At 32.2% G+C, this 72,089-nt stretch overlaps 2 long non-coding RNA genes across 2 annotated transcripts; both read right to left on the bottom strand.

Annotated features, from left to right (window-relative positions):
* Positions 1-25,582: 25,582 nt before the first annotated feature.
* Positions 25,583-64,067, bottom strand: LOC143058946 (uncharacterized). The gene is made up of 3 exons (XR_012973302.1): positions 63,841-64,067; positions 27,149-27,334; positions 25,583-26,169 (listed from the first exon to the last, which is right to left on the bottom strand). It is a non-coding gene; the product is annotated as an uncharacterized LOC143058946 (long non-coding RNA).
* LOC143058596 (uncharacterized) lies at positions 28,836-48,347 on the bottom strand. Its single transcript, XR_012973143.1, has 3 exons — positions 48,223-48,347; positions 30,864-30,893; positions 28,836-29,056 (listed from the first exon to the last, which is right to left on the bottom strand). It is a non-coding gene; the product is annotated as an uncharacterized LOC143058596 (long non-coding RNA).
* Positions 64,068-72,089: the final 8,022 nt, after the last annotated feature.

Genomic DNA, 72,089 nt, shown 5'->3' with positions numbered 1-72,089 from the left:
ACAAATACAAATTAAAAACCAATTGTTCAGAGAACAATTGAAGGTCTTTCCATCAAAACAATGTATTTTGATATGAAAAGTTGTGAAACTAAGTTTAAAATGTCATTTCAATCGTCAAATGATAGCTTCTAGTAAGCTGATTCCAAAAATATATTGTTTCCATACATTTTTTTTAAATAAGGGAGATAATTTGTTACTTCCAGTTTGAAAAATGTTACTTCCGATTATATTTGAATATTTACTTGACACTGATTCCAAAAATATCTGGTTCTATATACTTTTATATTAAAAAGTACAAAAAATAGCTATTTCCGGTTTACAAAAGGTCACTTCCGGTTGTTTTTTACAAGGTTAAATGGTTTGATATCTTTTTCTAAAAGTTGTATATCTTTATCATGTATACATATAGAATAAAAGCAAAGGTCAAAATCTAGAACGTCAAATTAAGCTATGACCTTGAGATCAGTTTCAAGGTCATAAACCAAGGACCTCAAATCAAAAGACCATAGGTCTTTATTATATTTAGTTAATGAGTTATATCACCAAACGCGTATTTTTAAATACAAGAGGGGAGAAAACTCCCATTTACATTCAACGTACGCTTGCAATCAAAATTTACATCTTACGACATGTCGCAACTAACAATTTAGTAAAAATAATTTGTTGATATCTTATACAGTCTTTGGATATAAGTGAAAATAAGCCAAATTCAAATATTAGAATATGACCTTGACCTTTGACCTTGACCTTATTTTCATTTTTTGGGACCAAGGACCTCAAATCAAAAGATCCTAGGTCTCTATCACTTATGATTTATAAGATAGAAAATTCATATCACTTATATCAGATGCATAAGGGGAAATAACTCTCATATGGAGCGGTCATATCGCTTCGGTCAAAATAGGACAAATCATGCGAAGGATATAACGAGCAATTTTGTAAAATAAATTTGTCATAATCTTTTACGGTTGCGAAGGAGATGCGCTAACAAGGAAAACAGTGTTTGGGGAGATAACTCCTACAAAGAAAAGTATTCGTTTACGCAGGGTAAATTTCAAAAGTGCATAAACTGTTCGATATCATATACCAAATATCTAAGCGACATAATGCGAAACAAATGTTTATCGCAAGAACAAAATTAGGCGGAAGAAAAAAAAAAAAAAAAAATAATCAGAAGAAAAACAATAGGTCTTTCCACAGAAAAGTGGAAAGACCTAAATATACATTTAAATCGTTAAATTGAAACAAAGACTGTAACATGACCATTTATAATATAAAATTAAATTAGATACTGAATAGAGCATATATTTAAAAAAAAAACTAAAGTAAATGGTAACACATTTAAGTTTAATTCTCAAAACGACTGTTTCAGACTAGCTACATCTAACTCTTACTACAACAAACGAATAAAAAGAGGGGATATGATTTCAATTGAAGACCTATCCATCAGACACCAAAAGGTCGAAGACGTTAACAACAATAAGACACTGTGTATCCTTTAACAACGAGCAAATCTGTACCGTACGAAAAAGGGACGATAGATACCAGAGGTACAGTCAAACTCATAAATTGAAAATATACTCACAACGCCATGGCTCAAAATGAAAAGACAAACATACAAATAATAGTACATACTATCAAAGTCCACGCCATAATAAAGTGTGGAACAACATTAAAATTAAAGCCTTTAACCAAAGGATCTGTACAAAATGACTGTCATTTAAACATACAACGAGAAGACTGACTATTATCATCTTGTTCGAATGTAGATTGGCATGGTCAGTGGGTTTTTACAGTTATTGTCCTTTGAATAATTTCTTGCATATTATGTTCTGTGCATTGTTTTGTAATTAGAGTTCAGAATGAGAAACATGCGTTACTGTATGTGCCTTTACGCCTACCAAGAAAGATTTGAGCAAGATTCCTCAGATAGTGGAGGACCCGGGATTTCTTTCTTTCTATGTAATGGTGAAACCATAGGTTGTTAGTGTATTTTGTTATAATAATAGTTTTCAACAGCTAATAGATATATACAATTTGACTATAAGTTAGATAATTACATTGATTTAGAAATAAGGAAATGTGATTTAATTGGCAATCAGACAGGTATCTACTGGTTACGGAATGACGTTTAATAATGTTAGCAACTTATCTAATGTCACCGCCTTCAACAATTAGTAGAACCCATACCGTTAAGTTATATTAAATCTAGAAGAGATCCCGATATGAAAAATAAAAAAAAACAAACTTGAAAATGTGTTCATTATCCGCTATGACGACTGTCCGTAGAAGTTTGGTTGCGTTGCATGAACAGGTTTCAAAGGATATGGAATCTGTCCAGTTGGCATAATTTTCATATTGGGTTGTTGTGGGTGATTGCTATAATATGGCTGGTAAGGTTGTTGGTCGTAACTGTTAGCCATATGATGTGGTTGGTTGACAATAATTAAAGGAGTTGCAATGTTGTTATTGTTAACTTTATTACTATCCTTTCTTCACCTTAAATGACAAAAACAATTATATTTAATAATAATCATCGGTATTACTTTTTTAACTTAATACTACCAAGCACACTGTACGTTGCATTTTGTTGGATTTATATATGCGACAATATACATAACCATTTTTTCTAAGATAAGGTTGGTTCTTGTCTAAAAGATCCGATGCAAGACGAGAGTGACAATACACGTTAAACAAAGTATGTCAACATGTATAACATATCCAGCTTAAGCATTATTTGCCTGTCTTGCGATTAAATGTATGTCATACTAATGTTATAAATAAACTCATTATAGATACCAGGACTAAATATTATATATACGCAGACGCGCTTTTCGTTTACAAAAGACTCATCAGTGACGCTCGAATCTAAAAAAAGTTAAAAAGGCCAAATAAAGTACGAAGTTGAAGAGCTTTGAGGACCAAAATTCCTACAAGTGTTAATCCAGCTAAGGTAATCTATGCCTGAGGTAGAAACGCCTTAGTATTTTAAAAACTCTAAATTTTGTAAACAGTTAATTTATAAATATAACCATACCAATAAAAGTATTCCATTTGACTTGGATGTTTAGTTCTTATTGTGTGTTTTTTATAATAGTTTTTAACAGCTAATAGATATATACAATTTGACAATAAATAAAAGAATAACATTTCATTAAAAAGTAGGGGAATGTGGTATAGTTACCAATCAGACTACTGTTTCTACAAGAAGCCAAATAGTGTTTAATGCTACTAATCCTTTGTCACCGCCTACAACAATGAGCGAAACCCATAGTGTTTAGTAGATAAAAAGAGACGCCGAAAAACATTTACAGTAAAAAAAAAACAATTGCAAATTTGTCTATAACTGCTATGTCGACTGACCAAAGACGTTTGGTTGCGTTGCATATACATGTGTCAAAGAATCTGGAGTCTGCGCAGTTGCCATGATTTTCATATTGGGTATCTGTGGGTGATGGTTGTACTATGGCTGACATGTTCGTTGGCCGTAACAGTCATCTATATGCTGTTGTTGGTTGACAATATTTGAAGGAGTTGCAGCATTGGTAAACTTTATTACTCTTTTTCTTCACCTAAAACGACAATAACAAATATATTGAATAATAATCATTGGTATTACTTTTCTAACTAAATATTACCAAGCAAACTGTACGTTGTATTGTTTTAATTCATTTTTGCTAAAATACATAACCATTATTTCTAAGATAAGGATACAATTTGGTTCTTTTCTAAATCATCCAATCCAAGACGAAAGTGAAAATGCACGTTAAACAAGGTATGTGGACACATATAACTCCTCCAGCTTAAGCATTATTCACCGCTCTTGCTATTTATCATATGCCTTACTAATGTTATAGAAGTATTCACTATGAATTTGATGTTTTTGCACCCCAAGGGCGATTTTGGAATTTCAAAATGCCTCCTTCTGACCGTCAGTAAAATCCTTGCCAAACTGGAGCACCGTTTGTTTGTTAAGGATGTATAGATACGCAGTCATGTTCTGTCCAAATAAGGGGGAAAAGGGGGGAGTAAATTCGATGAATAGTATAGATAGGGATTGTCATGTTCTCTATACCTTATGATCCCTAGTAACAACTGTTTGAGGATGTATGTTGCCGGGCTTAATTATTTTCTCTTTCCATTATGCCAGTAACATCTTTTTCAAAAGGATTTGAGAAATGTCTCTTTATCACGGTTTGTCCAATTTATAGAAACAACCATAAGTTGCTACCGTAAATTTGGTTCCGTTCTAAAATGAACGAAACTTGCGCAACTCGAAATAAGGCAAACAATATTCAAAAACAACAGGTTAATCTTTCTTTTCTTTTGGTAAATAGAAGGCAACCATAATTATTTCATTCATAATACAGGATCATTATTTCCCCATCGTCCATCACAAGTGCAGCATGCGTCTTATACTTACTATGATTATAAATTAGTACAATTTCAGATAAATGCGTTAAGTAGTAAACTAAATTGAGATATTCATAAAACCAGGTGTAATTGTATAAGGAGTTAACTATCGAACTTTGTTTTTTTACTGAAAGACTTTAAACTATGGTTAGAAATTTATTCTTTTAGAAAGGTTTTTATTGGTGGAGGACGCCGGAGTGCCCTTTGATAGGAAAACTGACAAATCTACTCAATTAAGATAGGATTCGACTACACAATTCAAAATAATGTACATATAGTTAATATTGTGTTGAACTTCAAATTCAATATTTAGAAAGCTCTCAAAAATAGACAAACGGTTGACATATAGGGGTTTTGAATTGGTGGTCTGAAATTCAAAACTTTCATGACTATTTACTTGGGTGGACTCGAATCCAATTTTAATTGAGTAGAATTGTCAGTTTTCGGCGGTGGTTTTCTCCTGGCACTCCTGCATCCTCCACTAATAAAAACTGGCCGGCCCGAAATAGCCTTATTGTGGTGCTTAAAATAGGAGTTAAAACACCAAAAAATCAAATCAAATAACTATTTACATATTACTTACAGTGTGTACAACAACAACAACAACAACAACAACAACAAAAATCTAACAGCCAGTCGCATAACGCTTCGTTAATATCAGTTATAGCGGATCTTCAATTACCAGATTGACCCACTGCCTATAGTATTGTGTTACATTGGATATAGAAGTCTTTGAATTATTACACTTCCTAGATATAGAAATATGTGGTATGAGTGCCAATCCGACAACTCTCCATCCAAGTTACAATTTATAAAAGTAAAACATTATAGGTATATGTACTGTCTTCAACACCGAGCCTATGCTCACACCGAACAGCACGCTATAAAGCGCCCCCAAAAAATAATAGTGTAGAAACATTCAAACGGAAAACCAACTGTCTAATCTGTTTCATTTACTTTAACACTAACTATATATATATATATATATATATATATATATATATATATATATATATATATCATATACAATGTATATGTCTGCCTGTGTGTAGTGACAACTGCATATTATACCTTGTCCATCGGATTTCTTATGATTAAGAAATACCAGGCCTTAGAATATGTATAAAGTGCCTAGAAAATCAACCTAACGATGTTAGAGTAGATTTGATTCGTTACTTCCTCCCCGGCGCCGGGGCTGGAACCTGTACTTTTTTTCTAACTTCTACGACAACACCGCCTAGCATTGTGCAGAGACCTTATCCCCTCCTCTAACTCTAGCTTATAAAAATAAGCTTTCGTTTCGGGAGGCGTTACCTGCTTGTAGGAATTAAACAAGGATCTCTGATACAATACACGAAGTATTTATTTTTAGTGTACAGAAATGATCATCTACTCATCTCTTCAGTATAATTGCAGGATGCTAATCTATTTTTAGAAGCATACAATCACTGTAAATAAATATATGTATATGTCTGTATACAATGTATATATATATATATATATATATATATATATATATATATATATATATATATATATATATATATATGTTTGATGTGTATACAAGATATAAGTTTGTACAAACTATAATTTGTACAGGGTTTTTGTACAAGTTTTTTGACACATACCTATTTGAACCAGGTGATAAAATATATCAGTTTAATTCAAATGTATATACTTTAACCAAACATTTTTGGTAGCTGTTATCCTTGTCTTCGACCTGGAAATATGGATACCTGAATGGTTTACTTTGAATTCTAATTTCATCTTTCTCCTTATACCAAATTCTTAGAATTTTTAGGATTTTCATAAAAGTTTTTTTGTTTTCTTACAATGTTTTTGTATCAATATTCAGTATATACAAAAGACTGCGTACTTGCATCATTCATATGTGTTAAGCGGTTCATAGAACACTGATAACTTGTAATGGGCTAAGCGCGAGAAGGAAGACGTAGACACTCTTTCCGACTGGATTAAGGCAGTGAGGTCGTTGATACAAATCAGAATTAAGAAACTGAATGGGTCTATCAATGCCCATGCTACGTCAATCTTTAAAGACCCAAATGTTGCAAAACACCTATCCCACCTCCATGACAAATATGTTTTCGTCCCCGCAGATAAAGCCCCAAGCAACATCGTTTTTGTGTGTAAAACTCATTACATTAACTGCTTGATAAACGAATTAGGTATTGACAATTCACTTGGAAACTCAACATATACTCTCACGACACTTACCAAAGAGGAAATCCTTGATAATCATAGGTCTGTTCTATGTTCCTTTGGATTTCTACCAAAGATGAAGAACTGGATCTTCCATCACTGTATTGGATACCTAAACTACATAAGTGTCCTTACAAACAACGGTATATTGCTGGGTCTTCCAAGTGCTCCACGAAACCTCTTTCTAAATTATTAACATCTATTTTATCAGCAATCAAAGACGGGCTTCAAAGTTATTGTACATGTGAAACTGCCTATTCTAGAGGGGGCGTGAATCAGATGTGGATACTTAAAAATTCCAAAGATCTTTTAGAGTACATACAATCTAACTCTCTTTCATCTTGTAACAGTATTAAAACATTTGACTTTTCTACTCTTTACACTAGTATTCCACATTCCAAACTAAAAGACAAATTGAAAGCGTTGGTATTGCTTTGCTTCATTAAAAAGAATGGCCAACATAGATAGTATCTTGTCTTAGGGAGGGATACATCCTACTTTGTAAAGGATCACTCTGATTCAAACAAAAATTCTCTGAAACTGATATTATCAAGATGCTTGATTTCTTGATTGACAACATATTTGTTACGATCGGAGGACGTATTTTTCAACAGACTGTCGGCATTCCAATGGGAGCAAACTGTGCCCCTCTACTTGCCGACTTGTTTATTATTATGAGGCTAACTTCATGCAGGAACTTCTTAGGAAGAAAGATAAGAAGATAGCAATATCCTTTAACTCTACTTTCCGCTATAAAGATGATGTTCTTTCACTAAATAATTCAAAATTTGGTGACTATGTGGAACGCATATATCCCATCGAGATAGATATAAAGGATACTACAGATACAGTTAAGTCGGCCTCATATCTTGACTTACATCTAGAAATTGACAATGACGGTCGGTTGAAAAAAAAACTTTACCACAAAAGAAATGATTTCAGCTTTCCAATTGTGAACTTTCCATTTCTAAGTAGCAACATTCCAGCAGCACCTGCATACGGGGTATACATCTCCCAATTGATATGATATTCCCGTGCTTGCATTTCCTATCATGATTTTCTTGATAGAGGGTTGCTGCTCACAAGGAAGCTATTAAACCAAGATTTCCAAATGGTGAAGTTGAAATCATCCCTTCGTAAATTTTACGGACGCCATCACGAGTTGGTTGACCGTTATGGAATAACCGTTTCACAAATGATATCGGATATGTTACTTACGTCGTAACTACAATCCCCTTCCCGTTCATGAATGTGACCTACCGAATTAGACTATTTACCGGATTTGTTATCACATAAGCAACCCGACAGGTACCACATGTGGAGCAGGATCTGCTTACCCTTCCGGAGCACCTGAGATCAACCCTAGTTTTTTGGTGGGGTTCGTGTTGTTTATTCTTTAGTTTTCTATGTTGTGTCACGTGTGCTGTTGTTTGTTTGTCTTTTTCATTTTTAGCCATGGCGTTGTCAGTTTGTTTTAAATTTATGAGTTTGACTGTCCCTTTGGTATCTTTCTCCCTCTTGTACAAAACATCTGTACAAATTATAATGTGAACAACATTACATACAATTTGTACATGACATATATGTATATATATATCATGGTTTTGCAACTTTAATCTTTGTTACTCATGTTACTATTTCTCAGGTCAATATTGCTAAGTATTTTGTTTTGTCCACTTACAAAAAATATTGATAATTGGTACAGTACTTCATTTATTGCAAATTTTCCTTAATACATTATGTTATGTAATCTAAAGCATTAAAATCAAAATTTAATGACTAATAGAAACATTCCATACTAATGAATTTTTCGACATCTTCATCTTATTGGTAAATAGAGTTTAATCTGCACATGTTGTTAATGGCCAAAGATTTGAAAACCCTAATGGACCATCAATTTAATGTTTTAGACTCAAAGTAAAAATAATACGGAGTTAAGACATATATGTATATATGATTTTATCACCCGGTGGTGTCTACCGAAGGTACATATATACACTCCCACGAGTAATGCGTTAGAGTCTTGAATAGAAATAAAATTAGTGTCCTTAATATTAACATAATACTTGCCACTGGAGAGGAAGCACACAACAACAAAATCCTAATCAATTTATACAATTTTAATTTTTCGTTGAATAGAATAACTCTTTCTTTTACTTTGTCAAGTTATTGCTTTTGTCGTTACCACCACCAAACATGTTAACCTTATCCCTACTGAAAATAAATTAATCGGAAAAAACATACACGGAAATCCTAAAACATGTTAAAGACTATGATGATCCACTATCGGAATGTAACTTGTTGGTACGTTGTTATTTTTGTTTGTGTTTTTTGTTACTTCGTTGTTTTCGTTTTTTTTTTTTTTTTTCGTTTTTTTTTTTGGGGGGGGGGGGTCATCTACAATGCTGATCGAAAGAAATACGATACAAAAAGTATACAAATCTCAATACACAAAAAGAAACACAACACGGATTCGAGTTTGCTATATATTTTTTTTGCAATCGCATGTGTTTTTAAACTACATTTGTATTTCATCAAATCCAAAAAATACACAAACATAGCATAAAAGAGGGACAAAAGATACCAAAGGGACAGTCAAACTCATAAATCTAAAACAAACTGACAACGCCATGGCTAAAAATGAAAAAGACAAACAAACAGACAAACAAACAAACAAACAAAGACAAATAAACAGGTATTAATACAAGAAATATATAGTCAGGCTAATAGCACCTAAACAAATATATGATCAAGCTAATATTATCATATACTTAGACTAAATAACATATGATTTTTACTGTATGATAATAATATTAAAACGTAAATTCTATATTTTTCGAATTGGTGCTTAGCGGGCTGATATTAAAAGTTTCTCACATGCTTTGACTGTTATCACATGCCTTTTCGTAACGCTATCGCGTGTCATTACGGTGATACTCGGCAAATTTCGGACAATACAACTAAATGCTACGTTTTTAGTGAAACATTACAAAGAAATATGCAAATCAATTATTTGGATACTAGAAAATATATTGTGTAAAATAATAATATAAAAAAAAATATATGTTTCTTCTTCCGTTAACACCCATATATCACAACCACTGATAATAATCATACTAATAAATAAGAAAAAAGAGTAAAGTGCAATACCAGCCGAGGGCTGGTTTAATAACAACCATTTAATAATAGTTTATGTGTACAAAGTACGAATCAGTACGAAAAGTCAGCATATATACATATACTAGTATTTAGATACACACAATCATTTGTAAACCAATCAATCTCTTAATGCATGATACAAAATATCAAATAGCATGGATGTAAAAATTAACGTGACCTATCGAGTAGACCCTGTCGTGCCGAATGATTTAACCGCCAAATCACACAAAACACTTAACCTAAACGCCATCTATGAGCAGATAATTCAGAAGAAAATAATTTCATTCTAATTCATAAATTCAACCGACTTAAATTATATTTCTTCTTCCGTTAACACCCATATATCACAACCACTGATAATAATCATACTAATAAATAAGAAAAAAGAGTAAAGTGTAATACCACACGACAGAGCCGAGGGCCGAAAACACAAAGAACGGGAAAATTTTAAAAGGTGATCTATATCATGCAATAAAGTCTGAAATTAATGCGACAAATTATCTAAAGAATCCTTCACGAAAACCGGTATGCCATTTCGGAACACCATCTAACGAGTCTCTTAAAAAGAATCTGATAAACCTAAAATAGCACCTTCAGACCTAGAACTGAGTAACCCATCACGCTTAATATCAAGAACAAATGGCTAAAAACTTCAATAAAGAGCTCACGTATCCTAAAGTATGATACTGGCGTATTCTGTTTACGTAAAACATTAAAATCTTAACATATGGTCAAATTTCGAAAAAATAAACTCGCCAGAATTGCTAGAAATATCAGCCCAATGCACAAATAATTCCATGTTTTCCCACTGGACACTTAATATACGAATGTGTACGAGCAAATAATACTAAATTGCCATCTCACAATCTGTATACGTCTGTTTTGATATGTTAAATGACAATTGACATATAACATTCTAAAATAACTTAAAATAATCACTTTTTCGAATATTATATGGACTATAGCTCTTCATCATTTATATTAGCTTTGGATTTCAAATATTTTGGCCACGAGCATCACTGAAGAAACATGTATTGTCGAAATGCGCATCTGGTGCAGACAAAATTGTACCGTTAATGTTATTAAGCAACTTAGAAACTCGCAAAAGCAATGAAACACGTACAAACATTAAATACGCTGATTAAGCAAGTTATCAAAAGAAAATATAACATCCCACATTGTATACCGTAATTCTACCGAAACAGGCTCCTTTATATTCGTAGGAGTAGCCAAGCTACGCTTCATATTTTCTGGTAGGTTAATAACTAAAGACGAATTCGTCGGTAAACATGATGATCCAATAAGAGAATGTATCCAGTCAATGCATCTTAAAATATAGCAACGTCAAAAGCTTTTTGCTGGTACAATATAATTATTCCATCGTAAAAAAAAACATCTGATGTCCTTTCGAAGTAGAAACTGCTCGAGATTTTACGTCAGTTCTGAGAGAAAATTCCCTGTGCTAACTAGCGAAGCAGGTAAAAACTGCAATTCTTCCGGAGAGTGCCTGCAAAAATATATTTGTAATTAAAAAAGGAAACATTACTAATAAAAGCAATCTAAAATTATAACTATCAGTTAAGTACCATGCATTTAATTCTCACTGTAACATCCGCAAAATTCATATGAAATTTCAATTCAAAAACTAACTGAAATTCAAATTCTAATAAAACTAGTAATCTATACCAAGAGATCAAGACATGCTCAGATCAAGGTGATCTATAATATGCTCACATCAAAATGATACATAATACATGCTCACATCAAAGTGATCTATAATACATGCTCACATCAAAGTGATCTATAATACATGCTCTAATCAAAGTGATACATGCATAATACATGCTCACATCAAAGTGATCTATAATACATGCTCACAGTAAACTGATCTAACTGGATACAAAATCCATCATTAATGCTAATATACAAATGTCAAATCAACATTGCCAAATATGGCCTTTTTACTCTTACCAGCTATATAAGTATTTTGTAAGTATGAAGATCCATAAAATTTGTCACTTCAGAAATTAAACCATCACCATATGGAAAAAGGCTTTAGCCAAAAAGCAGCAGAGAGCCAGTAAAGTAAAAGTACCTAAAATTCAAATTCTAGTAAAGCTAGTAATCTATACAAAGAGATCAAGAGAGGTCTATCATACATGCTCAGACCAAGGTGATCTATAGTGCATGCTCACATCAAAGTGATACATAATACATGCTCACATCAAAGTGATCTATGATACATGCTAAGTATTTTGTAAGTAGGAAGATCCATAAAATTTGTCACTTCAGAAATGAAACTACCACCATATGGAAAAAGGATTTAGCCAAAAAGCAGCAGAGAGCCAGTAAAGTAAAAGTACAAACAGTTTAATTTTTACTGACGGATATATATACATTAATTCTTGTGGGAACAAAGAAACAGGTGAAAAGAACAAACCGTTGATCCCTCGCCAGTCAACCGTGAAAGCGTCAATACCTTCCAAAATCTAGAATAAAAACCGTGAAAGCGTCAATACCTTCCAAAATCTGGAATAAAAAAACTATCAATTTAAAATTGTCATCAGAGGCAAACTTATCAACCTCATGAGGTCCCCAAAGGGATTCAACTATCTGAAATACAAATTCAGAAATAGCCTATAGCCAAACATGTTAATCAACAATTCTTCTAAAATAATTTGCTCTCTTATTCTCAATATGTAGACTCACTACCATGTCAATATAAACATTGTGCAATATATGTGCTAAAATTTCTAAAATTAACTTTTGCAATACTGATGTTGTGCTCCTTTTACTAACAACTATTTAATTGTGGTTAATCTTATATTCTTGCAAGCTAAAAAGTTTATCAACGACAAAAATACATATTTCACTACTGTGAACTCCTTCCATGTAGAACTTGGAGAAACCTCACATTCTAACCACGTATCGTGAACAATATTACATGAGTTTTCACTGTACACTGTACACTATAGTCTGCCAAGAACTTCAGACTTAAAATGTAAAACATTGGCTTCAATTTAAACCTAAAACAAATATTAATTAGACCAAGACTGTCTACAGATAAATGCGTATATAACTGTTCCATGAATGAACACTATTTATATCATTAGACAAATGTTTTGTCAATAAATATACAATGTTGCCTATAACTCGAGAAATAGATATAAGCTGTTCTTCCTAATTAACTACCTTCCTTACAAATACTTTTCAGTTCTTGCTAAACACAATTCAATGTATGAAATGATATTCATTATCTTGTCTATACGATTGTCAGGAATAGTAAAAACTCCTTTACTTAGTGCCCCAAAATGCAAGATTTTTAATAGTTGTCCACAAACTTTTCAGCCTTGGGTACAAAACCGTTACTTATTGTATTACTCAATTCCTCATCGTCATGTGCACCAAATCCATCTTCTAAGTACATATTAATCTGCTTTCCTTCTCCTCTTCATTTTTAATGAGTTGTCTAGATATTTTAGTAAAAATATAACCAGCAGTAACATCGTTAAAGCCCCCATGCAAATCATAGATATTTAGTATGAGGTGGAAACATATAGACATGGTATTATGCATAATGTGTATCATACTTAAACGTATATAAATTGGTATAAATGTAATGTTTTGCAATACGTATATCTTCAAACTTTACACTCAGCTTCCACAAATGTCTGTCATATTCTCTAGCTGAAATCTTATATTAAACGTGTTTTATTTTTGACTGAACAGAAACAGTTAAAGGATTCACAACAAAGTGAATATTTGACATCTCTACAATTAAATCACAGTTAATAAATCAGTAATACCTGATTTAAAACTAATAAATTAATTGACAAACAATAAATCGATATTGCATTTGGATAGGAAGGTAAAATACAACCATCTCGTATAGTATCTATAATAAATATCGGCGTATCAATATCTATCTAAAATAGATTGTTTATGCCAAGTCTATCCATAATAATAATATCAGATTGACCTAGTTGATATTCAATATAATCATTGATCAAATTATAATCAATACAATTATCTATTATAGGTAAAATTTATAGACAATTTAAATACCCATCTTTCAAAAAATCACTGAGGCCAAGTTTGGGTGGCTGATTTACTACTGATGACACACAGACTGCTGGACCTGTAGCGTGTGTAGGACCCACAAGAGTAGCACTGTCCCTTTTTCTTTTTCTCTTCACCTGGAACTCCATCAAATGGTTAGCACCCTGCAACTCATTTCCAAGTCCACCAATTTTATCCGTCTCTCTATCACCAATAATTGGATCAATACCTCTACTTTGTTGATTTAAAGCAGTACAAACAGTTCTCAACGAAATATCGGATTCACCTTCATTATCCAAGACTAAATTCAAACGAACATAACCGACTAACACAGCTAGAAAAATTAACGTGACCTATCGAGTAGACCCTGTCGTGCCGAATGATTTAACCGCCAAATCACACAAAACACTTAACCTAAACGCCATCTATGGGCAGACAATTCAGAAGAAAATAATTGCATTCTAATTCATAAATTCAACCGACTGAAATTATATATTTTCTTTTTAAATAAATGCATTTTTTAAAAGTATGAAACATAATTTTGAAAGTGTTCATTATGGATATTGTTGAATTATTTTTTTGTCAATTCGTCCATATTGAAATGTTTTCCTTCTCTGTTAAGTCATATGATAGAAAGATTTCATATCGAATGTACTAAATTTGGGGTCCGACGTCCGTGAAATTTTCTCTCTGAACTTCTATTTAGAATTCACGTAAAAGGATCAATATATGAATCTGTTATTTTTCTCAGTTGTTGAAGCATATGATAAAAAGATCATAACATTTCGCATGTATTATCAGCCCTCGGTCAATATCAGTCATCGAGCTATGCGGCTCTTGGGCTGATATTCAACCTAGGACTGATAATACATGCGATATGAAAAAAACATGTCAGAATCTGATAATAGGACACATAATCATAGGGTCTGTGTTTTAAAGACGTATACAGATTTTGTCGGTTCTGAAATATCGACATTTGTTGGTGTTTTTGTTATCAATTAGGCGATGAATTCATCTTTTTTTCTAATTAAAGTTTTTCTTTCGTTATTAAAGATTAAACAATCATAATCTTTTTTCCTTGTCATGCTTTCACATGATTCCCTGTCCTCAAATACCATTATGTTGAAAAGGAGAAACACCGCCTATTACGATACTAACAAATGGAATGCCATTGTGCATCCTAACCTTAATTCTGTCCGCGCCAGAAGTCGCATTAGGCGTCCACCCTTTTCCATTTTGTGCCGCTGTTCTGGCTACGTTTCAACTTGTCCATCCTTGTTGGTTTCTTTCCTGTTGTTCTTCTACATGTAGTTTTTGGCTCTTCTCTAGTTCTTTTCCCTTCAGGTGCTCATTGTAGTGCTACATAGCTGTCTCTTTTTCATGCCTTAATATATGTCCTATCCATGTCCACCGCCTCCTTCTGATTTCACAACCGATGTTTTTGGTGCTAGCTATTTCATTAAATGTTTTGTTTGATGTTTTACTTTGCCATCTTATTTTTAGGATCTTTCTTAAGCATTGATGTTCTACGGTATTTAGTTTCTTTTCTTCAATGTTTGTTAGTTTCCATGTTTCGCATCCATACAATAATACAGGTCTTACTAATGATTTATATAGGTGTATTTTTGTTTTTTCGGCCAATTCCTCTTGCATACCATATGTTTCTTACATATGGTATTCTTGGGTTACAATAATTCATATTTTGTGAAGAATCACACTGAATCTTCCAGAAAATATACTGAAGATGATATTATCAAAATGCTGGACTGTTTGATCGACAATATATTTGTTGAGTTTGAAGGATTTATATTTCAACAGACAGTCGGTATTCAAATGGGTACTAATTGTGCACCCCTGCTGGCCGATTTGTTTTTGTACTCGTATGAAGCAGAATTCATTCAGAACCTTCTAAAAGACAAAAAGAAAAAGCACCTTGCGAAATTCTTTAATTTTACTTTCCGATATATTGATGATGTTCTATCATTGAATAACCCATATTTCAGCCAATACTTACATGTCATATATCCCAGCGAACTTGAAATTAAGGATACTACTGATACTAGAAGGACTGGTTCATACCTTGATCTTTTCCTCAATATTGACGCAGATGGACGACTTCACACGAAAATCTATGATAAACGGGATGATTTCAACTTCCCAATTATAAATTTCCCATTTCGCAGCAGTAACATACCCTCTGCCCCTTCGTATGGTGTTTACATATCATAATTGATACGTTATTCTCGAGCTTGTTTACACTATACGGACTTCATATACAGAAGTGTGCTCCTTACACAGAAACTGCTTCAAAAAAGTTATGAGGAGGACAGATTAAAATTAACACTCCGTAAATGTTATGGACACCATCACGAATTAGTTGATCCATACGATGTGTCTTTGACCAAACTAGCTACGGACTTTTTTACCACATGGTAGATTGTGGTTTGTCATTACTTCGTCTAATATTTTAATTACCGAACGTGACTTATTCCCGATTGTGACTGTTTTGCTAAGTGTGAATTCGCATTACTATAAGACGTGTTACGGTACTTATCTATCCCAAATTTATGTACTTAGTTTGATGTTATATTTGTAATTCTCATCGGATTTTGTCAAATTTGTTGACGTCTTTTCTATTATATTTATGTGTTATGGTAAAGAAAATTAATCACCGCCTTCATTTATTAGATTAGATTTTGTTCAACGTAATATGTACGATGTTTACGTTTGAAGTTAGATTCAAAATAAACCGGACATATATATAATATAGTTAATTGCTATTAATAAGTATTGCAATGTGCATTGTGTTTAAATGTAATATCAGTGTTTAGTTCTATTATAATCTGAAATCAATCATAATTCTATCTTATTTTTGAGATATAGTTTTTCAAATGTGACGTCAATTTTGTGCTGTTTCAGAAATTCAAATGTGACGTATTCGGTTGAGGCCTGGACTAAGTCGGGTGTGTCTATTTTCTGTGTTGGTCTTTGTATTATGTATTCGGGTTTTGTTTTCTATAATTAGTTAAGACTTCAGTTTTATCATGTATATCTTTTATATTCATTTGATAAAAAATTTACTGTTTGCAATAGCATAAATTGTTCTAAATAATAGGGATGTTCTTATCACAAGCAGAAAAACCTAGCCGTATTTGGTACAACCTTTTTCAACTTTTGATTTTCAGTTTGCTTGGATCTCAGAGTTTTACACTTTTTGGGGTTAAGCTTCATTCCAACTCTTTTAGCTTTAGTTGTTTATTTCTGTATTTTTTTTCATCAAGGTCGCTAAATTTTGAGGAAATAAGTACAATGTCGTCAGCAAAGTCAAGATCTTATAGAACAGTATTAAATTTTCATCTTATCCCTCTGGTTTTGTCTGCCGATGTTTTTCGCATGATCCATTTTACTCATTCCTTGATTTTTTTTGGTAATAAACGAGTATGCAAATAAAATTGTTGTGTACGGAGTACAACAACTTAACTATGCACCGTACATAAGTATCTTTCGGGATAAAATATCGAAAAATAACATATGTATGAAAGATTTCAATGCCAATTATTGAAACAGCTATACTTATTACACACACACAGTGGCCTTCTATAAGAAAAAGAGTTACAAGGGATATAGAATTATATCGGATGAGACGAGGGCCAACTTCTTTGACAAGTATGTTTTTAGTAATTGTTCTTGTTTTTGGAAAATAATGACACATCTCTAATCATCAACCTACGACCAATCATTTCTTAAAACAGCAGTTATGTTTAGATTGAAGTACACATTGATATTATTTGAACGAAACAACGATTTTTGTTACCGTGTAAGATCAAAATCGCTCACGCCCGCTTGGTTAGTACCTATATCCGCTGTACGATGATACACGGTGGTTACACTGTCTGTTCCTGCTGACTTCCCATTTTGTGTGTTCTCAGTCCTCTTTTTAACGTCCATTCTCCTAGATCGATGTCGTCTATTATAATTTCAGCCATATCTACACCTTCTTCTGAAATTGGATGAAGAGGGTCTTGTCTATTTCAAATTTCACTAAAATGTTCCATTCATCTATTCAATATATCATATCTTTCACTTTTCAGTTCTCCGTTTTTACTTTTAACTCCTTGCGTTGCCTCTTTCTTTCACCTGTTAAGATTTTCGTGATGCTATCAAGCTCTTTGCTTCTGCCATTTTCTGCTGCTTTTTCTGCATCTTTAGCCATCATATAGTACCATTTCCTTTTAACCTCTCGGGCACTTTTCTTAACCCCTTTATTTTTCTGTTTGTATTCTTCATTTAGTCTCCCTTTTAATCATTCTGATCTAGATCCTTCTATTTTTTTAATAACTTTTTTTCATCCACCATTTTCCATGTATTGTTGGTAATCCATGGTTTACTGATCTTTTTACTGCTCCCCAATACCTGTTTACTCAGTGTATATCTCTACTGGACTTTCATATTTCAACACTGGATCTTCTATGTTACCTTCTTCAAGTACTTGGAATATGTTTCTCACTTCAATATTGTACTATTTCCTTACATCCATCTTTTTTAGCTTGTTTAGGTCATATCGGGTTTTTTTTTGCATTTGTCACGATTTTGATATTTGACCTTACTACGTAGTGGTCAGTATAAACATCTGCTTCTCTCGTTATTCTTGTGTCTAATATTGATGTCCTCATGTCCCCACGTACCATTATATGCTCCATCTGTTTTGTTGTATTTCCATCAGGGGATTTCCATGTTACTTTATGTATTTCCTTATGTGGGAAAATGGAGCCTGTTATGATGAGGCCATTGATTTGGCAGACATTGCATAATAATTCACAATTTTCATTAATTGTCCCACATCCATGTTTTCCTAACACCTCTTGCATATGGCTGTTGTCTCTGCCTACTTTTGCATTCAGGTCACCCATAACTATAAGCATATCATTCTTATTGCAGGATGAAACATTGTCTTGTAGTTGTTGGTAAAATTCTTCTTTCTCTTCCTCTCTTGCATCATTTGTTGGAGCATATGCTTGTATAACTGTCAGCTTCTTATACTTTGAATAGAATCTTGCTTTTATCATTCTTTTGTTGATTGGTGTCCATTCCATCAATGATTTCTTAGCTCTTTCATTCATCATTATGGCTACTTCCTTGTCTTGATGTTCATCATCCCCGACATGGATCACTGTGTCTCCACTTTGAAGTTTGGTTTCACCCGATGCTTTCCATCTACTCTCACCAATATCGAGTATGTCAATACCATAATTTTTCATTTTCTTCGCTACGTTTGCTGCTTTTGATATGTCTGCCATTGTTCAGCATTCCCAAAATGTGTCATGTTTGGTTCCTCAGCAGTACATCAGTTTTGGGTTTCTTCAGCGTTTCTGGTTCTGTAACGAGTTCTTTTTTACAGAGTTGGGTTGTTAGGCCAACGTCCAACCTCCGCTCTGGTGGGCCGGGGTTTCTCTCTGGGTAGTCCTTACCGTAGATTATTGCATTACCATTCTAACAAATTGCATCCGTCTGGATTTCTTTCTGGGTTGTCTCCCATAGTCTTTGACTTTTCACAGTCTCCCACAAGACATTGGGGCTATTTACTCATAGCTTGGGGTTTAGTTTGCAGGCACCGGGGCGTATCCATTCAACGGTGGGCCTAGCATGCCTTGTGGGTTTTGCCTGGGGCCGTGAGTTGCCCAGTTGTCATCTATCATTTCAGCACACATACAGATGCGTATCACACAGTCATTTGACAGACTGATTTGCCCATGTGCATACTGACGATAATTGTTGATTAACTGTGCATGCCGTAACAATGCATGCGATAAGAGGGACTTCTGCTGAAAAAATCGATTCCTTAATAAGTCTGTTTTTTTTACTTAGTTTATTAGTACCCGGGAAAAAATCGTAATCAATTTTTTTTCTTTTAATTTTCAATCACTTATATTACTTTCTTTCATTTATATTTTTCCAAATATTGATTTTGTTGTGATGACATCTTCATTTAAGGTAGCAATAAACAGTTAGGAAAAAATATTAAAATTTTGCCCTTATAAATTTTACCATCCCCTTTTCATTGCTTTCTTGCAATATCAAGCTTACTGTTTGTGTCATATATGGGCATATGTATGTAATCAGAATCTTCCATAGATTTTATATCCAGTATATAAAATGGTAAAATATAATTTCTTTTGGGTGTATCCATGGCAACAATCTGCATTTATTTGTTATAAAATATTGCAAAAAGGGGTGAAAAGATGTCACATATTTCCCCAAAATTTGGCTAAAAGTAGAATTTCAATCGCTTGAAGTAATACCTTTTCTGAAACTGTGTACATATATCATTCAGCAAATCTAAAGAAAATCATATGTCTTTCGTCTCATTGTTTTGTAAATTTGCGTCAAAAACTTCGTGTAGAAAAAAAGTGTTTGTAGACATTACATTAATTTCTGGACCGATGGCCGGTCTAGCTATGAAAATACGGATTGTCAAACAGAAAATAGCCCATAAAACATGTAAAAAATAATGTTGATGCCCTTATAAACCATCTTTGAAGGCTAAGTTAGCACTCAGATGTCTTAAAAAGAATTTTATTACACAATAACTTTCCTATTTGAAAAATCCACAGGGGCCAAAATGCGAAACTAAACTCCTAACTGTGTATTGCTACCTAAGGAGGTTCGCTACTCAGTTTAGCGACTTTTGTTTAAGACTTTTACAGATGGCTTATGATTATACATGATTTATTAAAACAAAAAAAGGTGTCGATGGGCAATTTGTTTTTAAGGCATTCAGATAGATGAAACAGGAGGATTTCGAAATTCTGACATAAATTCCAAAACATGACAAACGAACATTCTTAAAAGAAGCTGGTTTGTATGAGTTTTACCTTACATTTTACGTGACTCTGTGATATACATTTTACGTGACTCTGTACTTATGTACTTATGTATCACGTCATACTTTGAACCACACTATTACTTTATTTATTATTATTACTTTAACTGTTAAGTCAGTGTTTGTTATATCTATTTTGCGTGACTGTATTTATGCATCCCGTCATACTTTGAACGACAAAATTATTTCATGTCTACCTGTGCGAATTTCAAACGCGCAATTTTACACCAGTACCCATACCCTCCTTCCTTGATGGGTGCATTTTACATAGACAAATATAATCGTATAATATAATCAAACTGAGGATGTTAATTTGATGTATGCCTTTTTGTGCTTCTTCGTTACATTTGTTGTTTTTATAGTGATTAAGATGATAACACAATGTTGACTGCTGTACCCCTATTTTTGACATTTTTTTGTTTTGTTCACGCATCGGTGACAATATAATGGAATTCGCGACTGTCATACAAGTGAGAGGTTTAGCTAGCTATAAAACCAGGTTCAATCCACCATTTTCTACATTTGAAAATGCCTGTACCAAGTCAGGAATATGACAGTTCTTGTCCATTCGTTTTTGATGCGTTTTGTTATTTGATTTTGCCATGTGATTATGGACTTTCCGAGTTGATTTTCCTCTGAGTTCAGTATTTTTGTGATTTTACTTCTTACATTATCATAGATTTTCATTCACCAGGAAAAAAATTCAACAGACCTTTACAATAAATGCTTAAAGGTTTACAGTCGGATCAACTCTGTAAATATAATGTTCTAACCTTGCACAAATACAAAATTGCAATCCTTGTTTATATGATATATTTATTTACATCCACTGGGTGGATGCTACTGCTGGTGGATTTCACATTCCAAAAGGGTTTCACCAGCCAAGTAGTAAGTATTTATGAGCAGACATGAATTATCATTGATATGGTTATAATTATGAATTAAGGATGTCTGCTTGTCATGTTACGGATTTTTTGTCAGATTTTCGGAATACCCTGGTTTTATCCATTTGAATGCCTTAAAAAAATTTCCCCATGAACCCCCATTTTTTCCTTTTATATATCTTTAACATTTATAATTATAAGTCATTTGTAAAAGTCTTATAAAATTTTATTTATTTTTTAATAGTATTTGAGAACTTGAACTGGTCATGATAAAGCTATGTAATCAAGAGAGAATATTTTCCCGCCAAAATTCCAATTGCTAATATTTCGAAAACAAGCACATTGGCCCCCTACATTTTTTTTGCTTTTTTGATTCCTCAAGTTATTCCCTATCTATACATACTAGTTTTATGAAAAGTTATTTATTTTGAAACTGAGCAGCAAACATCCTTAAAACTTTTTACAAAACTTTATATTTTTGAAATAATAAAGCTTTTCTATCCTTAACTGTATTTTGGCAAAATCGGTTAGGAATTGTTGGTCTTCAATGCTCTTCAACTTCGTACTTAAATTGTCCTTTTAATTTATTTTTACTCGAGCATGACTATATTGAGTCTTTTATAGACAAACGCGCGTCAAACGCAAATACAAAATTAATCCTGATTCCTATGAGGAGTTTATTCATTATAATCAGCAGGGGATACACGGAAGACTTAAATTAACTTGTTATTTTCTCCTATAGGTTGCATTTCTGTACATATTGACAAAGCATTTTCCCTTCAGGAACTCCCTTTTTGACTAGAACTGTACCACTTTTACTGAAAAGTTTTGAAAAAAAATCATATATTAGAATAGAAAGTTCATATGAACTACTATTTTTTTTCAAATGTCAAAATGTCGGGCTGTGCGGCATATTTTCAACGTTTGCCCCGCATTTCTAAAGAGTTTAAACTAACACTTAATTTCTTAACCATCCCTACCTCGACTTTAGGGTTACCATAGATTTCAATATAAACAATATTCACATGTACATTTTCTGGTAACTTTATATTATGTCTCTATGAGATGCAACCTACAGATCACAATTGGGAACCAGTATGTTAACAAAATAAATTTTCAATGAATATTCTAAATCTCCCCAAAAGAGACGTCACCATGGTTTGAGAAACAACTGTATTTACAAAGTACAACCTACACAGGCCTAACGAAGTTATATCTAACAACTACTGCCAATTTCAATAGGATTTTACGATGAGGTGTCATGAAACTGTCTATGCATGTTGTTTTTATTTTTGTTGTGATAGGTCATATCATCTAAATGATCTGGCTGTATTATTGGGATTCTGTTATATCTCCATCTTTCTGTCTTATTGAGATTCTGGTATATCAAGATCTTTCTGTCTTATTGAGATTATGTTATATCTCCATCTTTCTGTCTTATTGAGATTCTGTTATATCTCCATATTTCTGTCTTATTGAGATTCTGTTATGTCCCATCTTTCTGTATTATTGAGATTCTGTTATATCTCAATCTTTCTGTCTTATTTAGATTCTGTTATATCTCCATCTTTCTGTCTTATCGAGATTCTGTTATATCTCCATCTTTCTGTCTTATTGAGATTCTGTTATATCTCCATCTTTCTGTCTTATTGAGATTCTGTTATATCTCTATCTTTCTGTCTTATTGAGATTCTGTTATATCTCCACCTATCTGTTTTATTGAGATTCTGTTATATCTCCATCGTTCTGTCTTATTGAGACTGTTATATCCCAATATTTCTGTCTTATTGAGATTCTGTTATATCTCCATCTTTCTGTCTTATTGAGATTCTGTTATATCTCCATCTTTCTGTCTTATTGAGATTCTGTTATATCTCTATCTTTCTAATGTATGTGTCGTTTTTGTACTAATTAGTACATATGGCACAGTGTAGGTTTCACCTGTGTGTTTAATTTTAACAATTATCTAGAAAGGCATGTTGTTGTCGTTCATGGTTTACTATACACTGTGGGGTTTTCTCATTGTTGAAGACCATTCATTAAATCCTAGCCCTCTGGTATTTATTGAACATGTGTCTTACATTTATTGGAAATCTCGCAAAATGTCGTATTTAATATCAAACCGGAAGTTTTTAAGACTGGAATCTTGTTATGTTTAAGTATCTTGTTTTATAGACTGGGTTCCTGGTATGTATAATTGCCTTGATACATGAAATATGTTGCATACAAAAGTATATCTTAACAATACAATACAATATATTTATTTCAAATACACTCAGTCACACTCACACGTGAAACAAATGGTAAATACATATAAAATACAATCCCATACAATCATGAAAAGAAATAAAAACAACTTTGAAATGGAATACATTAATAATTACTATAGTTTATAGTATTTTCGTTAAACATTAATAGTACCAGCTTAGAATTATGTGGGCAAGTAAAACTATTTTGATTCCATCTTATTGTTTGTCGGTATATCTGTCAGGCTTGTTTCTGGACCAAGTGATGTTTGTTTTTAGTTGTTTTTATTTATTTGGCTGTTTTGGTTTATTTTGTAAAAGTCAGGTGTTAGTAATTGACTGTAAGATGTTTTTGAATAATACCATTAATATGTCTTCATAGTATACAATGTACAAAATAAGAAAAAGTTTAAACATTCCCACATGAAGGAGCACAATCGCTTAAAAGGTTAAATTATAAAACAAAAACTGGCAATGGCTTTTGAAGATTTTGCAAGAAAATTGTAAGATAAAATGAGAAAAGAATTCCTAAACATTTCAACAATAGTACATTTAATACGTTTGATATGCTTTTAACAATCTAGTATTGATATATATATATATATATATATATATATATATATATATATATATATATATATATATATATATATATATATATAAAGGTAAATACCACATCATATCTTTTGATATTGTTCATTGCTAAATGATCATTACATAGAAATATTCAGGCTTATTGTATATTTTATCATAAAATAAGGGTGTGGATAAAGTTTACAGAAGATAGAATGATAGTCAAAAGAGGGACGAAAGATACCAAAGGGACAGTCAAACTCATAAATCTAAGACAAACTGACAACGCCATGGCTAAAAATGAAAAAAAAACAAACAAACAACAGCTCACATGACACAACATAGAAAACTAAAAAATAAACAACACGAACCCCACCATAAAACTAGGGGTGATCTCAGGTACTTCGGAAGGGTAAGCAGATCCTGCTCCACATGTGGCACCCGTCGTGTTGCTTATGTGATAACAAATCCGGTAAATAGTCTATTTCGGTAGGTCAGATTTGTGAAAGGGAAAGGGCTTGTAGTTACGACGAAAGGAACATATCCGATATCATTTGTGAAACGGTTATTCCATAACGGTCAACCAACTCGTGATGGCGTCCGTAAAATTTACGAAGGGATGATTTCAACTTCACCATTTTGAACTCTTGGTTTAATAGCTTCCTTGTGAGCAGAGTAACCCTCTATCAAGAAAATCATGATATGAAATGCAAGCCCGTGAACATCGTATCAATTGGGAGATATATATCCCGTATGCAGGTGCTGCTGGAAAGTTGCTACTTAGAAATGGAAAGTTCACAATTGGAAAGCTGAAATCATCTCTTTTGTCGTAAAGTTTTGTTTTCTACCGACCCTCATTGTCAATTTCTAGATGTAAGTCAAGATATGAGGCCGACATAACTCTATCTGTAGTATCCTTTATCTCTAGCTCTTATAATAATAAATAAAAGAAGTCGGCAAGTAGAGGGGCACAGTTTGTTCCCATTGGAATGCCGACCGTCTGTTGAAAAAACACGTCTTCCGAACGTAACAAATATGTTGTCAATCAAGAAATCAAGCATCTTGATAATATCAGTTTCAGAGAATTTTTTGTTTGAATCAGAGTGATCCTTTACAAAGTAGGATTTATCCCTCCCTAAGAGTATAGATTAAGGGCCAAAAATAATGAATGGAGAAAAAGACCAAAACAAGAATTAGGAAAATTTATTAACAAAATAGAATAGAGAATATTGGATGTTGTAACATAAAGATTAGGAAGGAACGGACACACTTTATAAAGGATAGAGTCAAATTGTAAATGGAAATGAAGGAATACAAAAATGAAGGACCTCTCTGTCCCCTCATCAAGGTCCCACATATATTTCATTATTTTCAATATAAACCTTTTATATATGAAAAAATAACAAATTTCGTTATAAAGGTTTGTCATCATGTGACATGATTTGCGTTTTCTACACGCCACCGTATGGCTGTATGTATTCTGTAAAACAGTTTGATTCGAGGATTCACATTCAACATTTGGTCACATGACAGTACTCCCACTCCCAATCATTTGTTCCTCTATAACAGTAAGGCCTCCCTTTACCTTTAGGATCTCTGCAGTAATTAGTCACGTGATCAGCTGGATCTGATGGGAGGTCCCATGTATTGACTGTATCCCAACGCTTACATGTGGTCCCAAGAGCACTGCAGCTGACTTTACCTCTATAAGAACCATAGCTGTGACAATCATCTACTATAAAAGACAATTTTGTAACAGTGCATATAATGTGCCAATCCTGAAATACATTTTTACTGTATTTGTTATGAATTTTAAATGTAGAATGATTATAAATCGACGACTAATATATGAATAAAATAGGGATTTAATGTGTACTGTTTTTATTGATTGATGATATAGTTATGAGCTACAGACGGGGTTTTATCGCGTCTATAAGACATTATTAATGCATGTTATGTTTTGGTTCCTGTACATAGTTTTTTTACTGTATACCTCAGTACCTCTAATTTCTTGTATCAATAATACATAATAATGAATTACTACTTTCGAAATTAGTTTTCTATGCGGTATGTATCATATCATATACATACTTCTTATTCTATATTTATGTGATATCTTACATTGAAGCTCTTAATGCATTGTTGACAGGCGTAGCGAATTATAATCCTGATAACTGTTGTCAACATTTCTGTTCCTTTGATGGATAACTATTGTATCTAAATACTTGTATGTACATAGACTTTGTCCTAGTTTGTTTTAAATATTGCAAATATAGTGAGAAAAAAAAACATTTGAAACCAAATTTACTTAGGATTTTAAATTAATGCAAAATAGCAAAACATGTACATTCCCGCTAACATGTTTAACCCCGCCACATTACATTTGTATGTACATGTATACATGTGCCTTTCTCAAGTCAGGAGCCTCTGAAATTTAGTGGTTGTCATTTGTTTACGTATTACATATTTGTTTTCCGTTTTTTTTTTATTGAAAAAAGGCGGTTAGTTTTTTCGTTTGAATTGTTTTACATTGTCATTTCGGGGCCTTTTATAGCTGACTATATGGTATGGACTTTGCCCATTGTTTGAGGCCGTACGGTTACCTATAGTTCTTTATCTCTGTGTCATTTTGGTCTCTTGTGGAGAGTTGTCTCATTGACAATCATAATACCTCTTCTTTTTTATATACAATATGTAAACAAAATAAAACATACCACCACATGACATACTGAAATCTGACCAGGTTCCATCCGATTGGCAAATGCTGCTAGGACAATGATCTGTTGACTCATCAGTGTTTAAAGATTTACAGCTGTATAAAGCTCCCAAAAGTCCATATGACACGTTATATTTGACAGTCAATCCAACGGGTATGCTTTCAACCTGTTGACACGTGTCACCTGAAATACAGAAAAGATAGCCATGTCATAAAAAGATGATTGTTATTGTTATTCATTTATCTGTTGGAAGGGAAAATTGCTAGAAGACAATTGATACAATGACCAAAAAAATAACAAAGATAAACAACAATTTCCTAAACACTCTAAATACCCGAACAATTAAGTACGTCTAAACATCAAGTGAATACTTGTGTTCTGGACGGGTTATATCATCTTCTTTTACTTGTGACACCTGCATTACACCCAAAAAAAAAACGATGATCAATAGTTATCGGTTATAATATAAAAAAATACGGCTAATGTTAAAACATTGATAGAATACGAACTGGACCGAGAATATTTCCGATTATGGAATAATATATCTAGACAAGCCTTCGTCATAACTCGCTCGATTTTGTATCTCCATTTAGATGAAGAGAAGCGGGGTCACCCGAAGTTTGCCAATTGTCATGACAGCCTTCGTCACAACTCAACCGATTCCGTACCCCATTTAGACGAGGACAACCCGAGTAACCTGAAGTTTGCCGATTGTCACGACAGTTTGTATAGTTCATTGCCTTTTTTTAGTTGTAGGAAAGGCTAATAATGTAGTATTATACAGTATGTTACTGTATAGCATATGATATTGGACAGTCATCGTATTTTGACTGCTCCAATAGAACGTTTGTAGGTTTAATTAAGGGTTGAATATCTTACCGAAGTTTGAATATAGTAAAAAGCTATAGATTAATGATGAACAAAGATATAACACCGACCGAGATAACAACTTAGAACTGATGGAATGGAATGAATTCCACGGGGAGCCAGACATTGTGATCCAACATAGTAAGTGTTTTAGATATGCATACATCATCTTCAATGTCACTCCATATAAAACATATTGCAATCAGGGATAAGTCACAATTGGGAGTAGGACACAATCGGGAATAGGAAATAAGTTTGACAAATGCAATGTCACTCCTTATAAAAAAATATTGCAATCAGGAATTAGACACAATCTTTAATAGAACACAATCGGGAATAAGACACATTCGGGAATAAGCAACAATTGTGACACCTGCAATGTCAGTCCAGATAAAAAATATCACAATCAGGAACACGACACAATTGGGAGAAGGACACAATCGGGAATAAAACACAATCGGAAATAAGACATATTCGGGAATAGGCAACAATTGTGACACCTGCAACGTCAGTCCATATAAAACATATCGCAATCAGGAATAAGACACAATTGGGAGAAGGACACAATCTGCAAAAGAACAAAATCGGGAATAGGATACATTCGGGAAAAGGAAAAAAATTGTAAAGTTACAGATAACAGACTATACCGATAGATAAAGATCTTAAACCGACCGAGACAACAAGTCACTCGTAAGTTGAGTCACGTACAAATCTTATTGGTGAACCAATGTTTTATTGTGTAAACACTTTTATCAGCACAGAATATTTATGGAATGATAAATCTGTCACTTATCTTATAAAACTTACATTTTCTGACTGGACAAAATTCCCAACCAAAAAGTGGATCAGTTGTATAACACCATGGAGTATATATATGTCCGGGATCTCTACAATAGTTCGAATTGAAGTCCGACATATTTTCCGAAGTAAATGGATGTGGGTGTGGTGATTGGATATTCCACATTTGGCAGGTTCGTCCACTGTGAGTATAATTAACATGTCCATCATAGTTCCAGCTTTCTTCGAGATAGCAGTCCACTAAGCAAAATAAGAGAAACATTCATTGAATGCATTTACCATTCAAACAAGCAATACTTTTACTTATTTTTACAATATGTGAGCAGAAATAAATCTTACCGCAAAATTAATCTCTTTGTTTCTAAATTTTAATAGACTTTAGTTGCTTCAATATATTTTGTAAAAAGTAAAAAAAAAAAAAACGGAAAGTCGGTGATTTGACAACTGTCAAATTCTGAACTTGGTACAGGAATTTTCTTAATAAGAAAATGAAAAAATTAACCTAGTTTTATTAAAATGTGTTTATAAATTCTTTTATATCCTTTCAACTCATCATGTTTTGAATTTGTAGCAACTCAATTCATCCATATATGAATCTACAATTTGCAAAGTGGAACAACTTGTTTGTGCCTATATTCATGATTGTAATTTTCAATTCTCTGCAAATTTTCAGTTTATTATACATTTGTATATAGAAAACAAGAACGCAGGCCTGTAATTGTTTCTTCTTTCCAATTTATATCTAACTGCATAATATCCATTTATAACAGACTTTAAAATTGTGTTATTCCTAAATCGAGAAGCGAACATCCTTAAATATAATTAATCTTTCTTGTAAAATTGCACCAGGAATCAGACAACACTATCAAAATACAAATATAAAAAAATAAATATCACAAAAATACTTAACCCCGTGGAAAATTCAAAACGGAAAGTTCCTAATCAAATGGAAAAAATCAAAAGCTCAAATACATCAAACGAATAGAAAACAACTGGTATATTCCTGACTACGTGTAGGTACAGGCATTTTAGTATGAAGAAAATGGGGAATTAAACTTTGATAGCTAGAAAAAAGCATCCATCATTTTTCTTCATATCTTTGACTACATGTAAAAGAGGGACGAAAGATACCAAAGGGGCAGTCAATCTCATAAATCTGAAACAAACTGTAATCTATTTAACCTATCAAGTTTTAAAATCAACAGTCATTATTTTTCTTCTTTTTTGTAATCAAAATCATGTTTGCTTTGATACAACGTCATGATAACGCATACTGTTGTATCATATGTGTATGGCGTCAGAGGATAGACAAAATAACCACGTTTTTTTCACATTTTTAATTATCGGTTTTTATTTTACTGGGAAATAAATATAAATCATTGCAACCAATGTAATAACATTATTTCTCTATTTCTTCGTAAATTTATCCCTTTCTGCACCCATTATATAAAAAAATTTAATCAACGTGTGGTTTGTTTGATCTCAGTTCTTCATTAGTTAAAATCCGATTATGACGTCGACTTTTCTGATTTTCCTCTGAATTTCCTTTAAATTTGAAAATTTAACTGTCTCGAATGGATAAATATCGTATCACACTCGATGCAGTGGTGGAATCTATATTTCTCTAATTTTATGGAAATTTATACCTTTCCGAACCAATTGTTTAAAAAAAAATAATCAACGTGTGGTTGTGGGTGATCTCAAACGATCATTGGATGATTGTAAGGGTCATAACCTCTTTAGCTAACTGGATGAATCAAAATAAGCTAACAGGTGTTAATGAAATTGACAACTTCGTGGATTGCGAAAGGCTTGAAGGGGATTTTCGATTAACAAAAAAAAGAGAAAATATATTGTTTAATCATTAGAGAAACAGATTCTTACATAGTTACACGTGGATTATCGGATTTATCCAATCTCGATAATTAAATTATAAATTTTTAAAGTCCTCGCCGAGGCTCGGACTTTAAAATTGATAATTTAACTATCTCGATTGGATAAATCCAATAATCCACTGGTATCAATGTAATAACATTATTTATGTTACCTCCTATTGGTGCCTTTAACTCCTTGATGTCTGAAATGGAAACATTATGTCTATGTAAGATGATCTACAACTTCGTAAATTATATTTTTATGTAGAATAGTTTTAGAGATTTCACAATCGATAATATAATATGCATGAAATGAAAATATTATTTCTAATCATTCTATACGTAAGCCGATCTACAATCTTATTTATCATTTTTATATGGGTATCATGTATGGAGATTGGAAAACCGATAAGGTAATAAAGTATATATTTGTGTGTATCAGTTACAGAGGGTCAGTAGCTTATCAATGTGTTCTGCGTTTGAAAGACTAGTGCTTCTTGTGATTTTTTTATTATTTATGTAATTTTATCTAGATAGATAAGATAGGTAATGACTTTATAAATGGAAATTATCAATAAGCAGGTGATGGGTGTATCTGTGTAAGTTATGTCTAACTTTTTGTCAATTGTTTAACTGGTTTTTTGTTGCATTACATAATTATAATCTAATGCATAATTGGTCGACAGTTTACTCATAGCAAGTAAAATTAGCACATAGGTACAAAGACAAGAATATAGATGTCCTAATTCGAAAGTTATATCATCGAAAAAGAAACATAAAATTTCATATTGTATCAAATCTTATGTAGAAATATAAGATGTGCTCTAAATTGTTCTTCATTGCTGTATATCGAGGGAATATCAAGTACATTTCACTCGACTTTTACTGTGACTAAGGAGAGAATCGACACAAGGTCTATCATTGACATTGACAAGTATAAAAATACATAACCATGATTGTGCTTATATTCCTTGTTATTATTCCATGTTTAATAACCTGGGGTTTATTTCCACCAAAGATATGTGTTATGCACTGCCTAACGTAGACAAAATGAATGTATTGCATACTAAACCATACGCCTTGTAAGCTTGTTATAAAATTGATGAAATACAAAACTGTTGAATTGATAAGAAGACAAATGAAAACGCAATCGGCGATCTCACTAGTAGCACGATTTTAGTCTGAAACGGTCATTTTGGTCTGATCATATCTTAGTTGACTGGATTTACCGCTAGAGAAAAACGTCGAGACTTTTTAGACCGTTTAGACTCCGTTACGATCGATAGTCTCATCAGGTAAATCAGACCGTTAAGGCATGTCAAGATTAACCAGACTGGATCTTCTAGCGAGCTGTTAAGATCCGTTACGACGGTATCAGACCAAAACAGACCATGGATACAAAATTACGTTAAGAGGCTGTCAGACCGTGTTCAGTCGTGTTCCGATTTTATTAATTTGGACACAAAACGGGTAAAACTTTCCCAGTGTTTATCAGGGGTTGCTCCCCTTTTAAGAATAAAATTAAAATTAAAAAGAATACGGTTTATGTTAACTGAAAGTCTACCATGTCCACTTAATTAACTAAAGAAAATAATCAACTCTAATTCATACCTCTTCCTATTTAATTATTTTTATATTAAAAAAAAACATAAGTGGTTCAAAGTCATACTGCTGCGCAAACCGCGGCGAATTGAGTTTAAAATCAACCGATTGCCGAAATAATATTTCTTCATTGAATATAAACATCAAAAACTTTATATTTTAAAATGGTTTACAAGTGATTGTATATAAATATTTATGCAATTATAGACTAGTGCCGTGGTGAAAAATTTGTCAACTTGACGTTACAGATAATTTTCATACCCTGAAAAATTACGGATGTCGGGATTAACACTTGAAAACGTAATCTAAATATGTTTAATTAAATCGTTGATGTTACTTTTTTTCAATATTGTAAATAATATGCATTATCATTTAACTTTTCATGTTTTCTATATAAATTTCATTTAAGTTATTGTAAACTTGAGACAAGGAAAAACTATAACAGTACTATGTATGTCTTTTGTCGTTTTCTGTTTATTGTCATAGCATTCATTGTCCGTTCATTTTTGCCAGACTTGTGCGTTTGATTTTCCATATTTGTTTTTATTGTGTCTATAATCCAAAAGCCATTGATAACTTTCTTACATACCAGATTTAGAAGCATTCGTTAAAAAATAAAGGTTTAATATTATTGCAAAAGTCTGTGAATTATTGAAAATAGGACGTTCCGGAAAACACAAGTCGCTATATTAAATGCTTGTAAATCTCTGTTACATGTGGTGCGCTTCTATTTAAATACCTTTCTGTTAAATAAGAAAGTGTAAAAACAGTTATTGAAATCCGGCTGAGAAAAAGGGAAAACGAATAGCGACTATGTAACTTATTTTTCAAATATCGAATACACAAATAAATCTCTAACCATCCACGCTTGCAATTGGTTTTTACTGACAGGTGTCTGCTGGCATTCGATTGGATATCAGTTTTATGTAGGCGTAACAATTCATCCCATTTTTCCAATCAGCTGTCTTGTGTGCGATCTCATACGGTTCACATAGTCTAGTTTTTTATAATGATAGCGATAAAAATTATTCGTGCAGAATATACATACACTATAAAACAAAAATATCCTGTCCAAAAATGACTTACGAGACACAATATTAACCAAATAACTATTTAAAAACTAAGACAGCATACATATAAAATATTATCATTCATAACCATTACTATTTAAAAGGGAAATATTATACTATTAGTATCATGGTCCCAGCATTTTAACAAATTTATCAAAAAAAGGACGTTGTTGCAATGGTGTGTCAGTGACTTTACGGTGCGTCTAAAAATAACCTAGACCGCCTCGGTGCACTATAAGCTCTCGAAACTGCACTAAGACCATGATGGAACACTATAGCGAACTTTCTATACTAATGAAATGTCCATGTGTGGAAAAGAGATCTTACTATACACTGTACGGACATTTAGACTTATTCACTAGCTGTGATATACAGTAAAAGATTTAGCAAGGATAGCAAGGATACAAAAATTACGATATTAATAACGCTAAAAATTAAAAGGAAAGTGTACGCTATGTCGCCCGGAATCCGACACTGACCTAGCAAATTACGATATAATTAAAACATTAGCAACTTTGTAAAAAAATATATAGAAAAAATGTCTTTTCTTTTCCTTAAACTGGGAATATTATGATAATCAGATAAAGGTCATTTCTGTCAAAAACGTATGTTACGAAATAATTGAAATCGGATTTAGATTAGATTTGTGATCGTTGGAATTTAAATAATCTATCTCTTTATTATACCTTTTTTAATCAAACGGAACACATACTATAGGAGATGTGGGATATATTTCAATTTGACAGCAACCAAACGACAAAAAATCATAAATGAATCAAGAGCGCATGTTTAGTCTTCAACAAGAAACAGGTGTCTACACAAAAGGTCAAGGTCTGAATCGTCATAAGTTTGTATAAAATTTGTAAATAAAATAAATAAAAAACAATTATATGAATGAGTCTTAACAACTAAATATTCATTATTTACACAAGTTCGAATGATCTAAATAATCTACATTTTTTTATCGTAAGAAACACGTTTGTAAAGCTCATTTTCTGTTCTCTTAAAAAATTTGACTTCTCTTTTTTCATTTATTACCTACAAAAATTGCTCAACCTTTCATTCTGACAGCGTGAAAGACCAAAACCAAGGTAACACACTATTATAAGTCATGGTATTCGAAAGCAGGAGATTAGTACTCTATCAGACAAAACTGCAATCACGTTTACCAAATACTTAACCAACGCACCACAAACTAATACCTGCACCAAGTTAACGTATAATTGTGATATGAAGAGATGGCAGATACCCACAACCAACTTGGAACCACCACCAGACAGAAGGACAAGTAAGCATTTAGAGGGCTGGCACCCCATGTGGAATTTACTGACCCCATATATACCGTATTAGGTCACTAGCACACTATGTAACTAATAATATTCAGTATGGTGATGCAGCATCTATCCTCTAACTTGGAAACTAAATGAACATTGAACATTCATATGTGTATATCAGTGCCTTGTACTTGTATGATATTTGTCTTTATTTATTCATTAAAATATGAATCTCTAATAAGACTTTATTTACAAAATATAACACATGAGTAAAAAAAAAAACACTTTCAGAAAAAAAAGAGTAACTATAAAAAGTGCGACCCCAAAATATATCTTTCCTTTAAAAAGTATTTCATGGTAGAATTTGACATCAAAATGGGTCAAAATAACAAATATCAACTAATTGCAATACTAACAAAACTTAACTTAATTACATTGTTTACAGAAGCTCCCATTTCGCCTTAGTTAATTCTTGTGTACCTGAAAATTTGTACTAAGGCAAACTGGGATTAATTTTATATATATATTTTGACAGCTAAGGCGAAATGAGTATAAGCCGTTCACACAGTGTTTTCACAAACCGGTAATTTCTTCGCCCAGGGATATGAATTTGACATTAAAAGTCCCTCAATAGCTTTACAATACCCGGCCGTGTCATTTCCGTATATTGTAGATGGAACGTGTAATATACACAATGAATTTCATACACCAGACATACAATACAGGTGAATTTTACCTTTTTGGAGGACTCCGAAGAGGTGGTGCATTGCATGTGCGCTAAGTTTGAAAAAAAATCCAATCTTTTATTTGGGGTACGTCTGAATACCGCTAATGACCTCCTGAGTGCACTCAGGACATACAATGTGCACTCAGGATCCTTCATATTCATCGTATTTGCACACGATGGGATGGATGGATATATATTCGTTACACGCTGCTTATCTAAGAGTTAAATTTTGGTAGAATTTGAAATCGAACTTAGATAGATTTGTTAATTCTTATGAAAAAATGACACCAATTATTGAGCCGTTTATTATCCAACCAAGCAGGAAAGTCCCTGAATCGACAAAATTGATCGCATTATCTTATTTTTGTTAATGAATTGTGTTGTTAGTACTGGTCCGGGAACACAATTATCCCCCTTCAATTTTCGTTGTCAATTTTCGTTCACAAATATAGTTACCTTTAATTTCAATATATTTTTTCTTAACTATTTTTTTTTTGCCTTTCCTTTGAATTTTTCCCCATTTTTTTTTTTTTTTTTTGCTATAATGTGAATGTAAGGTCATCTAAGAGAATTTCTGTAAAATTTCTTTTTGATATTTTGAGCAGAAATGAGTGATTTGGTTAGGTAAACATAGGTGGGATTTCCCCTTTTCGGAAGCTCTCTGGCTGGTGTCCTTGTGTTTAGAATTAGAATTTAGAATATTTAGAATTTAACCTTAATAAGACAGATCAGTATCTGAAAAAGAATACTTTATTGAACGAATGAACTTTATTACCTTAGAACTACATTTCATAGTAACAGAGAAAATATATATTTACAATTATTAATACCATGCACATTGGTTGAAAAAACAACTTGATTTAACTTGCATGTAGCTTGCAGGACCGATTTACCTGTAACATTTGTAGAAATTTAGATTATTTTTATGTAAGATGACCGATAGTGCTGTCTCAATTCAGAGTTTGAACTTTAAAAAACATGATTAAGTGTGTATTAATATAGTACAGAATAGTATAGAATGTGAAAGCGATTCCTTTGATATAAAATTTGCAGCAATATTCCAGTATAAAACGTCTGTCTATCTGTAGCTACATCCAACACTTAATATGTCATGATATAATGATATTCGTCACAGGTATCTCTTGAGCAACAGAAATGACAAAGTCTGTCTTGAAAGGGGTTAGTTGTTATAACTTTATGAAGTTAATCTCTTTTCATGCTTTTGGAGAGTTGTCTCATTGGCAATCAATACAACATCTCGATCTTTTTTTATTTTTTTTATATATATAAAGTTAGACTTCAATGCCCCCCCTCCCCCACCACCATTTTTCTTGAAACTCCTCGTAGATTTATAATAGATAGCTTACATATAACATATGTTTTGATAGCTAATAATAAAGATCTTATTTTAGTTTAAAAACTTTACGAATGCTCAGCAAAGATTAAGCGTGTTGCATTCGAAGTGATCAGACTACCGCTAGGCCATTTCAACTCAAAATATATAAAATATCGTTGCATCGGTAAAACTTTGAATCATTTTTGACAAAACTATTAGAATTTAAGACTGCTCTGCTTTTACAATAACTGTTTACTTGTTATCATTTCAATGAATATCGAGTAATATTTGTCGATGGACGGTTGTTGAGTTAATGCACGGTATTGTGATTTTCTTCACAATTGAATTTATAGAACTTTTTGTTAAGATTCATTGTCATATGTATCAAATCAAAATAGCTTTCTATTACCAGTTCTTTGGCGTTGCAACACCACTGCATGGTCATCCAATCAAAAAAGGAAAGTTATGATATTTATTTTATTAATAATATAATCTTTTATTCGTAAGCAATACAACTTACAGAAAATAATTATTACAAATATTCAATTACATCAGTGAAATATATTTACATTTAAACAATTAGTCAAATAATCTTATAAGTAAGTATACCATTATAACAGTACAGCAGAATAGGATCAAATGGATTTTTAGCATTAATGAATGAATTTAATTTCGTGCCTTCTCAGTCAGAAATAAAAACTTCCCTTTAATTGGTAAGTTCCTTTACATTATGAACAGACACTGGTGAGAACCCAACCACTTTAAAAAGGGGGTCCCAACCGAGCACAAAAAAGGGGCGAGTTCCAACTGTATATATATGCCCCCATTCAAATGCATTGATCGTCTAAAAAGTTTAAGATTCGACGGTTTTCTCCAACAATATGGTTTGATATATTTCTTTCGAAGTTCATTATACTTTTCACATTCTAAAATAAAATGATATTCATCTTCAATTACTTGTTTATCACACCATATTACAAAATCTCGGATATCTCTCAAAATTATAAAATCGACAAGTTTCTATATTCAAACAGTGAACAGACTGATTTATGCGGTATTTACAAATAAATGGTTTTATAAATATAATTTACAGCACGATCTAAATAAAATTGTTGGGGTCAAATACATCTATGCAACATACATTTAGGCGAGTCTTCAAAAAATTAGTTCATTTCACTATTAAGGCAGCAACCATTTGATTTTCTATGGGCTATGGATTTTTTTTCCAGACAAACATTTTTTTGGCGACAAATTTTTTTTCTTTCAATATTAACATTACATATAGTGTCAGCTTAGGGTGAAAAAAAAACATAGCCCACCCCTTCCACCCCCAGAAAATCAAATGGTTGCTGCCTAAAGCTACCGTTTAATCTATCTTTGAATTCAATTAAAAACAAGTTCACATTTTTTTAAACCCTAATGTAACCGTATTTTAAAGCGTTGTCATCCGTATCAATACATTGTTTATCAAAATTGAAGTGCATGAATATTATTAACGTCTGGGATGAGTGTGAGAATTCTCTGTTGGTGGGAATAAACAAAATTTAGCTGAATTTGTATTATTCAAATTAATGAAAAGGCAAGCTAGTGTGTGTTTAAAATGATATTGTTTGAATGGATTTATAGCATGAAAAATGTGTGTAACCGATTTTAGGTTGACTTGGATTGCGAATTTGAAAATAATATATTTGTAAAATCACATTCTATAAGATGACATATTTTGTAAGTACGTTAAACTTTTATTCTAATTATAGTATCTTTGAAATGCATTTTATAGCTGACTATGCGGTATGTGCTTTGCTCATTGTTGACGGCCGTACGGTGACATATAGTTGTTAATGTCTGTGTAATTTTGGTCTCTTGTGGACAGTTGTCTCATTCGCAATCATACCACATCTTCTCTTGTATATTTATATACATGTAGCTATTACTTACAACTGTCATGTGTACATGTTCCAGGCTCGTGCCGCTGAAAGAGGTCCCTTTTCAAGTTTGAAAATAGGTGAATAGGTCGGGAAAACTATCAGAAATATATATGATAAAAAAAATCAGTAAAGTTCCCACTACTTTTTTGGTAAACTTTCTTGCTTTTCCCGAGTGTGTTTTTGTGATTTATGCAATTTTATTCATGGACTAGCTAGCATAAAGAATTACATGTACTTTAAATGTATAAAATACATTTTTTCTACAATGATGTATAATTAGGAATAGAAATTAAAAGCCTAATTCAAAAACATAAAAAGGATTTTTTTATTTGTATCTTTAAATATCTTCGAAAATAACTGCGTTTGAAAGCTTCTTTTAATATGATTTACTCGTATATCGAAATGTGTTCATACCAATTGTCCCGCTTAATACCGAACCCGCGTAAACTTAAAAATTAAGACATTACACAATCAAAACATTACAATTTTGTTTATTACAGATATTTTATCATATCCACGGTTGAATGCACAATATCCTCACCAAGAGAACCATCTACTGTTAGAGGTGGGACGACAGCCTTGATGTCGTGTGCAAAAATAATAATCACTTGGTACGGTTTCAGCTTGCGTATTGTAATTTTAAATAGTATAGATCGATTCGTGTTTTAAAATCAAACAAACGCTACTGCTTGCACTGATGATCAAAAAAATACTTTTATATATACATATATATAAAAAACCAATGTATTTGTTACATGTTGTTGGTAATAAATTGTATATTTGAAGATCATATTCCGTAATGTTATGCCCTGAATTCTATTCGATGTCTATAAAGCAAATAAAATCTAATTTAAATAATATATTGGCAAAAAAAGATAAAGGACTTAAATGAAAGTAATAAAATTCTCCTACACTACAAACCATTAAAAGTCTGAAATGGCCTATATCTGTACTCGACTGTACTGATTTTTACTCGACCAGTCTGAATTCGTCTGAGATTTACTTGATAGTACTCGACTGTAGTCTGAACCATACTTAACAGTCTGAAGGTGTACTTAACCATTTTATACGAGTCTGAACCGTACTCGACCTAGTCTGAACCGTACTCGACCTAGTCTGAACCGTACTCGACCTAGTCTGAACCGTACTCGACCTAGTCTGATCCATACTCGACCTAGTCTGAACCATACTCGACCAAGTCTTAACCAACCTAGACCTATTCTTTAAAATTGAGAATGGAAATGGGGAATGTGCCAAAGAGACAACAACCCGACCATAAACAAAAAAACAACAGCAGAAGGTCACAAACAGGTCTTCAATGTAGCGAAAAATTCCCGCACCCGGAGGCGTCGTTCAGCTGGCCCCTAAACAAATATATACTAGTTCAGTGATAATGAACGCCATACTAATTTCCAAATTGTACACAAGAAACTAAAATTAAAATAATACAAGACTAACAAAGGTAAGAGGCTCCTGACTTGGGACAGGCGCAAAAATGCGGCGGGGTTAAAGTTTGTGAGATCTCAACCCTCCCCCTATACCTCTAGCCAATGCAGAAAAGTAAACGCATAACAATACGCACATTAAAATTCAGTTCAAGAGAAGTCCGAGTCTGATGTCAGAAGATGTAACCAAAGAAAATAAACAAAATGACAATAATACATAAATAACAACAGACTACTAGCAGTTAACTGCTCCAGACTTCAATTAAACTGACTGAAAGGTTATGATTTATCTATCAACTGAATTTTATCAATTTAAATAAATAAAAATGAAATTTGAACAGCAACTTGAAATTAAAAATGTATTCAATACAGTATTGAAATTAAAATTTCACAATAATCAATCATAATATAACTTCAACTCAATATTAATCAACACTTACATAATGATGTATATGTATGTGTATATTTTCAATATTATTCAAAATTTTATAAATATTTCGGAAGTATTTTATGGTAACTGGACTATTTTCACCATTAACTTAAGCCTAGTATAGATATATGGTGTCAGTTGAGTTCAGGTAATAATGCAGTGAATGTTTTTATTAAGATATATATAAAATAGTATATAAAACAACTTAATATTTTTTTTTAAAAATGAGAGCTTAATTGTTTTGTTTTATTAAACCAAGAATTTAATATAATCATGATAATAGAATTTCCATAGCAATCCTTGATAATCTTTTAAACAGGAAATGTATTCCAAAGTAACAGTAAAAAAATATTTCAATTAATTCAAGTATTTTTTTTTGTCAAATTAACATGGCATACATAAAGCACTTTAATATGTTCTTATTACCTCAGTACATGTGTGTTTTACAGGTAAAAAGAAAACCCTATTTTCTTAAATTCGTGTATTACTTATCTAGTACATACATGTATATTCAAAAGGCTTTGTTATTTAATTTAAACAGGATGTTGCAATTTTGAATCAATGTTATTTAGAATTTAATACCTCTGGCAAAGTGTGATCTTATTTATGAGTTTGCCCCCAAGCAGAGGTTATACTTTATATTTCACCACTAATCAGAAAAACACTTTTATTTGTTTATTTAATTTTATCCCTTTTTTTATATTAGCTATATAAAATATATTTTTTTTTTTTATCCTAAATATAATCAGAGATATATTTCTTTTATAAGGTTAATTTTTTTATAAATTTTGTTGGCTGTTGTTATATATATATATAAGTTAAACAGAAATTTATTTTAACAGTTTTTTGGTCTAGTATGGTTCAGACTGGTCGAGTATTGTTCAGACCTTTGGTTAAGTACGGTTTAGACTGAAAAAATAGGTCAAGTACATGTCGAGAATGGGTTAAGACTGTTTCAGACTGGTCGAGTAATAGTTCAGACTATTTTCAACGGCAAAGATAAGGGTCAAGTACGATTCAGTACAGTCAAGTATGGTTCAGACTGGGGTCGAGTAATGTCAAGTAAAAGTCAGACCAATTCAGACTGGTCGAGTAAAAATCAGTACAGTCGAGTACAGATATAGGCCATTTCAGACTTTAATGGTTTGTAGTGCTATATAAAAATATTAAGATTAACTTGAAACAATAATTACCTAAAACATAACCATTCTGCCTCCAGAAAACTATTAACAAAATTCATCATTAGCGAACACACTCTTTTAATAGAAAAGGTCAGACATCTTAAGATTCATAGATATCAGAGATATTGCAAATTCTGTAATGAGATTGAGGACGAAAAACACTTCTTTCTCAAATGCTCTAAATATAACTTTTATAGAAAAAAAAATATTTTGACTCAACGAAAATCAATTCGGATAGGAAAAGCACTGTTAAAAATGACATGCTTAAACTTACAATATTTATACTAAACCCCACATCTCACAGTCAAATTAAAAATACAGCTTCCTTAACAAGAGTCATTAGAACTGAGGACGGGAGACCCAAAACAATAATTTGAACTGCTGCATCTGTAATTTAATATTGTACTGTAAATTTTTGTATATATGTTATGTTTGTCAGAGATTAGATTTTTTTTATTTATATGACAATAAAAGTATTTGATTATAAAAATACAAGGCAAACGTTTTGTTAATAGTTCGTTAGAAATCATTGAAATATATGACAATTTTCAAAAAATGTTGTTCATACACACAAAAGTCATTATAATAAAATTGAGAATGGGAATGGGGAATGTGTCAAAGAGACAACAACCCCACCATAGAGAAGACAACAGCAGAAGGTCACCAAAAGGTCTTCAATGCAGCGAGAAATAATGTCTACATCCGTTGCTGCATATATATTCTTACGACGCTAAAAACGACGATTTTCCAGTAAAAATTTCAAATATATTTGTCAAATATGTGAGAAAATACGTAACCCTACGACATAAAAACTTTATTTGGGTATTTTGATTTAATTCAAGATAAAATAAACACTTGATCATGATCAAGCATGTGAACAATCTTCTTTGAAAATAAGTTTTATTTATGCATAGGTCGACTTCGTTTTCTATTTCTATTTTTTTGAGTGAAGAATGAGTACAATACAACTGATTTTGTGTCAAATACAGTTGAACAAATTGAAGTTTCTAACGACCTTGACTGGCTATACAGATACAGCCCTTGCACGGTCGGCCCTGGCTTGCGTATTATTGGGCATTAAATAATTTATTTTTTTACCATGTGGTAATTAACATAATTTGGAATGAAAAAAATATTAATAAAAGTTTACTGAAAGAGAAAAATTTGAATAAATAAATGAATAAAAAATTGATAAATAAGTAAATAAGTAAATAAATTAAAATCTAAATACAGTTGGGTACGAAATAATAGCTTAAACCCTTTCAAACTGTTCTAGTAATCTCTCCATGCCGTATTGCATAGGTTATGATTAGCCCTCGGGGAAAAATTCAAATGTAGGGATAACTATGACAAGTATGTGTATTCCCGACAAACACTGACAATTACCAAATTCGTTTATTACGTGAACATGAATGCATTTTGTATAACCATTAAATCTGCATATATATATATATATATACATATATATAAATAGTTAGATTTAGTGTTACCAGATTTACCTTTTATATTTATTCACACGTGTGTTGTGAGGTTGATTTATTTTGAATTATACTAAATACTAGATAAAAAAAAATAACGAATACATGATACATAATTGTAGATAATCCAAACGGGCTGTATGACATTATAAGTAATAACACGGGCCATGCTTGTGAGAATTGTGTGATAGTGGTTAGTTCGTATAATAAGTCAACGTTCGGTATAATCAGGGACTGTTTTACACCAGGAACGGTGAAATCGAAGACATCCAAAACCTTTGATAAACATGGAACTATTTTATTGCCAATCAGCCAATTATTGTACAACTTAATAATATCTTTGACTCATTGGCACTCATACCATAATGCACATCTTCTTCAGTGGCGGATCCAGAAATTTTCATAAGTGGGGGCCGACGGACTGACCTAAGAGGGGGTTCGCTCCAGTCACGCTTCAGTGATTCCCTATATAAACAACCAAATTTTTTCCCAAAAAGGGAGGCCCGGGCCCCCTAAATCCACCTAGGTTCTTATATCTATCTTTACGATTACGTCGCTTCTATATATCATTGTCCATACTTAGCAAACGACAGTGTGAATATTTTGTGTATGAGTGACAAATGATTCGATGACATACTTATCAGCCTTCGGTAGTTGTTAGTGTATAACATGTATAATGCAGGCTTTAATCTTTCAAATTTCTTCCTTTATATGTCATGCATCAAATAATAAGTAGCATTATACATGTGAAAATTAAGGTGATAAAATCTAAGGTATAAAGTAGTGATTAAGACCAAGTTGAACGAGTCCGTTGTGTATATACCGCAACGGATTTCTTAGTGCACTAAGAAGAAAGTTTCAGCACCAATGACTCTCACAAAAACGACGTTTTAAGTCCCCAGAGAACATGGATATAAGAAAATATAATTATTAGTATATAACTCATATCTATGGTATCAATAGATATAGTAATTGTGAAGTTAAATGACTTTTTAATCAGCGTGTGCCACTCGGCACGTGACGAAGACCTTAATGCAAATTCCCAATTATCACAATAAAAAGGGTGAAACAGCTTGTATGATTGGAGCTTTCAAACTAAATGGTAGACCCGACCCCCAACATAGCAGGGTTCAAATTTTGAGTTGGAGCCGTTAGACTGCTCTATAATTTGATATAATTTGTCTCGAAAGCAGAACTACACTGCACTGTGAGTATTTGTTAGATAATCACGCGCGATTTTATTATTTAATGCTTTACGAAATAACTAAGATCAGTGTATTTGTACTCGTAACAAAAAGGAGAAAATATTGGACTGCCTCTCTTCAATTTTGTCCAGTTACCAAAGTAAAATCAAAATTAAATTCTCCGACAATGCACATGGTGATATATTGTATAGGTCATTCCAACACTTACACTTGTTCTTTTATTTGTGTGGCAATTTTAATGACCATTTTAATTCAAAGCTTGGATGTGCATCCTTCATTCTCCAGTACGTTTGCATTTCTACATACATCACAGTCAGTAATTAAAGTTGTGTGTTAAACGTCAATACGAAAGCAAACAATCCATAGTAAAAAAGATATTTAGAGGGCACATATGTATCTTTCGTCTGACAGCACGTATACACCACAGTTATCGTAAATTATATAAACATATAAAAAAAATCGAAAAAAAACCCATTATTTTTCAAGACAAAACAAAGAAAAGAACTGATAAGTGCGGGTAATCCATGCGCCTTGCCTCCTTTATGTTTCGATATCTTAAAAATTAATTATTCTTTTATCTATTATAACACGTGAAAACTACACCGGTGAGTTCCATACATGTCATAAACTTACAGCTGGTCCTGAACATGCATGAAGTATTTGCCACTGGACTTTAAACAACAATCAATCACACTACAACTTATAGTATATATAGTTGTGAAATACAAAATGTATATTATAATGATACAGTTAGATAAATAAATAGAATACAAATACACACTACTTTATATAACTGACACAATTTAAAGGAATACTCTCTAAACTATATAAGTAGAGAAGCGAAACGTTTCTTTTGAATACTAAACAAACTTCCTAACAGTACATGTTTTTTAAGGGTTTTCCATGCGGCGCTCAAATATTTTGCATGGTCTTTTGGTATAGTGTTTAGACATATATGATATTATAAGAACCTTTAACGTATAATAGATTCACATTCGTTATTTTGCTCAATATAAAAAAAACATAAGCATTAATTTATATTAAAAACTGAAGGTCAGACATCACCAATACGTGTATACACAAATTCATTCATTCTTTATTAACGTTTAGACCTTTTCATCAAGAATGATGGTGAGAGTAATTGTAAAATATAATAGGCATGTACTTTCTTACGTTATGGATCATTGATTTTGTTACCTGTTGACCCGGTTGATTACTAGCACGTGCCATTGAACTCGACCATTTTAACTAATAAAACAGATTTTATTTTAAATTAACGCCATATATATATACAAAGTATAGACAAAGTACTATATACATATTATATGGATAAGAAAATAAATATTATAAGGAGATATTGTTTGAATGAACAATTTTATACGGTGATACTTTAACACCGCCCCGACAGAGACTGAATGCAGTATATGATCAGGTTTCGGGATCCGGGAAGTCTTTTTTTCGAATTTCCGGATGTCAGGAAAATTTTTGTTCCAACTTTAATAGAGTAACTCGCACGAAAAAAATAAACATACAAAAAAGGCAACAGTTTCAACGGTAAACTAGGACATATATCAACAGAAAACGAATTAAAGAAACTGTCTTGCATAAAACAAAAATATTCATGACTGTGTTAATTTGCCTCTGCTGCATTTCTGTGGATTGTCTCATTGGCAATCATACAACATCTCCTTAACTTTTTTAGGTTACGTTTAGGATTTTCCGTTACTAATCTTCAAATACAAAAAACATTTTCACCGGTGTTCACAACATTTCAAGGTTAAATTTATAGCATACATTCTGGTGTGTATACAGTTAACATACGTCCTTGCATTTAATTATCAATATATATTTATATAAACTAACATTTATTAAAAAATAAACAACATATATAGACGAATAATTTATTAGTTCCTCAACAAAACTAGAACAGAAATAAAGAATCAACACAAGATTTAATCTTTTTTTTTTTAATTAATCAAAATATACTTCAAATTCTAATATTAAAATACATATATACATGTATTAATCTAAAATGCATTATCGAGTAGAAGGGGCGCAACTCGTGGTATCAAACCGGTATACTGAACGGATCTAAACAGGGTCTGAAAATTTTGAATGTTCTTTTGTATCCATGGTCTGTTTTGGTCTGACACGGTCTTAACGGGTCTAAACAACCCGCTAGACGATTCAGTCTTTTCCGTCTTGACATGCCTTAACGAACTGATTTACCTGATGAGGCTATCGATCTGAACGGCGACATAACGATCTTAAATATCTTGACGATTTTTTCTAGCGGTAAATCCAGTCAATCAAGATGTGATCAGACCAAAATGACTGTTTCAGACTGAAATCGTGCTACTAGTGTCTAATAGGGCATAACAAAAAAAAAACATACATTTTTCACCTCATAAAATATATAAGTTTTAATATGGATTGAAAGAATTAATTCACGAGGAAAACAAAAACTTTTAAAAATCCTTTATGGATTTCAAATTTGGCTTTGTATGTTCAAAAACCTCAGTTAAGACAAATATTGAATTTTCTAAATAGGTAAAAGCATGCAAGCATGAACGCACATTATGGATCAATCATGATTTGGTCGAACAAAAAATATAAAAAATGTGTGTTGCGTTTTTAATATCTGTCTGTATAAAATTCTTGTTATTTAGCCATTGCTATTTGAAGAAATTACTAAAGTTAAATGAATTAGAATATCGAAAGAATAGTTTCCCACAAAATTTACATAGCCTGTTTTTCTCAATCACTGAATAATGGAATATTGTTTTGTGCTTTTAGCTCCGTATCTTAAAACTATAAATTGATAACAGTCTTAAAAAAGAGTCTTTGAAACAGAGTAATGCACACTCGTAATGTAAATAAAGTCTGCTATTATTGATAACATATGTTTAACAAAAATACCGAATTTAATTGTTAGTGCAAAAAGGTGAAAAACCATAAAAACTTACACAATCAAACATTAGATTTGAAAAAAAACAAAAATCTGTCCATGTACACAGATGCCCTACTCGAACTATCCTTTTGTATGTTAATTGAACCATGACATCGGGGTAAAATCTCTAATTTTGCATTAAAATTAGACAGATCATATCATAAGGAACATGTATACTAAGGTTCAAGTTGATTGGACTTCAACTTCATCCAAAATTACCTTGACCAAAAACTTTAACCTTAAACTTGCACTATCATTTTCTATGTTCAATGAACCATCAAATAAAAACTTTTATGTGGCAATAGAATTAGAAAGATCATATCATAAGGAACATGTGTACTAACTTTCAAGTTGATTGTACTTCAACTTCACCAAAAAACTATCTTGACCAAAAACGGGACGGACGAACGAACAGACGAACGAACGAACGAACAAACGAACGAACGCACAGACCAGAAAAACATAATACCCCTCTACTATCGTAGGTGGAGTATAAAAAACAGACGACCTGAAAACAACTATAATATTACTAACTTACATGTAGTACATGCATTTATGGAAGTGCCACTTGGTCTTATATCTATCTTTATCTCTCGATTGTATGACATTGTTTATAGATGATCTGTTATACTGACAAAAACTAAGTCAGCAACTTAAACAGACATGATTTGACAAAAAAGTGGGATTACATAACCAAAACTGTGAATTAATAAAATAATCAGCCGATTTAAAAAAAAATATAAACATACAATGTACAAGTAAGTCTAACAAAAAAAGAAGTTGCAGTTGATAATAAATTTCACATAGTACACTAAACGAATAGTAAATGAATTTTGTCATTACATTAAAGTCAAAACTCTTTATCAACACAACAAGTGATCAATCCTAACATCGATAGAAGATACTTACTATTTTTTCTGACTTTTCGCAAAATATTCCATCCTGATTTTGTTTCTAGAGCATAATAAAAAATCTCAGATGTATTAAAACAAAGTTGGCAAGTCAATGCAAATTTATCATAGTTAGCTGCAAGACAATGTTCATCATTGACGCATTCCACTGCGCACTGTAAAGCGCTGTAGTTATAAAAGATCTTATCAGTATTTGAATTGTTATTTGATATGATCCTTTTGTCTTTTTCAACAGAAAATGTGTTTTGTTTCAATTCGAAAGCCGCAGAATACATCAGCATGTTAAAAGCTGCAAATATTAAACCAACAGTGGTCAATATTGTATAAGGAATCGTCATTGTGGTCATTCTTTGTAATAACTCATAATATATTTTTTCTGATTTCCTTCTGTTATATTTTGAATTCTTGATATTACTATGATGCATCGACGACAGCAGCGATAATTATGTTGTGGCAAAATGATATTTTTACATTTTGAGGAAAATAAGAATAATTAGTTATCTGCACACATTCTTATTGATACATGAATTATTAATGCAATACAATAGTTTTAGAATAAATATGGAGATATAATTCAGATCGACAATAATAAAATGACATGACATCTAAGAAAAAATCAGATAGCTTATCTTTCAAATTTCATTTTGATATTAAAACCAAACTATGAAAAATTGAACATCATTTATTGTTGTGCATTCAGTTATCGGTTCATCGTTTGTTTAAATCAAAAGATTAATATGAAGAATGAGATAAAAATTCATAGAATATTAAAAACTTTATAATTATACATATACAATATTAGGTCAATGTCAGATAAATATAAACTTTTTAGAGTCTGAGAACCTGGGGAACGGCGAGGTTTTTTGTTCCGAACACAAACATGTTTATAGTTTTAGGACATTGACCTGATATTGTGTTCATACTGTTACTTAAATGAATACATTGATAGCTATTTAAATTGTAACATATATTTCAAACTTATTTTTCTCCCTTAATGAACCTATTGACTGTGAAAAAAGTGTTCCATGAGGAAATTGACATTGCACAAAATATAGCTGTGTTACTATATTTAGGATATAAGCATAACTAGTTGCAGTATAAATATATATTTTAATTTTTAAAAAAATGAAGTACATTTACACTTTAAAAGAAGGAAAATTAGTTTTGAGTCAAATGTAACTTCTTAATGGGTAGTTGAGTAATATATGACATTTCGTGTATTAAATCTTTGAAAGAAAGATTTATTAGTTTGGAGTCAAATATACATTAAAAGTAGGTTACGCGGTTATACATGACAGGTCTTACATATACACATTGATAGACGAAAGATAAGTCTGGAGTCAAACGTATCTTGTAAGTGGGTTGGTAGGTTTATACGTCAGTTTTTTTTTCCTTTAACACGTCGATAGACGAAAGATGAGTATGAAGTCAAGCATATACTCCAAGTGGATTTGTCAGTCATATACGATAATTATTTTATCTACACGTTGCTAGAAACAAAATTAGTCATGAGTCAAGCATATAACCTTAGTGGGTTGGAAGGTGTATACGACAGTTCTTTTATTTACACTTTGATAGACAAAAGATTAGTTTGGAGTCAGACACACCGTCTAAAAGGATTATTAGGTTGACAGATCTTACATTCACATAGTGTCAGATGACCAAAAAAAGTAAAATCACAAGAATACTGATCACTGAGGAAAATTCAAAACGAAAAGTCTTTATAAAGATTTTTATTCATGTATGGACGCATTTTTTAATTGTCTCCCATCATTCTTATAGACATGGATGAGTCAGGTATACCAAAGTAATGTGCAGTATCTTCTGATACAAGACCGCTACAATGTTCTTTGAATAATAGATTGCACTTATGACGACGTCCACGTCAACAAAACGTTATCCGCAAAAATAAACTGTTGACTAAAAAGAAAAAAATGTGCATAAGGGAATCAGGCAAACAAAATACACACTAATTAAGGGGGCAGACCTTTGATTCAGGGAGCTAACGCTTAAAATCAGCTAAATCAGTCAAATTTTATTAGCAAATTTAGGCATTTACTTGAAACAGTTTGAAAACAATCCATGTAAAAGAGGGACGAAAGATACCAAAGGTGCTCCGGAAGGGTAAGAAGATCCTGCTCCACGTGTTGCTTATGCTTATGTGTAACCTAGAAGCTAAGATTATTTTTATGACAAAGGTTGAGACTAACATAGTGATTATTTTAAGAGTTATTTCCCTTAACCTAGTTATACCTCCTTTAGTTTGTTAGGGAGCAGCTGTAGATGCAAAGGTGTAGTAGCCAAAAGTAAACATTAAGATAAAACCATCAGTAATGTTTCAAACGCACTGCGCTGCGCTGCTGCGTTTAATAATAATATTGTGTTCCTTGTTTATTGCATTTGCTCTAGATTTTCAAGTTGAGTGTTGTAGAATATGCTATAAAGATTGTTTAGCTATACTAAAAACATTGAAAAGTTAAATCACAAAAAAACTTTACTCATGGGAAAATTCAAAAAGGAAAATCCCTTATTAAATGACAAATTAATTTGTTTAGTTCTACGATATTTGTAAAATAATTTTGATTGCCATATATGTTCGATCTTAGCATCAATGAAACTAGAACACACCCGCGAAATCGCGGGCATATACAGCTTGTGAACTGTTGTAGGATGATTTTTTGTAAAAGATATTATGTATGGAGAATTTCATAAAAGGTATCAAAAGCCCTCCCAAAGTCCGATATTTGTTTCCTTTCTGTTAAATTCAATTATTTTCGTGTGTCTGGCCTCAGAACACAACTATTCTTCTCCTTTGCTACAATGCTTCTTTTGGGAAAAGTCAAATAAAATAAAAATTTGCACCGTTTAAAACATGAAATAAATGTAACTGCTTATATATAGACCTTTATTAGTCTAATAAAATATGTTTCAAGAACAATCTATCAGTGCTTTTTCTTCTGAGAGCCTTATTAACATGCCAATAGTAGGATATGAATCATGTATAGATAACTAAAACCGACTAATGCTAATTCGAGTGTTTGTCGGAGGGGTCCTGATCCCGAAATCCCGTACTTAAAACCATGAAATCCCGAGATGCAGAATTTAAAGAAATTCATATCCCGAAATCCCAAAATCGAAAAATATGTTCCCGGATCCCGTGAGGATCACTCCCCAAATCCCGAGCTTAAAAACACCCGATCCCGACGCCCCGAAAAAAAGGTCCTGCCTCCCCCTAATCTCTACCTTACTTTCATTTTTGCCAAATCACTATTTTCCCTTTCAATAATAAATTTGTATGCCCCATTTATGGGCATTATGTTTTCTAGTCTGTGCATCCGTGCGTTCGTTCGGTCGTCTGTCCCGCTTCAGGTGAAAGTTTTTTGTCGAGGTAGTTTTAGATGAAGTTGAGCATGTTTTACTTATTTTGAATAGTAAACATTTCAAAGAAAACAGTAGACAGAAGCAGGGACTTTCTATACTTACATAGAAAGTCCCTGACAGAATATAGAGAGTATTAAAGTAGTATAATCGTAGTTTACATGTAGATAAACGCGAAAAATAATTGTCCTCTCTAAGGATATACAATGGTTGTGGTTCTTGCGATCAAAACACCATGATATGAAACGCGAAAAATAATTGTCCTCTCTAAGGTGGCATAATAGTTGTGGTTCTTGCGATCTAAACACCATGATATGGAGAACGCTCTGATTGGCTTATCTATTTTTCATTTTTGTTATCTATCATACGATTGGTTGTATTTGTGCAGGTTTCAAACCGGAAGTCTTATCTATGACTAAAAGTCAATCCGATGACGGAATCATATCCGGACTCCTTTTTTGTCGTTTTTCTCATTAAATAACTCAACCTGAATAATCATAACAATGGATGACAAATGCGACTATGCATGTTACCTATAGGACACAGAGGCATGATGATTGATTTATTGTGGAAGGAAGAGAAGCGACACACAAATTGAGGTCTTCTCGTTTAATAGTATAGATAACATTCATTGTCGACATAAGCATATGGTACAATACAACATGTACAATTTATACCATTTGATGCCAGTAACAACACTTGGTCGATTCCTCTGATCGCTGAATATTTGTCTCAGAGTATCTCGGCAGAACAGATGAAAATTAAGTCCGGAATTAGGCTTTTTCTATCAGTTTGGTATTATGATATTATTTTAAATAATTCAAAACTAAAACCTTATCTTATTCTTCAAAAATGCTGCACAAAATTTGGTGAAGCTCAATGTTATATTATAAACATTAAAACCAAAAATATCCCTTTTCATGAACATGATGAAGTAAATGAACTCCCTATCCCTCAATATATTCAGCAATTACATAACATAAGGGAATAGAAAGCACAAAAAAATTATGATAAGTAGCATTTGTGCTGAATAAATTTAAACAATTCAAAATTTGAGAGAGCACAAAAACGCCTTATGTCACCAACGACATCTAGATATTCGAGTGAATGCAAGTCCCCAAAAGATTTCAGAAGTACTTTTCGTTCGAACGACGAAAAACCAGATCCCAGGTAATCACAATCTAAATTTATGGAAAGTCTCAAACACACACAAACAAAAACATGTTATATTTATGCTATATTGTATTGATGTTTACTTCGTACTTGTTTTTGAAAATATTTTGTTTGATTGTTTTTAACCATTTTAATTAATGTTTTATAGTGTGTCTTTCTATGTTTTGATGTTACACTTCTATTCTCCGGTTAGGGTGAAGATTGGCGTCACCTGTTAGAACGTTTAAGCTCGCTGCATTTGGTTTGCAGCTGTCTTTAGTTAGAAACCTGTTGTTCTTTGGTTTTCGTTTGTTGATGTAGTTCATAAGTATTTTTTGTTTATCGTTTTTTTATTTAGATTATACATTTGGTTTCGTGTTTATATAGTTTTACACTAGTCACTTTGAGGCCTTTTATTGTCTTCTATTCTATGTGAATCAAGGCTACGTGTTGCAGTCAGTACTTTGACCTATAACGGTTAACCTTTTACACATTGTAGCTGGAATAGAGTTATCGCATTGGCACTCATACCACATCTTCTGATATCATTATATAAAAACCTAATAAATTAGTCAACTAACTCAGAAAGTCTATGCTCACTTATAAAGGAGTTAACCAAAAAGATGAGTGGGTTAATACTTGTTGAAGCATGTTAAATGTGCTAGCTAGATAACCACTGACATGAGTCAGAGCGTTTTTCTGTTTATATTAAAAGTACTAGAACACAGCCACGAAATTGTGGACATTTACAGCGTGGTTGACAGTGTGTACTGGTGAAGGATGAGTTGTTAAAGATTCTCTAACTGGAGAATTTCAGGAAGGGTATAAAAAGTAATAGGTATTTGGTGACAGGACAATTTTTTTAAACCCGCCCCCTTTTTCCAAAGTCTGTTATTTTTTGTTTCTATTTTCTGTATACTATGAACATACATATACTATAAATGAAGTTTATCTGCTATTTACTATTCATTCCAAGTCTACTATCCTAGGCAATATAGTAATCAAAGAGATTCCTTATATAATAAATATCAGTGACAGCCGCGGATAGTTCAGTTGGAATTGATAGTCAATAGCAAATACATTTCCTTTATAGTTTATGTATGCTCACGTGAAGATATTGTCCTGTCCCCAAGTAATTATTACCAGTTATCTATGATTTAAAACAGTCTTAAAAGTCCGCCCGATGACAGAAACAATATCCAAACACCTTTATTTTCGTTTTTCTCCACAATAACACAAAATAAATACTCATAAGCAAGTATGACAAATGCAACTTTCCATGATACTCATAGGACACAGAGTCATGATAATTGGTTTATTATGGAAGGAAGAGAAGCGACACACAAAATGAGGTCTTCTCGTATTATAGTATAGTTTATTTTCGACACAATCTATTTTTAGTGAATACGACATACGACACAGAGTGACCTAAGACTTTGTCTAGATTTTTCTCTCTTATATATGTAGGTTAAAATGCTTATGCAATACCGTTTGCAGTATTTTATTTTACCATCTGGAAACACATTTTCTGTACAATGTTGGGTACATATGACCTTGTTTTTATGACTTTAAAATCATTTGGTTCTTTTCCAGATTTCATGTGACCATATGTCAAAGGGGTGATGCAATCCTAGATTTAGCATTGATTTATAGTTTAAATTCAGTAAGTTTGACCTGACTTTACAGCCAATTAGCAGTAGGGTTTTTCAAGTAAATCGGTACAGTAAATCTTGTATAAAATATACAACTATGCCTTTCATCTTTAGTGATGTTTTTTTTAATGTTGTACAGAACATATATATTTTTGTTTAGGTTCTTTGTAAAATATATAACACGAAAATTTTAACCTATTATGGTTAATAAAAATGAATTTAACATTTTGCACCTGGACAAATTTCCCAACGAATAGACAAGTCCGGCGGCTACAAGCATATTTCAGACGAATTGTGCACATCCTGCTACAAGCATGAAATTTGGCATAAACCTTCCTCAACTATTACTCTTTAATTTTAGATAGGAAGGCATTTCAAAAAAAGGTCTCACTTCCGGTAAAATCCAAAATGGCGGACATCATACTTGAATAAGCCTAATATCGAAGGCTAGTACATGAAAAGGTGTAATTATCATGCTACTAGCATAATATTTGGTACAAACCTTTGTTATGTACTACTTTTGGATATATTTTATAGATTAGATGTCTTCAAAAACCGTACCTCCGGTTTAAATCCAACATGCCGGACATTATACTAAAATAAGCTTATTTTTGGGGGCGGGTAATAAATGTGTTTTAACGTATTGCTACTATCATTACATTGTGCAGGAACCTTTCTCTGGTGCTTCTCACATTGATGTAATGTATAAGACACATATCTTTAAAACCCTTACTTCCGGTAATATACAAAATGGCGGACATAGAATTATCAATTTCTTATTATAATATTCAACTTTTTTTCAAACTGTTGGGTTTTTTTCTGTCCTTTCAATTTTTGGCTTTAAGTTATTATCAAAACCACTTATTCTATTCTGTTGTAAATGTTTAAAAAGAAAGTCAACACCTCCGGTAAAAAAAACACAATATGGCGTAAATTTCAAAGATGAGTCCTTTATTCATATCTTCGATGTAGGGTTTTGGATAGATTGATTAAAACAAAATAAAATCACTCAAGTACTAAAACATCTTCAAAATCACTACAACTTTCGGCCAAACATAACGGTCACCACCAAATGCAAACATAGCAGTGCACGGGAGATCCGATTTTCCACATTAACAACGACCGCGGCATCCTTTCTTACATCCACAATGAACAAGCTTCTGACAAAATGATGAAGCCTCAAAATGTGTTTTTTTTTAAATTAACCTCCGCCTTGACTGGGAAGCATGAGAGCCCATCCCAGGCTCGTCTCTCTAAACACCTACTTAAGTATATTGCATGTTTTACATGCTGGAAAAGAATAGACCAAGTTGAGGGAATAGCCTTAAAAAGCCTTCCCCTTTGCGCAAATAGTTATTGTCTCGTTAACCATATTATACCCATACGTTAAGTTTGTGCGATCTTACAGTAAACCCCGGTAATTTAGGCTGATCAACCTCATTCTTTATGTTAAAGCCACATCTTCAAATGTCATCAATGTTTCCCAAGCGGTTTTTTTTTTTTTGCTCAGGATATTTTATCTTATCCACCTCGACTGTAGGGTTACCATAGATTTCAATATAAACAATATTCACACGTACATTTTCTGGTAACTTTATGTTATGTTTCTAAAAAATGCAACCTACAGATCACAACTGGGAACCAGTATGTTAACAAAATAAATTTTATATGAATATTCTAAATCTCCAAAAATAAGGCATCACTGTAGTTTGAGAAACAACTGTATTTACAAAGTACAACCTACGCAGGCCTAACGAAGTTATATCTAACAACTTCTGCATATTTCAATAGAATTTAACGATGAGGTTTCATGAAACTGTCTATGCATGTTCTTTCTATTTTTGTTATGAAGAGCCTTATCATCCAACTGATACGGCTGTGTTATATCTCCATCTTTCTGCCTTATTGAGATCTGTTATATCTCCATCTTTCTGTCTTATTGAGATTCTGTTATATCTCCATCTTTCTGTCTGATAAGATTCTGTTATATCTCCATCTTTCTGTCTGATTGAGATTCTGTTATATCGTCATCTTTCTGTCTGATTGAGATTCTGTTATATCTCCATCTTTTTGTCTGATAAGATTCTGTTATATCTCCATCTTTCTGTCTGATTGAGATTCTGTTATATCTCTAAGTTTCTGTCTGATTGAGATTCTGTTATATCTCCAACTTTCTGTCTTATTGAGATTCTGTTATATCTCCAACTTTCTGTCTGATAGAGATTCTGTTATATCTCCATCTTTCTGTCTGATTGAGATTCTGTTATATCTCCACCTTTCTGTCTGATTGAGATTCTGTTATATCTCCAACTTTCTGTCTGATAGAGATTCTGTTATATCTCCATCTTTCTGTCTGATTGAGATTCTGTTATATCTCCACCTTTCTGTCTTATTGAGATTCTGTTATATCTCCATCTTTCTGTCTGATTGAGATTCTGTCTTATTGAGACTCTGTTCTATCTCCATATTTCTAATTTATGTGTCGTTTTTGTACTAATTAGTACATATAGCACTGTGTAGGTTTTCACCTGTGTGTTTTTAACAAATGATCTAGAAAGGCATGTTGTTGGCGTTTATGGTTTACTAAACACTGTGTAGGTTTTCACCTGTGTGTTTAATTTTAACAAATGATCTAGAAAGGCATGTTGTTGTCGTTTATGGTTTCCTATAAATTGTGGGGTTTTCTCATTGTTGAAGACCATTCAATAATTCCTCGCCCTCTGGTACTTATTGAACATGTGTTTTACATGTATTAGAAATCTCGCAAAATGTCGTGTTTAATATCAAACCGGAAGTTTGTAAGACTGGAATCTTGTTATGTTTAAGTATCTTGTTTTATAGACTGGGTTCCTGGTATGTATACTTGCCTTGATATGTGAAATATGTTACATACAAAGGTATATCTTAACAATACAATACAATATATTTTATTCAAAAACACTCAGTCACACTCACACGTCAAACAAATGGTAAATACATACAAAAAGTAAAATCACAAAAATGCTGAACTTAGAGGAACATCAATTCGGAAAGTCCATAATCACATGGCAAAATCAAATAACAAAACGCATCAAAAACGAATGGACAAGAACTGTCATATTCCTGACTTGGTACAGATATTTTCAAATGTAGAAAATGGTGGATTAAACCTGGTTTTATAACGCTAACCCTCTCACTTTGATGACAGTCTCATCAAATTCCGTTATATTTACATTGATGCGTTAACTATACAGACACAATACATACAATAGTCAGAATATGGGTACATCAGTTATCATCGTATAACAATTTTAAAAGGAACAATTTAACAGAACACAAAAACATCTATCTACAAACACATTCATTAATTTGTGTGTCTGACGTCAGAAAATTGTATACGTCACATAGATTTGTCGATCAATGTCCATACAAACAATTTTAAAATTTACCTAGGCAATGCTAGCATACAGGGTTAAAAAATCAAAAGTATGTAAGAATAAACTTCTGAAATAGAACGAGATTTCAACTAGTCCAAAAGTTATATATAGAATTTAATAGAATCCACAAATAGTTAATTCCACTACGCGATTGAATGATTGTGTTATGTTTAAGTACCTTGTTTTATAGACCGGGCTCCTGGTATGTATAATTGCCTTGATATATGAAATATGTTACATACAAAGTATATCTTAACGATACAATACAATATGTTTTATTCAAAAACACTCAGTCACACTCACATGTGAAACAAATGTTAAACACATACAAAAGGCAAAATCACAAAAATACTGAACTAAGAGGAAAATCAATTCGGAAAGTCCATAATCACATGGCAAAATCAAATAACAAAACGCATCAAAAACGAATGGACAAGAACTGTCATATTCCTGACTTGGTACAGGCATTTTTAAATGTAGAAAATGGTGGATTAAACCTGGTTGTATAGCGCTAACCCTCTCACTTTGATGACAGTCTCATCAAATTCCGTAATATTTACATTGATGCAATAACTAAACAGACACAATAAAAATATGAATATGGGTACATCAGTCATCATCGTATAACAATTTTAAAAAGAAAAATTTTACAGAACACAAAAACATCTATCTACAAACACATTTATTGATTTGTGTGTCTAGATCTGACGTCAGAAAATTTTATACGTCACATAGAATTGTCGTTCAATGTGCATACAAACAATTTTAAAATTTACCTAGGCAATGTAAATACAATCACATACAATCATAAAAAGAAATAAAAACAACTTTGAAATGGAATATATTAATAATTACTATAGTAGTATAGTATTTTCGTTAAACATTAACAGTACCAGCTTCGAATTTTTTTGGCAAGTACAACTATTTTGATTCCATCTTTTTGTTTGTCGGTATATCTGTCAGGCTTTTTCCTAGACCAAGTGATGTTTGTTTTTAATAGTTTTTATTTATTTTGCTGTTTTGGTTTATTTTGTGAAAGTCAGGTGTTAGTGATTGACTGTAAAATGGTTTTTTTTTGGACGATACCATTAATATGTCTTCATAGTATACAATGTACAAAATAAGAAACAATTTAAACATCCCCAAATGAAAGAGCACAATTGCTTGAAAGGTAACGTTATAAAACAAAACCTGGCAATGGCTTTTGAAGATACTGCAAGAAAATATATGATAAAATAAGAAAAAAATTCCTGACTGAACATTTCAACAATAGCAAGTGTAATTCGTTTGATATATTTTTCACCATCTAGTATTAATATGTATACAGGCAGATACATACCACGTCATGTCTTTTGATACTGATCATTAAGAAATGAGCACTACGTTAGATATTTTGAGGCTAATTTTATATTGTATTATAGATAAGGGTGTGGATAGAGTTTAGAGAAAATAGAATTAAAGCCAAATGTATAGAATAAAGGGCCAAAATAAAGAATGGAGAAAATGATAAAAATAAAAAAAAACAGAAAAATTATTACCAAAAAAAATAGAGAATATTTAATGTTGAAATGTGAAGATAAGAGAGGAACGGATACTCTTTATCAAGGATAGAGAAACATTGTAAATGGAAATGAAAGAATACAAAAATGAAGGACCCCTCTTCCAGATCTCACATATATTTTCATGATTATTTTTGAATATACACCTTTTATATAAACAAAAAAAGAATAACACATTTAGTAATTAAAAAGGTTGTTGATCATGTGACATGATTTGCGTTTTCTACACATTTTTTTTTCTAAATTGTATGATACGAGGATTCACACTCATTTTTGCTCTCATGGCAATACGGCCACTCGTGTTTGATACGAAGGTGCACTTTTAACATTTGGTCACATGACAGTACTCATACTCCCAATCATTTGTTCCTTTATAACAGTAAGGCCTCCCTTCACCTTTAGGATCTCTGCAGTAATTAGTCGGGTGATCGGCTGGATCTGATGGAAGGTCATATGTATTGACTGAATCCCAACGCTTACAAGTGGTCCCAAGAGCACTGCAGCTCACTTTACCTCTATATGTAGAACTATTGTTGTAACAATCATCAACTACAAAAGACAATTACGTAATACATACCAGTGTGTTATATGAGCGAATCCTAAAATACATTATTACTGTATCCGTTATGAATTTCTAATCTAAAATGATAAGTAAACAGACGACAAGTTCATCATTTATGAATAAATTAAGAAATGATATATAATGTGTACTGCTTTTATTGATTCATGATATAGGTATGAGATGCGGACAGGTTTTTAGTGCGCCTGTAACAGATAACATGTAATTAAAATGTTTTGGTTCCTGTACTTAGTTCTTTTGTTGCATGGCAGTCGTAATGGGGGTATGACAAATAACGCAAACAATCATGGCAAATGACGTTAGTGGTAATTTTTGGAAGATGCCAATAAAATGAACATATCCTTCAAGACGAAAAAAATTGATTGATTTTGACAAAAAAAACTGTCACGATACTTATTTAAGACCTCTGATGAATCAAGATCAAACGAATCAAGATCAAATAATTTGACGAATCATTGTAAAATTTTGACCAATTTGATGCTAACAGTAGCCGGACGGTAAAAGGCATTTCTATACTCCTGCATACATCAGTACCTGTAATTTCTTATATCAATAATATGTATGAATGAAGGTACTGCTATCGAAAAAATACACATATAAATGGGATTGATTACAATCTTTATCTTTCCGTCAAACTGTTTGATTCAATTGCGTTATTTGACGTCCTTTGTGCGCTTTTTTTTGAAAATTATATTATAGAAAACGAGTATTTCTGTTGTTCTGTGTTACATATACCATTTCAATGTATTATATGCAAATATCATTTTGCTTTATTTGTATTGTAAGTATCACTAACTTTTATTTGTAACCTATTTAATAGAATTTTTCTTTTATTGTAAATATCATTGACTGTAATCAGTCAATCATATGTTCATCAGTTATTTCGATAAACAAAATGTTTGTATCGTGTATCTAAGTTGGATTGATTTTTAAGATGAGATGTGTTCTTACCCTCATCAATAAAAAATTTCCCATGAGTGATTTTATTACATTTACATTTACTTTTACTAATTCCAATTTTATATTGTAAGATGAGATGTGTTCTTATCCTCATCAATTAAAACAATCCCATGAGTGTTTTTTATTACATTTACTTTTACTAATTCCAAACTTATATTGTAAATTGTATGTGTACTGATTGATATTTCCTCTTAAGTGCATGGTTTTCTATTGTTTTTAATAGTTCTTAATTCAATTCTAACACGGTCTTATGTAAAGGGTGGGCTGGACGCCTGCAAAAGTGGATAACCCCGCCACATCCTGTATGTGCCTCTCCAAAGCCAGAGGCAAGTAGTTCGGTGGTGATCGTTCATTGCCTAATATCAATTGTTTCTTATTTAGAACATATATCATGCGCCTAGTTTCGTTGCTTGAATGTTTAACATTGTGCCATTTATAGCACCGCGGGTAAATTATCATGTTGTGATTGGTTTAACGCCGTCACGTGGTGACCCCCTTTGAGACCGTAGGGGGTAGTAGATTTCATAGTGGGTTCATGACGCGTTAATGGTGACGTCATATATGTATGTTGTTGTGTTTCATTGTTTATTTTTCAACATAACGCAGCAGAAAAATTCCTGCGTGCGCTTAATTCGTTACTCATTGATGAGATCTATGGTTGTTACATGTAATTGTCCAATTATAATCATATCATATACATACTACTTTTGTTATATTTCTTTGGTACATTTTTTACATTAAAACTCTTAATGCTCAATCTTTTAACATGTCTGTCCCTTTTGTGCAAAACAGTTTTACCTCTAAATACTTTTCTTTGCATAAACTTTGTCATAACTTGCTTTGAATGTTGCAAAATTATTAATTTAAAAAAAACATGTCTAACCAAATTTATCAAGGATTGTAGATATGAAAATTAATGCAAAATAGCAAAACATTAACAATATAAAAATAAAACAAAACATACCACCACATGATATACTGAAATCTGACCAAGTTCCATCTGATAGACACACGCTGCTAGGACAATGATCTGTCGACTCATTTGCAGTAAATGATTTACAGCTGTATAAAGCTCCCAAATGTCCATATGACATGTTATATTTGACAGTCAATCCAAGGGGCATGTTTTCAACCTGTTGACACTTGTCGCCTGAAATACAGCAGATAGCCATGTAATAAAATCATATTTTCTTTATTATTCATTTATCTGTTGGAAAGGGAAATTGCTAGAAGACAATTAATACAATGGCAAAATGAAAACAATAAAGATAAACAACAATTTCTTTAACACTTCAAATACCCGAACAATTAAGTCCATCAAAACATCAAGTGAATACATGTGTTATGAACGGGTTATATAATAAAATTAACGGTACCAATTTTCTTGCACCAGATGCGCATTTCGACAAAATATGTCTCTTCAGTGATGCTCGTGGCACGGGTTATATAACCTTTTCCCACTTGTGATCCTCTGCATTTTCAGCCTTTAAAAAATCGATGATCAATAATTATTAGTCATAATGAAAAAATACGGTTAGTGTTAAAATACGGATATAATACGAAATGGGCCGAGAATATTTCCGATTATTGAAAAATATATCACGACAGAATTCATCACAACTCGGCCGATTCCGTACCTCCATTTAGATTGGAAGAAGCGGAGTCACCCGAAGTTTGACGATTGTCACGACAGTTTATACAGTTCATTGCCATATATTTACTTGTAGGAAAGGCTAATAAGATTATTCAGTTAGTTACTATATACCATATAATAATGGACAGCCATCGTATTTTGACTGCTCCAATAGAACGTTTGCAGGTTTAATTAATAATTGAATAGTTTACCGATGTTTAAATATCGTGAAAAACTATAGATTAGTGATGGACAAAAAAATTAGACCGACCGATATAACAACTTAGAACTGAGGGAATGGAATGAATTCCAAAGGGATCGTGATATTGTGCTCCAACATAGTTTGCGTTTTAGATATGCATTTATAATCTGCAATGTCAATCAATATAGAAAATATCGCAATCAGGAATAAGATACAATTGGGAGTAGGACACAATCGGCAATAGAACACAATCGTGAATAGGACATATTCGGGAATAGGAAACAACTGTGACACCTGCAATGTCACTCAATATAGCAAATATTGCAATCGGGAATAAAACACAATTAGTAGTAGGACACAATCGGCAAAAGAACACAATCGGGAATGTGAGTTATTCAGGAATAGGAAACAACTTTGACATCTGCAACGTCACTCCATATAGAAATTATTGCAATCAGAAATAGGACACAATGGGGAATAGAACATATTTGGAAATAGAAAACAATCGGGAAAAGGAATCAATCGGTAATAGAACACAATCGGGAATAGGACACAATCGCCAATAGAACACAATCGGGAATAGGAAACAATCGGCAATAGAACACAATCGGGAATAAATCAACATCGGCAATAAACACCAACGGGAATAGGAAACAATTGTGACACCTGCAATGACACTTTAAATATTGCAATCAAGAATAAAACACAATCGGAATTAGGACACAATCTGTACAAGAACACTATCGGGAATAGGGCATAATCAGGAATAGGGCATATTCGGGAATAAGATAAAATCGGCAATAAAACACAATCGGAAATAGAACACAATCGGCAATAGAACACAATCGGGCTAGGAAACAATCGGAAATTGGACACAATATGGAATAGGACATAATGGTAAATTTACAGATAAATAGACTATGCTGATATATAAAGAATTTAGACCGACCGAGAAAACAAGTCACTCGTGTGTTGAATCACCGACGAATCTTATCGGGCAACCAATTTCTTATTGTGTAAACGCTTTTATCAGCAAAGATTATTTATGGAATGATAAATCATTCCCTTATCTTATAAAACTTACATTTTGTGACTGGACAAAATTCCCAACGAAAATGTTGATCAGTTGTATAACACCATGGAGTATACACATGTCCGGGATCTCTACAATAGTTCGAATCAAAGTCCGAAATATTTTTCGAAGTAAATGGATGTGGGTGTGGTGATTGGATATTCCACATTTGGCAGGTTCGTTCACTCTGAGTATAGTTTACATGTCCATCATAGTTCCAGCTTTCTTCGAGATAGCAGTCCACTATGCAAAATTAGGGAAACATTTATTGGATACATTGACCTTTCAAAAAAGCAGTACATTTACTTATACAATATGTGAGCAGAAATATGTCTTACCATCAAATAAAACTCTTTCTTTCTAAATTTTAATAGTCTTTTGTTGCTTCAATATATTTTGTAAAAAGTAAAAAAAAAAACAATACGGAAAGTCAGTAATCAAATGGCAAAATCAAAAGCTCAAACACATCAAAGGGATGGACAACAACTGTCATATTCCGGACTTGGTACAGGAATTTTCTTAATGAGAAACGGGTAAATTTAACCTGGTTTTATTAAAATGTGTTTATAAACGCTTTTATATCCTTTCAACTCATCATGTTTTGAATTTGTAGCAACTCAATTCATCCATATATCAATCTACAATTTGCAAAGTGGAACAGCTTGTTTTTACCAATATTCATGATTGTAATTATCAATTCTCTGCAAATGTTCAGTTTATTATACATTTGTATATACAAGAACGCAGGGCTGTAATTGTTGTTTCTTTCCAATTTATATCTAGCTGCATAATATCAATTCATAACAGACTTTAAAAGTGTGTTATTCTTAATCAGAGAAGTGAATATCCTTAAATATAATTAATTTTCACCAGGAATCAGACAACACTATCAAAATGCAAAAATAGAAAAAATAAATATCACAAAAATACTTAACCCCGTGGAAAATTTAAAACGTAAAGTTCCTAATCAAATGGCCAAAATTAAAAGCTTAAATACATCAAACAAATAGATAACAACTGTCATATTCCTGACTTGGTTCAGACATTTTCGTATGTAGAAAATGGGGAATTAAACTTTGATAGCTAGAAAAAAGCATCCATCATTTTTCTTCATATCTTTGATTTTATGTAATCTATTTAACCTCCCAAGTTTTAAAATCAATAGTTATTATTTTTCTTCTTTTTTGTAATCAAAATCATGTTTGCTTTGATCCAACGTCATGACAATGCATATTGCTGCACGGCGATAGAGGATAGACAAAATAACCACGTTTTTTTCACATTTTTAATTATCGGTTTTTATTTTACTGGGAAATCAATATAAATCATTGCAACCAATGTAATAAAATTATTTTTCTAATTCTTCTTAAATTCATCCCTTTTTGCACCCATTGTATAAACAAATTTAATCAACGTGTGGTTCGTTTGATCTCAGTTCTTAATTAGTTAAAATCCGATTATGACGTCGACTTTTCTGATTTTCCTCTGAATTTCCTATTGTGACGCATAAAGAAAGTGACCATGCCTGATGACGTCATATAGAAAGAACACATATTTTTGCAGATCAGTCGCAAAGAAGGAATAAGTTTGCCTGCGTATTGTTCAAAAATCATTAGAGAAACAGATTATACCACCAAATCTCGTGTAATATGATATTTATCCACTCTTAGCAGTTAAATTTTAAATATTTAAAACACAGAATAGTAGTACGATTTCTATGACAAAGAGTGGAAACCAGTCGTAGTAATACTGCCATTCATTTAAGTGCAATTTTTCAGTATATAAATATTTAATCATGTTCTCTTTACTTTTATAGTTAACGAAAACATATAATAAATAATTCAACAACTTAAATATAATATTAAAAACAGGAAAATGTTTTATAAAAGGTACATGTAAATCTCTCTAAACGGAGTAACTACGCCCCACCGGTCTTTAACACAGAAACCACGTCCCAACGGTCATTATAAGACGGAAACCACGCCTCAACAGTCATTATCAGACGGAAACCACGCCCCACTGGTCATTATAATGTAAAAGTTCTTTAACGACCGGTTTTCTGGTCCGTTTTATTCTGTTAATGACCTATGGAAATTATTACTGAAGAAGAATGAACGTCATGTGACCCCTTTTTTTTTACCCAATAAGAGAATTATATTCTCAACCGATATAAAATAACATTATTTATCTTACCTCCTATTGGTGTCTTTAACTCCTTGATGTCTGAAATGGAAACATTATGTTTATGTAAGCTGATCTACAACTTCATAAATTATATTTTTATGTAAAACAGTTTTAGAGATTTTACAACCGATAATATAATATGCATGAAATAAAAATATTATTTCTAATCATTCTATACGTAAGCCGATCTGCAATCTTATTTTTCATTTTTATATGGGTATCATATATGGAGATTGGAAAACCGATAAGGTAATAAAGTATATATTTGTGTGTATCAATTACAGAGGGTTAATAGCCTATCAATGTGTTCTGCGTTTGAAAAACTAGTGCTTCTTGGTTTTTTTTAATTTATGCAATTTTGATAAATAAGATAGGTAATGACTTTATAAATGAAAATTATCCATAAGCAGGTGATGGGTGTATCTGTGTAAGCTATGTCTAACTTTTTGTCAATTGTTTAACTAGTTTTTTGTTGCATTTCATAATTTTAATCCAATGCATAATTGACAGTATACTCATATCAAGTAAAATTAGCACATAGGTGCTAATGACAAGAATATAGATATCCGAATTCGAAGTTTATATCATCGAAAGGGAAACATGAAATTTCATATTGTATCAAATCTTATGTAGAAATATAAGATTTGCTCTAACTTTTTCTTCATTGCTGTATATCGGGAGAAAATCAAGTATATTTCAAACTTTTTACTCGATTTTTACTGTGACTAAGGAGAGATTCGACACAAGGTCTATCATTGACATTGACAAGTATAAAAATACATAACCATCATTGTGCTTATATTCCTTCTTATTATTCCTTGTTTAATCACATAGGGTTTATTTCCGCCAAAGATATGTGTTATGCACTGCCTAACGTAGACAAAATGAATCTATTGCATAATAAACTATACGCCTTGCATCTTTTATTACATTAAGCTTGTTATAAAAGTAATGAAATACAAAACTGTTGAATTGATAAGAAGACAAATTGAAACGCAATCGGCGATTTAATAGGGCATAACAAAAGATAACATACATTTTTCACCTCATAGAATATATATTGTGACGTCAAATAAGTTTTAATATGGTTTGAAAGAATTAATTGACGAGGAAAAACAAACTTTAAAAAATCCTTTATGGATTTCAAATTTGGCTTTGTATGTTCAAAAACCTCAGGTAAGACAAATATTGAATTTTCTAAAAAGATACAAGCATGGCAAACATGAACGCACAAAGGTGTTATTTGTGGATCAATCATGATTTGGTTGAACAAAAAAATCTAAAAAAATGTGTGTTGCGTTTTTAATATCTGTCAGTATATTTTTATTATAATTTTATAAAATTCTTGTTATTTAGCCATTGCTATTTGAAGAAATTACTGAAGTTAAATGAATTAGAATATCGAACGAATAGTTTCCCACATAATTTACACAGCCTGTTTTTCTCAAACGCAAACTAATGTAATATTGTTTTGTGTTTTTAGTTCCGTTTCTTAAAACTATAGATTTATAACAGTCTTTAAAAAGAGTATTTGAAACAGAGTAATGCACACTTGTAATGTAAATAAAGTCTGCTATTATTGATTGAATATGTTTAACAAAAATACCGAATTTAATTGTTAGTGCAAAAAGGTGAAAGACCATAAAAACTTACACAATCAAACATTAGATTTGAAAACATGTACACAGATGTCCTACTCGGACTATCCTTTTCTGTGTTTAGTGAAACATGACGTCGGGGTAAAATCTCAAATTTTGCATTAAAATAAGACAGATCATATTATAAGGAACATGTATACTAAGGTTCAAGTTGATTGGACTTAAACTTCATCCAAAACTACCTTGACCAAAAACTTTAACCTTAATCTTGCACTGTCATTGTCTATGTTCAGTGGACCATCAAATAGAAACTCTTATGTGACATTAGAATTAGAAAGATCATATCATAGGGAACATGTGTACTAAGTTTCAAGTTGATTGGACTTCAACTTCACCAAAAAAACTATCTTTACTAAAAACTTAACCTGAAGCGGGTCGAAAGGACGAACAAACGGACGGACGCACAAACCAGAAAAAATTAATGCCCTTCTTTTATCGTAGGTGGAGTATAAAAAACTGACGAACTGAAAACAACAATAATACTACTAACTTATATGTAGTACATGCATTTATGGAGGAACCCCTTTTTCTTATATCTATCTTAATCTCTCGATTGTATGACATTGTTTATAGATGATCTGTTATACTGACAAAAACTAAAACAGCTACTTAAACAGACATGATGAATGAATGTGACAAAAAATTGGATCACATAACCAAAACTGTGCAAACATTAATAAAATAATCAGTTGATTAAAAAAAAATATGAATATACAATGTACAAGAAAGTCTAACAAAAAATGAAGTTGCAGTTGATAATAAATTTCACTTAGTACGCTAAACGAATAGTTAACGAAATTTGACATTACATTAAAGTCGAAACTTTTTATCAACACAAGTGATCAATCCTAAAATCGATAGAAGATACTTACTATTTTTTCTGACTTTTCGCAAAATATTCCATCCTGATTTTGTTTCTAGAGCATAATACAAAATTTCAGATGTATCAAAACAAAGTTGGCAAGTCAAAACGAATTTATCATAGCTAGCTGAATGACAATTTTCATCATTGACACATTCCACTGCGCACTGTAAAGCACTGTAGTTATAAAAGATCTTACTAGTATTTGAATTGTTATTCAATGTGACCCTTTTGTCTTTTTCAACAGAAAATGTGTTTTGTTTCAATTCGAAAGCCACAGAATACATCAGCATGTTAAAAACTGCAATTACTGAACCAACAGTTGTCAATATTGTATAAGGAATCGTCATTGTGTTCACTCTTTGTAATAACTCATCATATGTTTTTTTCTGATTTCTTTCTGTTATATTTTGAATCCTTGATATAACTATGATGCACCGACGACAGCAACGATAATTATGTTTTGGCAAAATGATATTTTGAGGCAAATAAGAATGATTTGCCCCACACATCCTTAATAATACATGAATTATTAATGCGATATAATAGTTTTAGAACCAATATGGACACTCTTGAGATATAAAATAGGTGGACCATGATTAAAATGACATGAAATCTAAGAAAAATCAGATAGCTTATCTTTCAAATTTCATTTTGTTATTAAAACCAAACTATAAAACATTTAACATCATTAATTGTTGTGCATTGAGGTATCGGTTCATCGTTTGTTTATATCAAAAGATTAAAATGAAAAATTAGATAAAAAATTCATAGAATATAAAAAACTTGATAATTATACTTATACAATATTAGGTCAATGTCAGAAAAATATAAAAGTTTATGAGGCTGCAAAAATGAGGAAGGGCGAGGTTTCCGAATATATTTTTAAGACATTGACCTTATATTGTTTTCATACTGTGCAATGAATACATTATTAGCTATTTTTAAATTGTAATACATTTTTAAACTTATTTTCATCCCTTAATTGACTGTGAAAAAAAGTGTTCCATGAGCACATTGACATTGCACAAAATATAACTGTGTTACTATATTTAGGATATAAACATAACTAATTGCAGTATAGATATATTTATTAATAAAAGAAATGAAGTACATTTACACTTTAAAAGAAGGAATATTAGTTTGGATCGTTGAGTAGTATATGACATTTGATGTATTAAATCTTTGAAAGAAAGTTTTATTTGTTTGGAGTCAAATATACCTTAAAAGTAGGTTATGCGGTTATACATGACAGGTCTTACATATACACTTTGATAGACGAATTATAAGTCAAATGTATCTTATAAGTGGGTTGGTAGATTTATACATCAGTTTTTCTTTCCATTTTCACGTCGATAGACGAAAGATGAGTATGGAGTCAAGCATAAACTCTAAGTGGATTTGTCAGTCATATAAGATAATTCTTTTATCTACACGTTGATAGAAACAAAATTAGTCATGAGTCAAGCATATAACCTTAGTGGGTTGGAAGGTGTATACGACAGTTCTTTTATTTACACTTTGATAGACAAAAGATTAGTTTGGAGTCAGACACACCGTCTAAAAGGGTTTATAGGTTGTGAACGACAGATCTTACATTCACATAGTGTCAGATGACCAAGTAAAGTAAAATCACAAGAATACTGATCACTGAGGAAATTTCAAAACAAAAAGTCTTTATAGAGATTTTTATTCATGTATGGACGTATTTTTTACTTCTCTACCATCATTCCTATGCACATGGATGAGTCAGGTATACCAAAGTAATGTGCAGTATCTTCTGATACAAGACCGCTACAATGTTCTTTAAATAATAGATTGCACTTATGACGACGTCCATGTCAACAAAACGTTATCCGCAAAAATAAACTGTTGAATAAAAGGAATAAACTGTGCAAAGGGGAAACAGGCAAAAACAAAATACACACTAATTAAGGGGGCAGACCTTTATTGAGGGAGCTAACTCTTAAAATCAGCTAAGCGTTTGTAAAAGTCAAATTTTATTAGTGTATTTAAGCATTTACTTGAAACAGTTTGAAAACAATCCATCTAAAAGAGGGCGAAAGATACCACAGTCAAACTCATAAATCGAAAATAAACTAACAACGCCATGGCTAAAATGAAAAAGACAAACAGACAAACAATAGTACACATGACACAACATAGAAAACTAAAGAATTCGCAACACGAACTCAACCAAAAACTATGGGTGATCTCAGGTGCTCCGGAAAGGTAAGCAGATCCTGCCCCACATGTGGCACCCGTCGTGTTGCTTATGCTTATGTGTAACCTAGAAGCTAAGATTATATTTATGACAAAGGTTGACACTAAAATAATGATTATTTTTAAGAGTTATTTCCCTTAACCTTGTTATACCTCCTTTAGTCTGTTAGGGAGCAGCTGTAGATGCAAAGGTGTAGTAGCCAAAAGCAAAACTTTAAGATAAAACCATCAGTAATGTTTCAAATGCACTGCACTGCGCTGCTGCGGGTAAATATCAATATTATGTTCTTTGTTTATTGTTTCTCTAGATTGTCAAGTGGATCGTTTGTAAATTATCCTTTAAAAGAAATTTTTGCTATACTAAAAAGTTAAATCACAAAAATACTTTACCCCGCGGAAAATTCAAAAAGGAAAGTCCCTAATCAAATGACAAGTTTAATTTATTAAGGTCTTCAATATTTGTACAATAATTTTGATTGTCATTTAATTGCAATACTCAAATAAGAAGACCCTATACCAGTGCTGAACGAATAACAATGAGATGAAGAACAACGATCAAGTGTTGTTGACATATTTTCTAAACTATGTTAAAAATTAATCTAGAGTTGTCTCTCTTTGTTTGTTGTTAATTATAATTCACAGATACCAAAATTAAAAATACTAGACTTTCTGTATATTACACTCATTTGTGTAGAGGTTCCATCCTCTGTATTTCATTTACAACTTATACAAAAACAATCCTTTGAATTAAACATACATTTTATTACACCAACTTGTATTTACATTTTCATTACTAGAATATACATTTTTACTTTGTGGCATTACTTTGGCTACAGAGTATTCTATAAAAATTTGTTGAGGCGCCAGGATGACTACCGATTACCTATACACAATGGCTATCACCTGACCTATGTTGACATAGTGTCATAAAACCCCTGGTAGTTAAACACGGTTACACCACCACCTACCATGGTTAGTGACCGGGGAAAACACTCGTTTTACCAATGCTCCAGTTATTAGTGCCCCACCTGTTGGCAGGTGTAGGCCTCCCCTCTATAAGATGAGGTGGAGGAGGTCCCAGAGTCACCCATATGTAGACCCCACCGTTACCACTAATCACATTCCAAACCTGCAAATTTTAGAACTTGTCAGGCCCAGAGCAAGGGCCGAGTGAAATAATCCCCCAATCACTACCAGTCTCCCTGGACCCCCCCCCCCCCCCCCCATTCAAAATTGACTCTGCGCCTAAGGATAGTAGAAGATAATCAATTTCTAAAAAAGTTCTTGTTTTCTTTCCAATTAATAAAATTGTTAATTACTAAAAATTAAAATTC

The sequence above is a fragment of the Mytilus galloprovincialis genome, chromosome 14 (assembly GCF_965363235.1).
Source record: "Mytilus galloprovincialis chromosome 14, xbMytGall1.hap1.1, whole genome shotgun sequence".
NCBI lineage: Eukaryota > Metazoa > Mollusca > Bivalvia > Mytilida > Mytilidae > Mytilus > Mytilus galloprovincialis.
The sequence above is the reverse complement of the archived record's forward strand: the minus strand, read 5'-3'. Positions and strand labels throughout refer to the sequence as shown.